The sequence below is a fragment of the Aricia agestis genome, chromosome Z (genome assembly GCF_905147365.1).
Source record: "Aricia agestis chromosome Z, ilAriAges1.1, whole genome shotgun sequence".
In the NCBI taxonomy this organism is placed as follows: domain Eukaryota; kingdom Metazoa; phylum Arthropoda; class Insecta; order Lepidoptera; family Lycaenidae; genus Aricia; species Aricia agestis.
Genome location: NC_056428.1, coordinates 23,971,158 through 24,043,246, shown reverse-complemented (window position 1 = coordinate 24,043,246; position 72,089 = coordinate 23,971,158). Strand labels below are relative to the sequence as shown.

General features: G+C 37.1%; 2 long non-coding RNA genes across 2 annotated transcripts; both read left to right on the top strand.

Annotated features, from left to right (window-relative positions):
* The first annotated feature begins 28,726 nt into the window (after positions 1-28,726).
* LOC121739022 lies at positions 28,727-54,256 on the top strand. Its single transcript, XR_006037382.1, has 3 exons — positions 28,727-28,909; positions 50,301-50,309; positions 54,246-54,256. It is a non-coding gene; the product is annotated as an uncharacterized LOC121739022 (long non-coding RNA).
* Positions 54,257-55,333: 1,077 nt separating this feature from the next.
* On the top strand, positions 55,334-69,615 carry LOC121739081. Its single transcript, XR_006037392.1, has 3 exons — positions 55,334-55,345; positions 62,235-62,241; positions 69,442-69,615. It is a non-coding gene; the product is annotated as an uncharacterized LOC121739081 (long non-coding RNA).
* Positions 69,616-72,089: the final 2,474 nt, after the last annotated feature.

Here is a 72,089-nt window from a genome sequence, read left to right as displayed (position 1 = left end):
CGCCTGCTTCATCAATAGTAGCTACTAGAAAGGCAACTCCAAAATTCAAAAGACGAATTGAAGCACAAAATATCATATAAGATATCAAAATTTCGATTATAGTACAGTATTGTCCAGTGAGGCAATCAAGTCGCCATGTTAGCCAATGTGGCGGTCGCGCGGTTGCCGCGAAGTGAAATTAGTATGAAATTCGGCTGATATTTATTTAGTTATACTACAATAGTGTTGCGCAGTAAGGCAATCAAGACGCCATGTTAGCCAATATGGCGGTCGCGTGGTTGCCGCAAAGTGCGAATACATCCTTATGTTGGCCGATATTTAGGTGACGTCGCTGACATCACGAATGAGGTAGGTACTGTCACGTACAGCACCGAGTTGTTAAACGTTTTCACACAAAAATCATTCGAAAAGGCTTAGAGCTATTGCGTAAGCTCTAATTTTTATTATACGTGGGAGAGCCATGCTTCGGCACGAATGGGTCGGCTCGACCGGAGAAATACCACATTCTCACAGAAAACCGGCGTGAAACGGCGCTTGTGCTGTGTTTCGCCGAGTGAGTGAGTTTACCGGAGGCCCAATCCCCTACTCTATTCCCTTCCCTACCCTCCCCTATTACCCTATTATCTCTTAAAAGGCCGGCAACGCACCTGCAGCTTTTCTAATGCTGCGAGTGTCCATGGGTGACGGAAGTTTCTTTCCATCAGGTGACCCGTTTGCTCGTTTGCCCCCTTATTTCATTAAATAAAAAAAGTACATGTATGTACATGTAATATTCAGTAGGTCTGAAAATTTTATATGCATGTAATATTACAAGTTACAACTTGAGACTGACGGCGACCATTGCTTGTGCGACGGGATAGCGACGGACGTTGCTATGGTGATTGGTGCCATACTTATTTAGTCACTTCAATAAAATAACATGGGCGAAGTACTTTATATGGCAAAACTATGTTTGCCGGGACTGATATGGCAATCAGGCAACGAATGACATCCATAAAAAATAAAAAAATTCTTTTCAGGTTTGTACCCAATCACTAGACATCTTGATTACTTGCCAAACAAAAGTTAAACAACAAATAAATACAGTTAACCTACTACAGAATCACCATCTGTGCACATAATGTTTACACGAAAGCCTACGCTTGAGAATTTAACTCGTAAATAACACTGTATGTCAAAGTCTCTGACAATTTGATAACAAGCTGATGCAGAACGCAAGTGACAATGTTTGCGGCTAAATATATCATGGCAACATAGCTAAATATATGGTGGCAACATAGCTGTTAAACAGTTTATCTTGCTGGTGAAGCTTCACGCAAATGGGCGCAACGGGCCGCATTTTTGTCTCTTATGACTCCGCTCCGCCCCGTCAATGAACGCGAAGCTTTACTGTACTAGTTTTCATTGCAAAAAATTATTTATTGCGTGGAAACCGTACATTTTGCCAAATTATAAACTAACGTTTAACGGTTTAGGTATAAAAAGGCATAAAGACAGACACACTCTCGAAATTATTGGATTTTATTTGCTTTTAAAAATATGGAAGTGATTTTGTGATACAGATAGATAGAGTTCACGAGTTCATTCTTAACAATATTTTACACGTGCAAAAGTAATGACAATGCTCTTTGCTACTATAAAATAACAAAACGATGAGAGAAAAGCATTGGAGAAATCACTCGAAAATGTCACTAAAATTCAAGAAACGTAAAATATAAAATACATAGCTTTAATGTTTCTTGAAGTTGGTCACATCTCCTCTGGGGTTAGGTATATAAAATATGAGTCTAGATTGCTTCAGCTGATATTATAATCTACTAAGTGGTTCAATTGAGTTTAATAGTAGTTGAACATCTGGGAAACTCTTTTTGTAACTAACAACTGATATTAATTTACGATTTGCACCTTTAGGAAAAAAAATTAAATACCTTTATAATTTTTTTTTCGTATACAGCCTACGAAAAAATTATACATTTGTCGTCTTAAATTAATTTCAAAATATCGATTGAAAGCAAAATTCAACTACAATAATATTATTTCACTAATAGCTACAACAAAACGATGACATGTCCTTGTTGGAGACGTTAGAAAATTAGTTAGGTAAACGTAAAAGGAAAAAATGTTTAACTATAACGTTTGTGTACAAAAAAAATCTTAGAAATAACTACTAATAAGTATTTCAAATTAAACACATCAATTTCTCCAAATGACTTTTCAAGTTCTTCATTTATTACTTGAGTTCAGAGCCAACACGTTTTTTTTACCGATCAAAATGTATGGAATTGACATGACATGAGTCGAATGTCGACTTCATATTATCGAACGCTTATGTCAATTCCATGATGAGGAAAGGATAAAGGGCAGCCCTCTAAAAAGATGGGAAGATGTTATAGTACAAATGACTGGCAAAATGTGGACAAGAGTGGCATGTCAGAGAAGCGAGTGGAAGCTGTTGGGGGAGGCCTTTGCCAAGAGGCGCTACCGAATAAATATTTGAATATTTTGTAACGTATGTAAATTAAATGTATTGTTCTAAAGAAAGGCTAATAATAATATGTCAATTCCATAAGCATATATAGGTACTTACTAGAGATGTGCCGATCATGACTTTGGCTGATTAGCCGACTAGCCGATTAGTCGGCTGCAAAGAAGCCGACTAATCGGCCAAGCCGATCATTGTTTCGGATGTTTCCGTAACGCTTTTTTACTGTTTTTCGCGTCGCACACGCCGCCTGAAAACGTGTCGAATCGTGTTAAGTATGTTTACTTCGCGTAGGTACGTTACTTTATATTGTTTAGCTATGATACAGTTGATGGTTTTCATTAAATATTGCATGTACATGAAATCTCGATTAAATAATACATACTTACTTAATTTGTTTCTTAAAATTAAATTTACAAAAATAATTTCTTTACTAGCAAGCAACTTCCGAAACAATTCATTCAATTTTAAAATGTGTACTTAACACTGATTGAGTGTGATCAACATAATATTATAATTTATAAATAACTAGCTGTCCCGGCAAACGTTTCTTTGCCATATAAAGTATTTCGCCCGTATTATTTTATTGAAGTGACTAAATAAGTATGTCACCATGGCAACGTCCATCGCTATCCCGTCGCCCAAACAATGGTCGCCGTCAGTCTCGAGTTGTAATAATTTGCTATTATTTATTGAACAAAATATGCAATTTTCAATATAAAAAGTACTCAGTAGCCGACTCTCAGACCTACTGAATATGCATATAAAATTTGGTAAAAATCAGTAAAGCCGTTTCGGAGGAGTACGGTAACTAACATTGTGACACGAGAATTTTTTATATGTATAAGATAATCAAGGTTTTTCTTTATTATAATTTCAATAATAGCAAAAAAGTAAAAAGCCGATTAGTCGGCGAATAGTAATAGAATAGTTGGCCACTACAAAAGTGGCAGGATAGTCGGCTTTACCGACTAGTCGGCGACTAATCGGCACATCTCTAGTACTTACCCATTCATACATACTTGGGTTCTGAGCCTTTAGCCAAAACATATATTGCTAAAGGTTCAGAAGCTTTTTCAAGATTATAGTCTATGTTATAAGTAATCTCTAAGTAAAATGTATCAGACTTAGTTTTCATTATTCGTCGATCACGCTGTTATTGGTCTTGCTTAGACGTATTGTTGGCGACGTTCCAACGCACTTACAAGTCTTCGGGTATCGCAGACGCGAAGACTCTACAATATATTTCACCATTCACAATACTTGAATCTATCACCTTTAAAAATATACAATACTAGCTGTTGCCCGCGACTTCGTCCGCGTGGACTTCAGTTTATAGCGCGCGATGTCAACAAAATTGGTGTCAAAAGCTTTTATAAAAAAACCCTGGTACCCATTAAATCAATACAGCTGTGCAGTGTGCAAACAATAAGTACTTCATTTTTGTATGTTAAACTTTATATATTATGCCAAATTTTAAAGCTTATTTAGCCCCCCAATTACACAACTTTACCCATAAACTATTTATCATTGATAGGTTTAAGGTTACCTCACTGTATATAATATAAGGTACTGACTTATTAAATAACGTAAAAAAGAAATAACAATGGAAAAATATCGAAACTCTGATGTATGGTGATACCACCTCTTATAGAAAGATGTTGGGCAAGCTCCATCTAGTATGAATTTTTGGAACTAACTTAATTTGAACAAATTTTCGTATTTTCACCCCCTTACAACCCTTTTTTCCAGTAAAAAAGTGGCCTGTCCTTTTTCAGGCTTTAGACTATCTGTATACAAAATTTCATTACAATCGGTTCGGTAGTTTTGGGGTGAAAGCGAGACAGACAGACAGACAGACAGAGATACTTTCGCGTTTATAATATTATAGTATAGATTATGTTGCGCCCCAGGAGTGGCGGCAGAAGTAATAAAATCAGCCAAGTGTGAGTCGGATATGCGCAAGAAGTGTTCGGTATAATTTTTTAAACAAAAGTCGGCAAAAAATGTGTTTTTTGCTTTACTATTTATTTTATTTAAATAATATTATTAATTATTATTAAAGTACAAAATATTTAATTGAAGATTTTGTGAATATTTATAATGATTTTTTCCTTTTTGCTTGATATCAATAATGGCTATTGATATCAAGTAAAAAGGAAAAAAATCACGTTTGTTATAAGGGAACCCCCTTAAATATTTATTTTGTTTTGTTTAGCGGCAACAAAAGTACACAATCTGTGACAAATGTCAGAAGTCTAGCTATATCGGTTCTTGGGATACAGACTGGAGACAGACAGATGGATAGACAGACGGACAGACATTGAAGACATTGAAGACATTGAAGAAGAAGAAGTAATATGGTCCCGTTTTTACCCTTTGGGTACGGAACCCTAAAAGCAACAGCACAGCAAATACTTACTTCTTTCTTGATTACACTTACGAATTTTTGATCAGGTCACATGTTGTGTCGCGAGTTTGACATTTTTATCCATCCCATAAAAGTACACAGCCGCTGAAGAAGACTCCAGAAGTGTCCAGGCTTACGGCGATCAATTTGGCTGTCATTGTTTGCAAAGTGGATTTTCCAATGTGTCAAAGATGTTTACAGTAAATGTTTATTTCTTTTTGTTTGATGAATAATATTTCAGCTCCAAGTTCCGAGAAGGTTGTTGTGACTATAGTCTGTCATAAAGTGGCATTTTAATTAAATTTTTCGGAACGAAAAAAGATCGGAACGGCACCTTAGGTTTATTTCCACAGTTTGTCCATACTTTCGCATTTCCGCTGGTCGCCGTGCTACCGCTACAGGGCTCGGAAACCTGGTTAATCTTCGCGATCCTGTTCGTTAGAACCGCCATACATTTCCAAAAGAGCGTTTTCATTTTTATTCCGCTCTGAACGCACCGAAATTATTTCTGGTTTTGTTCTAAGAGCAAAATGAAATTGCTCACTGCTCAAAATACCGGTTAGAACCGTTCCCATTGTTTACACATAAACAAGTTATGGTCTATTGGCTATTAGATGGTGCACTAGAAAGGGATAGAAGATATCACTGCACTAGTTACTTTCCGCGAGAAATCGCATCTCTATTTCGCTCCGAACGAACACTTATCCAAAAACCTGGTTAAAGAGCGTTTTAACCTGGTTAAAAAAATACCGGTTCCAAGCCCTGCTGACGACTACTGTTCGTTCGAGAGTTTTACTGTGCGTGGGAGATAGTTACGCAGAAAACGCACGATGGAAGCCACTTAATCAAATTGATGAAGATGGCATACTTTTCGGGTGGAACGATGGCGAAAAGATGTAGGAGGTGTGATTCTGAACAATTCCTCGGAGCACTCCCCGTGACACAACCGATAGAGGATGCTGACCGAAGATTGCGTTCATGTAACCTCCTGACGACCTCTGTGGCTCAGTGGTGATTGCGTTGGTAGCTCAACCCGGGGGTCGCGGGTTCGAATCCCGCCGACGGAACAAAAAGTTTTCAATGTTCCCGGGTCTGGATGTGTATTAAATATGTGTATAATGTAATAAAAATCTTAAATATAATTATGTAAAGTATAAAAGTATTAAATATATTTCCGTTGTCTGGTACCTGTAGCACAAGTCCTTTAAAAAGTCCTAAAAAAAAAAAAACAATTGAGGCTCGATTTTATGCATCCACGAGAACGAGGGGTTGGCCGCAACACCGCGAGATCACAAGTAATTTATATTATGTAAAGATTTATTTAAGTTGCGGTCGCGGTACAAGCGCAACTTAAATAATGTATAAAATCGATCCTTAATATTACTGTCGCTAGTTATAAAGTTTTCAAAAAAAAAAAAAACAACATTTGTATTTTCAAAACAAGTGGAATCCCATCACGCGCTCCGCACTCCGCACGCTCGTGTTTCTTCGCGTTTCATTAAAATTCAAATTTGTATTTTCAATAAAACAAAATTAACATACTCCTATCTCTGTTCGATTCGGTGCCATTACACTCGACGCAGAAAACAATTTAACGTATACTTCCATGTCATTAACTCACAGATAAAAATTGCCGGTGTAAATATTTCAGAACTCCCGCCGTTTGCGTTTTCAAAAGTTTAGAGGGAAATATCGAATTGCAGTGTTCGAATATTTTATTTAAATATTCCAAATAAATGCCACTAAAAGGATTTTAAGGAAGTGTATTTTTACCTGTTTTTTTTTTTATGTAATAAGGTGGCAAACGAGCAAACGGGTCACCTGATGGAAAGCAACTTCCGTCACCCATGGACACTCGCAGCATCAGAAGAGCTGCAAGTGCGTTGCCGGCCTTTTAAGAGGGAATAGGGTAATAGGGGAGGGGAGGGTAGGGAAGGGAAGGGAAGGGAAGGGAAGGGAAGGGAAGGGAAGGGAAGGGAAGGGAAGGGAAGGGAAGGGAAGGGAAGGGAAGGGAAGGGAAGGGAAGGGAAGGGAAGGGAAGGGAAGGGAAGGGAAGGGAAGGGAAGGGAAGGGAAGGGAAGGGAAGGGAAGGGACTAGGATAGGGAATTGGGCCTCCGGTTCTCTGTGAGAACGTAGTATTTCTCCGGTCGAGCCGGCCCATTCGTGCCGAAGGGTGGCTCTCCCACGTACTGTGTTGACTAAAATCTGAAATATAGTTATCAACATAGTATTGGTACTATCGTATATCGATGGTAATCTACATTCAAATACAATATTGTATTGTATGTATGCACATCAAAGTATTGTTTATTTATACTAGTAATAACACAGGCCCAGTTCTTATACCTCCGATCTAAGTCGAAGAGCGATCGAGCCCTAATTTTCAACTTAGAATCCAGTTTATTTATTTATCGTTTTTGAATCTGATCATAATTAATTAATTTAAGGTAGCGGAGCGGGCCGTATTTTCCATATTATCTTTTAAAACCTATCATCGCACACTCGGAAAATATGTATGGAAAATGCAGGCCGCCGTGCTGTATAAACTTACGCGTACATTAGGACAAAGTCATAATGTGTGCGTAAGTCTACTATTTCAAGGGTTGTAACAGCGTATTATTCAGGTCGGTAAAGTCATCAAGCGACATTTACTAATATTTATGTGCCGCTGAAATCTAAGTCAGTCAGGACTGCACATGAAATATGACTATAGTGCACATGACGAAAAAGGTTATAAGTCATGTTTTAACAATAAACTATTTTATGTAACCTATAAAAACGTGGAGGTACTTAAAAACTTATTTATTAAACGTAAAAGGAAGAATATATTATAATAGTAATGCTAGAGAAAAAAATACCTAATATTAGGTATACACAATGACAGAGCAATTAAAAACAATTGCATTTCTTATAAAATGACAAACATAAAAAATAAGTACTTACAATAAAACTAAGTATTTAAATTTTTTAAAAGATGTAGGCTGAGATCGCTTATATTTCCAGCGTTACTAAAAATTTGTCCGTTTTTACGAGTCACAGAATAAAAGGCTGTTTCTGTCAAAGAACTGCGTTCGAAACTGAAAATCATTCCAAAATTACGTTCGTAAAATGAAATTTTCGACTTGTTCCCTTTTCGCTGCGAGTGCTGAACTAAGTAATCATATTCCTTTGTATGTCGTTCCTGACGCGAGCTCCACTATGTGGCAATTATGCAAATAAGAGACGTAGTATGGATGAATTTAAAGATTAAGCACCACTTAATAAATAGGACACATAAGTTAATTTATTACTTTAAATTTTATAAAAATACCTATGTAAAATCAGAAGCATTGCAGTAATAAATAATAATTAATAATACTGTTTTCATGATCTGTCTTTTTCAATACGAATGGAGTAACAAACTAAATTTACAAAACAAATTAATGATTATTATTACTAATTAGTGATTATTATTACTAAAGTTAGCCACAATCTTGCGCAATGTTGAGGATTGCAAAAATGTGTTTTAAAACTGTTGTATCAAAGCTGTGTCTATAGCTGTGCTACAACTTTCAGTTGTTTTTTAAGAAACCAATAACTCGTATTTTGGGCAAATGCAGCTCCTTCGACGTTTACGCAGAATTTTGCCAATTATTTTCTAACACATATTAAAAAAAAACAAATCAAATAGATTTCGTTACAAACTACATAAGGATTATTTACTACTCTGTGTACATAATGTCACTACAAAACCGTCAGTAAAGACACAAAAATGCGCAAACATCGAGGGATTTTTATTTTGAGTTCCTGTTAAGTTGTGTCAGCAATACAATCCTTCGGGCGAATTCGGCGGCTGCGGGCTCGATTACGTCAACGATTGATTGATATTTGCAGTTTGTTCAAAGAATTGCCAATTCGACACAGTTCCATTCGGGTTCCATTCGGGTGCGCGTCATTTTTTTGTCACCTGTCAGTTGACATCAAAATGAACAGGTAACTCGCGGGCTTTTCGCGGTTTAAAAAGTTGGAGGCTCCAATTTCTCTCTTGCTTTACTAGAATACAATGGAAATTGCTTAATTTTTTTTGCTGTTTTAATTGCTTTAGCTTTAAAGTAAAGATTTTCTTTAACTCTATTTTCTTTTAGCAGCAAAGTAATAGTAAGTACAAAGATTTGCGTGCGGTGTGGTCCAACCCTAACAAGTCTAGCATACATAATATTAGTTCAGTAGTGAACAAAAAGCTCTCTTGATAAGCATGTCATAATTCCCAGCTTGCTCCTCAAAGTTTAAATAACATAATATGTATTTAAATATACTAGACTAGTAATATTTCTAGCTAAATGAGGAAACTTTATCTTGTTCATATTATTAGTATTCAACTGAAAGCCCGGTTTAAACATACATAATATATGAGAATTATTGCCTGACTGCGGTAGTAAGAGTTGGTAATTTCTTTTGTGTTACTCTCTCAGAGACTAAAATTAAAATGAGAGACCTTATAGTAGTCACAGGTTTTTTGACATCTATATTAAGCTCTGGTGTGTATCTTTCTGGCATTCATCCTATATCTTAGGCCTTTGAACTCCTAAAAAAGATCAAAATTAATTTGAATTCAACTATTTCTATTGGAAATAAAAAGGCAATATAATATGCTAATATACGACCGCTGCATACAGATTAGTTTTGCAAGCTTAGTGAAATTACATGGCTAGGCATCTCTTACTGAAATTCCTAAAAAAGTTTAGAAATTTTAGGGCCTTTTTCACCACTTCCTTATAAAGTGCCGGATAGGCTATCCATAACTTTTTTGACAGATTCTCCATACTCTATCTGCCAAGCTAAGTCGTGTATAGCCTATCCGTCACTTATCAGGAAGTGGTGAAAACTCTTTAGAACTTTGCAGCTCAAAATTCAAGCATCATCGCGCGTCGCGTTGCTGATCTTCACGCGCATCGTTGTGCATTATGGCGCTTGGAGAGTCAATATTAACTAAACCTTACACTAAAATGACGCCTGACACACACACACAGTGCACAAATCAGACAAAAAATATTTGTAAATATTTTATAAATCAATGTCTGTGCGAAAAAAAAATTTAGTACGAAATTACGTCTACAGTGCAGCTTTATCCTATAACCTCAGAGTTACATACACTCCATTAATCTGGCTTTGAGCCAGAAACAGAATCGTTTGAAAGCTTAGTGAGGAAGCAAGAACAGTTATATCTATACAACTACGAGTACCTACATACTATTGTGTAAAATCTTGAGCCTTTTTACTTAAGATGTAAATAGAGAGAAAATGGGTTCATGGAAACGTAATTTGGTCGAGTTATGAGCAGTCCAGCCGACAGATCAAGAATTCATTACTAACATTGATATCAACCGACTGAATAGCTTTGGCCCGTTATCCTATGAATTATTTTTTTTCCATAGTACATTACATAAAAATCAAGAAGTTGAATCTAACATAAGCCTATAAAAAGTAGGAAGTGATCTCTGACAAACACACAAGAAAGCACTCGGCCTGAAAACGGCCCACGGGTATCGGTTGCAGTATCGGTCAGGATTTCAGTTACCTATCTTAGAAAAGCCTTACCTATCTTAGAATTTAGAATATTAATCTACGAAGATCATGATCATGAAGGAGAATACAGTAGTTGTAGGAAGCCGGAAATTTCACAGTTGTAATTTCACGTATTGACGTGTGTTTAGAGCGAAGCCACGTTGATATTATATTGCGTAGCGTCGCCGTTGCCGCAACGCACCGACGATGATTGACGGAGAAGAGACGACCCACTTCGTCTCTTCTCCGTCAATCATCGTCGGTGCGTTTGATTGATGCACCCCGATTTAGAGCGAAGCCACGTTGATATTATGTTGCGTTATGCGTACCGTCGCCGTCGTTGCCGCAACGCACCTACGTTGATGATTGACGGAGAAGAGACGAAGTGGGAGATTGATGCACCCCGATTGATATGAAGCAGATATAAGACACGTAACGAACGTGAATTATTGTATATTCCATTTCTGCAGCGTAAACGAAAAGTAGGTGTATCATACAATACGTTATTTCATTTCATAAGCACAGTGGCGGATTAAGACTACTTGATGCACTAAGGCCCACTTGCGCCAGACTGGGTTAACACGCTTAACTCTGAGTTAAATTATACTTCGAATTTAAATTGACATCATATCTTGCACCACCAAGATTTAGGAGTTAACCTCGAGTTAATTTTTTAAATTTTTAACCCACCGATGTCGGAGGGTTGAATCAACTAACTCTGGGTTAGTAATATCAAAACTGAGATTTTTCGGTTATGACTTAATATGTACTTTGTTGTGTTCAGTAATAGGTACCGGTTTTATTTTGTGTTTAACCATGATAAATGATCAGTGGTTGTTATCTGATGATGATGAAGAAATTATCGAACACATTAGTTCGGACTCGTATTACAGAAGGATTGTAGAACGGACCGATCTGTTTAGGGTCCCGTATGTACTCACGAAGAGACAAAGATTTCCATCGAAGATTTCGCCTAAAAAAAGAAACTGTTCTCTTTTTATTACTTAAATAAACTTGAAAATAATTGCAATATACAAATGAGCATAAAAAGTAATTCCCTACCAAAGTTTAATAATAATATCATTGGATTAGTGCGTCTTTAGTGAACTCCTTAATAAATAGGTAGACTAGATAAACATTGGACACAAGTGTTTCTTTCCAATTTTTATCATTTTCCGCTTAATTTATTTGCACAAAATATCACAATTCACAACACAATGCGACATAGAACCACGTGTTATTTCAAATCTGACATAAGGAGATAGCCTTATTTAAAGTACTGTGGAACGAGTGAGAGCAGTACACTTAAATTATTAGCATTCGCTCTATCATATTTGGCGGGATGTAAAAAGAATGAATGAACATGACATAAGCCCGGGTTAGTTGACTCTGGGATAAATTCTTCTGGTGCAATATGTAGTATGAGTTAAAAATAAAAAAAACGTTAACACTGAGTTATTAAGTCCTGAGTTATTTATTTAACTCAAAGTTTTGGCGCAAGTGGGCCTAAGCAATCAATGCCTGCCTTCCTATCTGTTTACAGTCAACTAGAATCGGTCTTTGAACTTTTACTCTTCTGGTGCCCCTCAGCCGTGATGCGCTACTCGCTAGCAATTGCTTAATTATTTCATTTAGGGTTAATCCGTTACAGATTAAGCACTTACTTCGAAGAGACATTATACTATTGTGAAATATGCGAGGCCGCCACAAAGGAAGATCTTCCGACCGAGCGAGGTGTTATGCTCGGTCAGGCCGAAGCCCACGTGATACATTTCAGCTGTCGTATATATATACTGACGCACTCAGAAAACTTCGATAGCGCGATGCAGGCATGTTAGGGGAATTGTGGGTACCGCCACATCACTTCCCCCCGAAGACCGGAGGTCGAATCTTGAATTCTTGTCGCTTGAGTCGCCAGTGCCAGTGAGTTCCAGTGAGTCGGAACTGTTGCAGTGAGTCCCAGTGAATCGGAACTGTAAGCTGCTGCACGGGATCCAGTGAGTCGGATAAGCTGCCGTGCGGGGCCGATGCAATGCTACGTGCTGACCAGGAGAGATGTGCTCTGCTTGCTGACCGGTCGATGTAGTGAGAAAGCCCGATGATGCCGATGCGGAGTCGCCCAGGCCGCGGTACATTGCGGCTAGTGGACGAGGTACCCGATGAGGCGATGCTGGCTGGCGCGGTGCGGAGGGGCGGGGAGTGATGATGATGAAGGAGGCGTGTTCTATCGAGGGTCACCAATGTGGGATATGTGTGTGGCGGCCAAAGGAAGATCTTCCGACCGAGCGAGGTGGTATGCCCGGTACGGCCGAAGCCGCTTCAGCTGTCGTATATTATATACTGACGCGCTCAGAAAACTTCGATAGCGCGATGCAGGCATGTTAGGCGAATTGTGGTTACCGCCACACTATGATTGACAACCTCAGAACATTGACAACAGTTAATTGTAAATTTTTCGCTGACTTATTACATTGATACAAAATCAACGCAAATTACCGCAGCAGTCTGGCACCGCATCTACTCCCTTCCAATGACTCCCACTCAACGCAGTAGCATCGAAGCACAGTGGCTTCCAACTTATCGCGTTTCGACAACGCACCGCAACGCACCTAAGTTTTGTGGCTTTGTCGTTGTAAACAGGAACGGGTAATTTGTGTACAGACGTGAGAGGCGTGGGGCAGACGCGTCTATTATTATACATTGCACAGCGAAACGATCCTTTTACACTTGAGACGTTCACTGAATACGTGATGACTGAAATATGCAAGTGAAAAAATGTTTTGTAACATCCTAACCGACGCGACGTGAGGAAGCGTTCGGTATAATTTTCTAAAAGATATAAATTTAACCACTTAATAATATGAATATTATAATAATATACGTAATATTGTTGTAAGTACTGGGAGTTGGGACAAGGAAGAATAGTTGTTGTTTGAATTTTATCTTCGTTCTTAAAGAGTTTCAAAGTTTTTATCTTGTTTCTTATTTAAAATAAAGCATTTTTAAGGTTCCGTACCCAAAGGGTAAAAACGGGACCCTATTACTAAGGCTGCGTCCCCATCAGACAGGGCGCGGCGCCGGCACCGTGTTACGGTGACGGCGTCGTGCCGTAACACGGTGCCGGCGCCGCGCCGCGCGCCGTGTCTTATGGGGACCCAGCCTAAGACTTCGTTCTCTGTCCGTCTGTCTGTCTCCAGGCTGTATCTCAAGAACCCCTATAGCTGGACTTCTGAATTCAAGTGCCTACCTCTAATGGCAAGAGGTAGGCACTTGAATTTTCCACACATTCTTTTGTTATGTGTGTACTTAAATATTTTATAATAATAATTTAAATAAAATAAAAATTTAAGGGGGGCCCCCATACAAAAAACACCATTTTTAGCCTATTTTTGCTCTGTATTGGTACGGAACCCTTCGTGCGCGAGTCCGACTCGCACTTGGCCAATTTTTAAGATTAAAGATTTTCGTATTGCCTCATATAACGTTTTTACCTATTACAGGAATAGGTAGATTGCACTTGCTCCGCTCTCTTGCGTTATCAAAGAGAACTTTTAGAAGCGCTTTTATCTTTCATTAATATTGACAAGGGATCTTAAAATTTTGCGCGGACGTAATCTTTTTATTTTTTCTTCATAAACGAGCATATTTTAGCTACTAAGTAGCTTTACTTAGATACATTTAATAATTACTTAACTTTAATATAAATAATAGTTTGACATAACGTCTGGAGCGTTTGTGAAAATTTTCATTCAATGCAGTAAGCTTACTAACTTTTCCAGTAGGTACAATATCCACCCTAATAAGCGATATTGCGTCCTGCAAATCAAGTGTTATTGGATTATAGTTTAATTTGATGATTGAGCATCTAATCACAGTTATGTGCGTTAATGAAAGCGACTAGTAATATTGGACGACAAATCTTGTCCGTGCTTAATTAATTATTTCTCACTAGATGCCGCCCCAACTCCATTGCTATATGATTCGTTATTCGCGCGGAATGCGTTTTTTTGGGATAAAAAGTGTCCAATGTCCTTTCACGGGACGCAAAGTATGTTCATACCAAATTTCAGCAAAATGAAAAGGTAACAGACAAACAGACATACGTAAAATACGGTTTTTTAATTGACACTTCCTTTATTTCTTATGCGTATTTATCGAAGTTGGATTCTTGGTTAGAAATTATCGCTTTCAACATAATCCCTATAGTAGAAATTTTAGCATTAGCAAAGCATATTTACAATATTATAAGTATGAATTGGCTCGGACTCCGAACAAGTTAAAGTTTTGTTAAACCCCGTGTATTGCCAGAATGGTGAGTAAGAGCCTGCGACGGCCAGACTTTCCTCAATTTAGGAAAGATGAAAGTTTACCTGTTTGGGACCTTTACAGAGGTAAGAGCAATCAGCAACTATGGAGTTTCGGTCGCGGTCCATAGTAAAAGGAGGGGATGTAAGTTATCTTCATACAAAGGCACCGCGCGCGGCTTGTATGTGTGCGCTATAGTATCGATGCATCGCCACGTAATCTCAGCGAGTTTTAGAGGCTGGTACCACCGAGATTTTGTTGTGTGCCGTACGTGGCGACGCATTGGTACTATGACGCACACATACAAGCCGTGCACGGTGCCTTTGTATGCAGATAACTTACTTCCCCTCCTTTTACTATGCGGTTACTTCAGGAGGAATCAAGTTGTGAAAGTCTACCTGACCTTCTAGGAAGAGTAAAGTTCAATTTCATAGCTAATTTCTTTATTTAATCAATTTCTTTGCGGTGAGTGGAGGAATTTCATCTTCAAGTGCCGGACATATTTGACAGTTGCTTTCCACTGATGGACACCCTCAAAGTCTAATACTTTAAGAAAGTTTAAGGGGTAAACACAAAAAACAGATAAACTTTCAGCTTTCCTAAATTGAGGAAGGTCTGGCCGTCGCAGGCTCTTGGTCCACTATTTCATCCCTAGAGTTCAATCATTGTGTCCAACTTACGAGGTAAAAGTTTTCAAGTATGATTTGATAACATCATTAAACATGCTTGATCGTGTTTGTGGAAGTTCCTTACACTTACACTTGTTGATTGTCCAAACTTACTATCTGATGGACAAGTATATATTTTCATAGAAAATATTATTTATGGTAACTTGTGATTCTATTATGAGAGATGTTATTATTAAATACAACAAATAAACATTCTTCCGTAAAACAATAATAGCACAGTAGTTTAATCCGAAATCGATTGAATGACTAGCGCGTTCGTTGAATGACACCATTGACTGCGACATAATATACACTATACAGCTGATAATCTTCATACTAGAGTCTAGACCATTCGATTGAGACGCATGCTGTAATAATTGTACTATTATAGTACTATAACGGTGATTTTAGATTTCAAATAGCTCTAGAGAACCGTGGTATAAGTATTCTAGCGGTTTTCATACTTTTTTTGTGACGAAACCCTTTTTAGAAGTGTCACTTTTGACGGCCTAATATGCGTATTATATTGGATCTTCGGAGAAGGGCTTAGTAGCAAAGCAACACTACGGCAGCCTTCACACGAAACTGATTGTAAGCAAGCTCGCAAGCTCAAACGCGTATTAACGTGTTGTCGGTTAGGGTCTAATAATTGTGTAGGTGAATATCAAAACCCGGCAAGTCACACCCATACTCGAAACTGAACTCTTGTCGATTTTATTGAATTTTGTGCGAAAAATGGAACAACGCAGTATACAAATTAGTGTGGTGAATCCTGAAAGAGCAATAAAGATCTCTGTGTCAAAAGTTAAAAAGAAAAATGCCAAGAATAAAGTAAAAAAAACATATTTCCCTCATTTGCCAAGTTTCGCTTATGGTGGACTTACCGGGATTTGATATTTGCCTACACAATCACACCCATCGAGTAGAGCGGCGAGACAGTACTTTTGGCTAATTTTATTTCCTCTACTCGGTAGGTCCTTAGGTGTGAACAAAAAGATGTACGAAAATATCATAAACTACGTAACGCCCATCATTTTTGGCGGTTGACAGTTAGGGTCAATTCAGACCGCAACGCGACGGGTAGATGCATTTCTAAATTAGTATGGATTTGACAGATACGCAAGACGTCTGACGCAATTGAAATCTGTCAAATCCATACAAATTTAGAAATGCATCTACGCGTCGCGTTGCGGTCTGAATTGACCCTTAGGCGTGAACTCTGCCTACTGTATACCTTTCATATTGTGTCAGCAGACAAACTGATTCGAGGGCTGAAAAATATAATTTGATACAGTATTAAATAAGCGTGAAATGACCTGCCCCATCCGAAATTAACTTTTGAGAAAAACGCGCCGCGCAAAATTGCAACGCCATTAAAGCATTTTCAGCGAAGTGAGACGGTCGTTTATGAATTTTCTTACAAATTCAGAGCTACAATTTCTTGAATTACTGTTTTACATGATTTTTCAGCTGTTCCGAATGTAGACGACAATTTGAAATGAGCTGGGTTATTTAGGTACGAAAATGGGTCAATTTGTTGAATAATTTCCGGTAGTTTTAGATTAGGTAATCCTTCTTTTTATAGCGGTGGGTACAATCGAAAATCAGATCTGGTTTTCCAACCGTATTTCTTGGTAATGAGGTTTGAAAGGGGTAGACCGGATCTGTTCTTTGACTGTACTTCGCTGATAAAAAACAACGAGTAACACTCCGGGAGTGCCGACAGTGAAAGACGGACAGGCAAATATTAAGTGCCGTAGAAAGTAAAGGGTAGTTCCTCCTCTTTTACAGGCCACCGTTTTACTCTCATATCGTCCTACGACTTTTCAATCAGATCTCGTGTCCTGACTCCTGACGTAACTTTATATTTTTTTACTCATCCAAAAAAAAAGTGCGCAATGCCGCCGAAGAACTTCAATAAAATATAAGAATTGCACACAGAAAAAAGAGGAATATTACTCATTTGCCCCGAGCAAACGACCATTTTAAAAATTCGGCCAAATCAAATCTGACGAGACAAAATTGTGCCTTCTTGAACCTTCAAATGAAATTCGGTGGTCCTCCACGGCTTTAATTGAAAGGTCTTCAGTAAGTTGACGTTCCTTTGAGGATTTTGAAGCAGTTATTATACAGATTCAATCATCTTATCTCACATTAATTGGTTTTCAACTTCAATTGCAAGCGTTGTCTTTGTGTCTCATGTGAAAATAATAAGATACGATAGAAGTCAAGGCCATACGTTTTATTATTGTTCATAAAGAGGCGACTAAAGCAAAATAAATGATCTTATAATTAATTTTAAACCCTAGTTCCGTACCCAAAGGGTAAAAACGGGTCCCTATTATTAAGATTTCGATGTTTGTCCGTCTGTCTGTCTGTCTCCAGGCTGTTAATCAAGAACGGTAAAAGCTAGAGAGTTGAAATTTTCACATAGTATTTCTGTTGCCACTATAACAACAAATACTGAAAACAGACCAATTTTAATAATTAAGGGAGGCTACATACAACAAACGTGAAAATTTTTGGGCTTTTTTGCTCGATATCAATAATGGCAACAGCTGGTAGGCACTTGAAATTTTCACAAAGTCCTTAAATATATTTTTGTGTGAAATATTTATTTATCGTTGGCCCAGTCGGTTGTTAACTATGGACTGAGTAGTTATGGAAGATCGTTTGAAAGTCACTTACTTAATATACATTCATTAACGTTACGCATATTAAAAGTGATTGTACCTAAACCGGTTAAAAATAAATTTAAAACAAATGAGGAAGGCTTATTTGAGTATTGTAATGTCATGCACATTTTTGATCTTGTTAAATTTGCAGTTTTAAATGAAGTTATTGATCCTACACTTTTAATAGAAAAAATAAGACCTAGCATTTTAAGACAAACCTGTAAAACAAAATTTGTTAAGCCGGACTGTAATAATTATTATGGAAGCAGAATGCTTAAGACATTAATACCTTCATTTGTAGAAGAGCTGCCAGAAGACCTGCAAAAGTTGTATCGGGACAAGTGTAAATATAGACGACAACTTAAAAACATCTATTGAGTAAATTCAACTAATGCGACCACATCTTGTCCAGATAAACTCTTTGTAGTTTTTGCGGCAAGATTTCTTGTATTCAGTAGTATCATTGTATACAGTATCGAACAAAATAAATAAATAAATAAAATAAAACCTTAATATTTAATAATAATTATTAATTATTTTAAGTAAGTAAAATAAAAGCACATACTTACCAAAAACATTTTTACTAGCCTATTTTTGCTCTATAACTGTACTTCCCAATTCGCACTTGACCCATTTTTATACTAATTGGTAGGCTACCTATTATTTCATTTTTAGGGTTCCGTACCCAAAGGGTAAAACCGGGACCCTATTCATTTCTATTCACATAGATTGTAAGCGAAAAATAGTTCTATTATACATATATCAACTAGTTGTTTGATAGCGTCTAGCTTTAGTCAAGATCTGTGTTAAGATCTGGCCGTCTTCCACAACAATGCCCGTTATCTTAAAACGTGAAAAATACTTTTAAAATAGGGAATAATAAAACTTATTTAAAACAATATGCTTTAAATGTACTTAAAAATACATATAACAAGGTGTAACAAAAGTTAGTGATAATACTGTAGGATGGGTATGTGTCCCTTATATTGAGTGCACTGTAAAAATAGCAGCGCTGAAAGAGACGATCTTTTAAAGTCATTTGTACATAGTAAGCTCACCTGCGTCATGAATTTTCCATACAAAGATGAAAAAAGTCACTTTTTCTGCGCTGCTAATTTTAAAGCAAACTATATAGGGGACACACACCCTAAAGCATTAGCACTTAGTTTTGTTACATCCCGTATAAATATACATCTCAAGGCTCTACACATTTGGCCGTGGTGGATAACCATGATTGCCCAGATGTCTACGGCACGCATTCAACGACGATCGTGGGCAATTGAAGACGAACACGCTTTTCTACAGGTTCACACTTCGCCTATCTATGTTTATCATCTACCAACTCAGATGCCTTACCAAAAACAATCACCAATAATAGTATTTCAAAGATAAAACCGACTTCAAAATTGTAGGTAATTACGAATTAAAATTCCCTATCTCAAAAATTACTGAACCGATTTTGACGAAACTTGCAGTATTCACTAAGTTGAATAATACCCATTACAACAAAAAAAGAATCACTTAAATAGGACTTGTGGTTCTGGAGATATACGAACACAAACATAAAAACATGCGCACATACCTACTTATACAGTATGTAACAAAAATAAGTGATAATACTTTAGGGTGTGTACGCGTTCCTTGTAAAGGGTTCACTGTGAAAGTAGCAGCGCTGAAAGACAAAAATTTTTTTTCACTTTTGTATGGGCAAGGGCCCGAGCGTCACGAGTTTCCCCATATTATAAAGTGTATACCAAGTATCAATGATGAAAACACAACTAACTCTACAAAGTTAAAGTATCATACAAAATCTAGAAATAAATCCCAAAGTAGGCCAGCTATAAATATTATTAATAGCTAAGAAAAGCACGTATTGAATTAAAAATTGCGAAAAGGAAATTAAATAGATAGTAGGAATTTTCAGTTACATTTTTTATGAAAAAGACGAGGAGCGTTTGTGTCTAAAAGCTTTTCCTTATTTAATGTCAAGGATTGATAAGTTTAGATTCACTTGATATTGAAAATGTTGAGAGCTTAAAGGTCAGGTCACATTGCGACGTGGTGATGTGATGTGTTTTAAAATGATTTTTTAAATAGCAGTCATATCCTCCAAAAGAAATAATAATATTATCTAAAGTAAGTGGACAGATTTGGTTGTTTGAAAATACTAGACCGATTAACGAAAGTTAATAACATTCCGTTCTTTACAGGCTGCAACTATGTTCAGAAATCGCGCTCGTTCATGTGAGGCAACCATTCATTTTGGCGATAGTTTTTATTATTCGTAGGGCGAGACAGTGTAAAGAAGATCGAGTAGACCACAGTCCATAGAACAATGTTTATATTAAAGCTTATTTAATGTTCTTTTGCAAATAAGCACAACCTAGAATTATTATGTGAACAGTGAAAGTTGCTTAACGAAATAGCTCATCTTGTGGCAACCCGGAAAATGATATGTCACGGAAGTATTATATTTAGATTAAACTCCAACGTCAATTCTTGGAAATGGTCCCCATTTCGCTAGTTATGAAATATTACGTAGGGTTTTTGTGAACGTATTGAATGACGTTTGCTTGGGGTAATTTGTATGTGAAGCGTTCAATTTGTTTGAAGTAAAATATCACAAAGATTCACCAAATTATTAATAATGATAATAAGCCCGCAGGGCAGCTTGTGGCGAGCTATTGGGGAGTAGGGACCCCACGTACCCGAGTGCTCCCAGGGAGTTCTTGTTCTTTATGTCCAGCTTGCCTTCACTGGCTGGCCAGAGTGAGCACTGACGGAGAATCAGGCCCTACCTTTGCCTTGTCTTAACCGGTCGGTCAGAGTGGAGTCGCAAGAGCTTCGGCTCGGAGGGAGGATGTGAAGTGTAAGTAGCAAGGGACCCTCTGAGGGTGCAAGTGATCGGCGTTTAAAGTCCAGTGATACCTTTCCTTCCTCAAGCCAGTCTGTCAATGTTGCCGCCTCGGCGCACCGTACGTACGGCCATTTTGAGGGGCCCATTCAAAGAGTTGGCGAGTCACCGTCTGCCAACATTATAATACCTACATGTTTCCACGTTGTATCGGCAGACGCTATAGTCTTTCCATAGTCCTAGTTACCCAGTATACATTTCACATTAAATTAATAATGTCTTAATATCTTATACCTTTAAACGAGCAATTCTTGTATATATATATATATATTAGAATCTCGGAATCGGCTCCAACGATTTTCATGAAATTTAGTATATAGGGGGTTTCGGGGGCGATATATCGATCTAGCTAGGAATCATTTTTAGAAAATGTCATTTTATTCGTGTTTTATAGATAATCGATAAACTTTTATACGTGGGAGAGCCATGCTTCGGCACGAATGGGCCGAATGGCCATGGCCATGTTCTCACAGAAAACCGGCGTGAAACAGCGCTTGCGCTGTGCTTCGCCGAGTGAGTGAGTTTACCGGAGGCCCAATCCCCTAACCCCTACCCTATTCCCTTCCCTACCCTCAACTATTCCCTTCCCTTCCCCACCCTCCTCTATTAACCTATTCCCTCCTAAAAGGCCGACAACGCACTTGCAGCTCTTCTGATGCTGCGAGTGTCCATGGGCGACGGAAGTTGCTTTCCATCAGGTGACCCGTTTGCTCGTTTGCCCTCTTATTTCATTAAAAAAAAAAAACTGAAAAATATGGCTCTTCCTGACATCTATTGGCGAATAATAATACTATTTTGTTAGCAACTAATTGTTTTAACGACCAGCAGATGGCGTTATTAAGTAACAAGAAGTCAATGAGTGTATTCTATACCGAGCAAAGCTCGGTCATCCAGGTACTAATTATATAAACAAAAATGCTGATACTTTAAATAATAATAATTCAGCACATAGTAATAAAGTACAATGGAACATATAATATTTTGTGTTAGTATGGAAAGTAAGCAAAAGTAAAAAAACCGGCGAAGTGCGAGCGAGTTTCAATAGTATAAGAAGAGAGAGAGAGAGTTTCAATAGTATAGCTCTTATAGTTTCGAAGAAAAATGGCTGTGACATACCGACGGACAGACAGACAGATATGACGAATCTATAAGGATTCCGTTTTTTACCATTTGGCTACGGAACCCTAAAAACAGACTAAAAGAATTTTCTGTTCTGATTCTGATTTAACTTTACATTTAAGATAGAATGAACAGTATATGCTACTTTTAAAGCATTAGAAAAAAACTACGATTCCGCAGGATTTTCCGAAGTCGTAATCACTGTCACCCCAAGATTACATTAAATTAAGAACTGTTTGTACCTTGATACCTAAGTGGGTATACTTGTTGCTTTTTAAGCCAACAATTACTGGACGGATTTTAACGAAGTTTTGGAGGTCGCCAACTAATTTATGCTTTGAATTTTCATATAGATTCTCTCAAAAATAAGAAAAAAAGCTAGTTAAGTGTAGTATAATTTAGGCAGCAAAGTGTCAGAAGCCCGCGTGGGTGTAGTGGCGTATCTCGGTGTTCGACTTAAGTCAGGGGCGGATTTATTTATTTTTACAAGCGCTTGTCACCGCCAGGAGGGCATTTGTCTCCCTAATCTAACGGCGCCCACACACGCTAAATCTGAATCCCGATTTCGGTGACGGTGACCGGTTACATTGAAACGCAAGACTGATTTTAATACTTTAGTCAACAGTGTAAATAACAACGCCGGATGTTTTCGCAACTAATTTTATTCGGTTTTTAGTACAAAATATATTCTCACAGCGTTTTACACTTAATAATTAGTAAGTTCAACAACGGTAGCGAGAACATGAAGTCGTAAAAGAGATCACAAAATGGCGGCGCGGCCGCATGCCGTGCTGCGCGAGGAAGAGAAAGAGCGAGGTCTGAAGAAGACAGCGCGAGTAGTGATGTGGTACAACTAGTGTTGTGCTGTAGGCGTGTTACAACAGTGATTTTTATACTCTCATAAGTCATAGTATCCCTATGGGGCGGATGACTGACACGGCTGGCGTGACGTCATGCTCAGGTTTCACTTAATCTTACATGCCCATCCGAAGTACGCGGGTTATCTACGGATCATCATCACTCAGTCACGAGAATGAAAAAAACAAGCCTTGCGTACTTACTAACAAAAGCAGCTTCACTCTCGACCGAGAATCGAATCGTGCCTTACTCCCGAAACTGATATCGATTTCGATTTTCGATTTCAACGGTTTTTGACACTTTAGATATCTAAAATAGCGCTATTTTAGATATCTAAAGTGTCAAAAACCGTTGAAATCGAAAATCGAAATCGATATCAGTTTCGGGAGTAAGGCACCAGCTCGATCTGGAAGTTTTTGCAACTTTCGACATAATATTATATACTAGCGCAAAATCACGCTGCGGCATAATTTGGAAATGATTCGATCTCAACGGCTTTTCCCACCCCTGACGCTATACTAGCTCATAATCGTACTGCGACTCAATTTGAAACTAATTAGTATGAGTTTCGGGTTAAGACTGCAGACATTTGCAATTTCAATGAAACTAGCGTCACCAAAATCGATTTCTATAATGCCCTAGAGTGTGAGCGCCTGAACACACGACGCCACGGTACGCCACGCGACGAGCGTCACTTTACATCAGGAATTCGCCGTAAATTATTCTCCAGACGGTTTTATTATCGCGATCGAGAATTTTTATCCCATTGTTACCTTTTTATGACAGTAATGCACGCGTAAAATTTTATTACTTTTCATCGAACATGACCGAGATTTTTAGCATTATACGGTAGCGGTATATCATCCATGTTACGAGCATGGTCTTATAATTTCGGATGTGGCACATCAGAAAATTGATTCATGGGCTGATGATGTTATTTGTTAGGGTTAATATGTTAAGTCTACGTTACGTTAGTCGACCGGGCAACTTAACCATAAAATGTAGCCCAGCGCATTAAATCATTAGAAAAATTACTTAGTTGTGTGGTTCGATTTACTATACACTTTAAAATACTATAGAAAAATACATACCATTAAAATATAAGCTTTTTAGTGTAAGATACTCTTACATAATATATTTGATATCTCTCTAAAATATTCACTCTAAAGAAAACTATATAGGCACCATAACCTAACAGAACAGGTATAAAATCATAGGTCCAGTTGTAAAGTTTATAACTTTATCGACTTAACTTGGTATCGTTAAAGTCTAAGATTTTATAACACCAATAACAACTTGGGGTCGCCGGTTACAATTCTTTATAACTAAACCCCAACTTAGAAAACAATTTCCGATTAACGAAGCTTTAAGCGTATTAGCTTTAACTTTTGATTTAAAGTTTAGGGTTATGAGTTTTATTGTTTACTAGAGGACTCCGTTGTGCCAAACTCGTTCATCAAGCGGGAGCCGTGTGTTTTCCAGGTTAAAAACAATCCTATGTCCTTTCCTGGGACTCAAAATATCTACATAACAAATTTTATCGAAATCGGTTTAGCTGTTTAAGCGTGAAGAGGTAACAGACAAAATATAGATATATGTTCACATTTTCGCATTTATAATATTAGTATCGATATTTGGTATTGAACTTCTCGTACTAAATTGATTCATAGACAAACGGCGGATCTACGTAATTCGGTCGGTTTATTCAAGTCAACAAAACAAAACCGACTTGACGTTACCCATGGCCCATGGGTAATCAACTAATCACAGACGAATATGGCACTCGCCACGTTTGAAATCTGGTTATATTGGTCCATTATGGACTTACGTAGACCGCTTTAAAGCTAGACAGATCTAGATGTAAGTATTTGCGTATTTTAGTCACAGCATTTTTAATCGAAAATACCTAAAAAGCATCACTGAATAAACATTGTATTATGCATAAACCTGTCACAAACCCAAGAGGGCGCGGATAATTGTAATTACTGTTTAATTATAAATAACCCAAAGAGCAATACACCGAAAAAGGTATTTTTAACTGAAGCCTCGTTGGCGTTGAATAAATAAATACACTTCACAAACAAAAGCACAGTTAAGTAATGAAATTTCGATAATATGTTATTCTCTAAAATACATAAAACACAAATTGATAAAAGCACCCACAGCTCACAAGGCAACAGTCACGGAGAAATGGTAACAATTCACATAGGAGAGTTGGTCACAGAGCGGCGCGTTTAGTATGTGAAAATTTGTATATAAGTAGCTAATCCAGAATACGATGAATATAACACGGTCAAATTAACTTGAGGCGTCGCTGGAATGCAATAACATGCCCGTTCCATAATGACGTCATCAAAACATGCGTCAAGTTAATGTGACCGTGTTATACATAATATTATATACCCTCAGCTTTAATCACTCTCTTAAAAAAACCGCGCCAAAATCCGTAGTGTAGTTTAAAGGAGTGAGCACACTGAGACGGGCCGTGCCGGGGCTCAGGGACTCATCGCAAAAATCCGCCTCCATACAATTTGTATGGAAGTGGATGCGCGTATGATCGCACACTGTGCCGGGGTGCATCGGCGCGGATTTTTACTCGGCGGATTTCCATCAATGCCACACGGCCCGACAAGACCCGCTGCGCCCCGGCAACAGTGTGTTATAGCAAGCGGCGCGCGGATGTGATGCGATGCGGCCCGGCAAGCCTCGGCTCAATATCCGTCAATGCATTGCGCGCCAACCCGCCCCGGCACGCCCCGACACAGTGAGCGTTAAAATTCGTCAATGCGGTGCGTCCCGACACGGCAATAGTGTGCTATAGCGCATTTTGCGCTGCGCTGCGCCCCGACCCGCCCCGGCATGCCCCGGCACGCGCCGACAAAGTATGCGCAAACCTTAAAATAACTTAGCATAATAACTAGCTATTTGACCGAGCTTTGCTCAGTATTCGATAAAACACGAATAAAATGACATTTTCTAAAAATGATTCCTAGCTAGATCGATTTATCGCCCCCGAAACCCCCTATATACTAAATTTCATGAAAATCGTTGGAGCCGATTCCGAGATTCCAATTATATATTTATATACAAGAATTGCTCGTTTAAAGATATAATATATAGGGAGTGGGGACAGACAGCAGAAAGCTACTTTGTTTTATACTATATACTTACTTAGAAATATTTTGTGATTGATAATAATAGTTAACACAGAATTTAAATGAAAAATAATTAATCAATAATTTCTAAATGGCATTAAATAGTTCAAGATATCATATAAAATTAGGTTTTTATATATTTTATACAACACGAAAAATAAAATAGTGATTGTAAAAATAATTCGAAATATAGCTTGACATTAAAGATGAAGGTCACATAATAATATTTTAGTTTCTAGTTCTATTCTCCTATTCTTCATCAAGTTAAAGGTACTTCTTAGGCCATAATATCACCATATAAACAGTTATGTCTTAAGTACACACAATCGACGATCATGGGCAATCATAGACAGTATTCCCGCTCTACTCGTAGTGTCTTATGTTTGTCCATCAGATGCTAACAAGGAGATGCAACATAACTGTTCAAAACTATATTGCCGTTGCATTCGCCTGTGACGACAGAAGCGTCCTCCCTCTTTACGTTCAAAATTAACGTCTGACTTAATAATACCTTCTGACATCGCGCGAGTAGATTAAAAGCACTAACTTCTCTAGTATTCTAATGCTATTGGCACTAAAACGTTAAATGTTTCATTAAAATTGATCTAGTTTCACTACATACAATATACATAATATAATTAATAACTAGTAGTTATACTATCTATGCATTTCTAATTATTGTAGATTACTTTTTTTGTATTATATCAAATTTTTTTATAGGCTACGTAATTTGATCGGGTTACGTCAAGTTAATGATTTTGGTGTGACGGTGACTAGACGGCTTGACATAGACTTAACAAAGTACTACAGTATACATAAGTACGCTATTTGACAAAGAATCATTATCTCTGAAAGTACTTGTACCTTTTTTTATTTTCGACTTTTTGGCAAGAAGAATATGTTTTGCAGTTTACGTAGTTGTCGACTAGTTAAAGACTAGTAATTAAAATTTATTGGTCACAGGTTATGTTATAAAATAACTTATTATATAAAATAATAAGTCCCAATTTCACCAAAGTCTGTTAGTGTTAACAGCTTGTTAAAACGTCATGCCTTCTCTTTCATTCGAATATGTAAAACGAAAGAGGTAACGTGATACTAATTCCAGCATTAACTTTAACAGTCGTTGGTGAAATAGGGCCTAAGTTTTGTAACTACAATTAACAATTACGTAATATTTTTCTATAAATTACTAAGGAAAATCCAATTAATAAGATTAAAACAATTCTGTAACTAAATGTAGGCCAGTAAAACTTACAACATTAGTCGAAGCGAGATTTCCTGCTCGAAATCATATCTAATGTCAACAAGTAACTTGGCGACTATCCCAGAATTTATCATCCGTAAAAAACATTAGTTCAAGCTTTGGATAGAGTAATTACGGTTGTCGAAAAAATTGACTGAATAAGGGACAGTTCACATTGTGACATGGTAATACGACGCATTTTTATATGAGAGAATCACGCATTTCTATACCATTCAGATCTTCTGGAAGACATTCCATTTTTGGAATAAGATGTACCTTTGTACAAAACATATTTTTAGTTTCAAGCTGTTTTTTTTTACTTTTTTGTGTTTAATAGATCGTAAAATAAAAAAATGAGTTATACAAAATTGGGATAAGGTCTAATATCTGAAAATCTGTGTTCTTGTGTAGTAAATATAGTTCAGTTTTTAATGGCTTACTTAAAATTTCATCGTATCGCATCGACGCTCTACGATGCAATGTGACCATGTAATGTTTACTTCATCATACATTTCTTGCTGTGCAACTTTTGTCTAATATAACAATAAATCTATCAATACCTAAAATAGCAACTACTCTTTGTAGAGGACTAAAATCATAATCGTGGGGCCGTACAACGAAACTTTTTTGAGACTCAAATGAATGAATGGGAATGCCACGTCCTATTCTAACAAATGTTAGATGACGTTGTTAGAGTAGGACGCAGTATTCCGATTCCAGTCTTGTCTCCAGCTTGACTCCCAAAACTGTTTTATAGTAAAACCTAATTAGCCCCCTAAATAGCGCTATCGAAGTTTTGAAATTGGCTCGACATACAAAACTCTCGGCTCGGCTCGCCTGTATGCTTTGGCGGGACCAAGCAGACCTCAGACCAAATACTTCAGACTGTCTGAAGGTCTTTCTTTGAGGTTTTTACCATATTATTATACCTACATCGAAATTAAAGCTACAGCTAAAACCAAAATATTATATTCTTAGCGTTGATGGCATCACGTCTAGCTCAGCAATTATGATGATTGAATGATTACCGCACACTGTGCTACTCGAATTTACTCGTAAATTACCATTTAGAGCATCCACGTCGCTAACAAGTAACTGCAACGCAAAACCATAACTTTTAACAATAATATAATATTACTAGCTAATCCAGCAAACGTTGTTGTGTCATATCTCGGGTAGGAAAAATATAGAGTCAGGGTCAATTCAGACCGCAAAGCGACGCGTAGATGCATTTCTTTTGTACTGAATTGACAGATTTCAATTGCGTGAGACGTCTTGCAAATCTGTCAAATACATTAAATTTAGAAATGCTACGCGTCGCGCTGCAGTCTGAATTGACCCTAAGGGCCAACCCACACGTACCACAACCACACGACAACCACAACCACACCACGTGGTCGGGTGTATATTTCGTATTGTAAATGAAGTGGACCATTCACACGTACCACATTTTGCAGTCGTTGTCGACCACTTGTGAGATAACTTGTCAGACGCAACCACGGCCGACCACATCGCAACCACATCGCAACCACGTCGCAACCACATCGCAACCACAACTTTGCGTCGATGCAACGACAGTGCGCGCGCACCGCCCGCGCTCTTCCCCCCTCCGTTTCATTGACTTTCGTACGCAACCACTAGCGACATCGCAACCACGTCGGCATTTTGTCGGTACCACAACGCAACCACAAAATGCTGCAGCGACACCATTTACACGTAACCACTGCTCGACGACATTTTGTCGTTGCGATGTCGTGTGGTTGTGGTACGTCTGGGTTGGCACTAAGAGTCAGTGGCAGACACCGTTCAAGATAATGGTTGAAATTTCTGCAAAATCGAGTCCCGGGAAATGACATTCCCATAAAAGAATTTTAGCGCAATAATTATTCCATCCGCTAATCGCTTTTGCGTTTGCCCAAGCAACGGCCTGTCTGTAACAGGGATCTTCGAGAAAAACAAAAGCATTAATGTCCGAATCACTCCATTCAAGGCGGTCCAGTGACAATGATACGGACTTTTCACTGAACTGTGGATTCATTTCGTGAGATTTAATTAACGTTACTGTCTGGAGTCTACCTGGCCCGGGAGACAAATGAAACTCTATTTTAATTCCTAGTTAACTTAATCAGGTTGAAATTACGTAGACTGATTTGTTAATGTCGCGCTGCGTTAAATGAGATAACAATAAAAAAGATCTTGAAATAGTACGACGCGACGCGGCCGTTTATTGCATAATTGCAGTCTTTAGGGCCAGAATATTCATTTCAAATAACTGTGGATTTTATGTGGATCTATATATATTAGCAACATGATAAAGTGGTATAAGTTACAAGGCTTGTTCATTTTATTAAAAAAAAAAGAGAAATAATTGTCCGTTATAAAATATTAGTTAAGTATCTAGTTCTTCCACTCACTTCTTCAATTTTCTTATTCATATGCATGTATTGATTTTAAAACTTATTAGTAACAGTAACTGGAAATTTCAAACATAACTGCGTCAATGTATTTAATATATTGCAGCGGAGCTACAATGGTCACATTTAGCAATTCATCTCAATCAATTCAGCAAATGAATTGTCAAAACTGTCAAACTGACTAATGTCAAATTAATACGAATTACTACAGTGCGACAAGGTTAAATATGAACGTGGGCGGTGGCGCTGCTCGTAAAGGAGAACTGTCAAAAATGACGTTTTTGTATGATGGCAGCGTTAGTTCCTTTTTTCGACACGTTCATTTAAATACTTGTCGAGTTGTAGACATGAATTGCAAGCACTTGTATTTTGCGATTTAAAAAAAATGAATCATATTATGATTCTTAGTGTGAATCTCCAAAGCGACCATTTTAGCCCCGCAGCTCGAACTGTTTTCGTAGAGGTCGTAGCAGTTGCGTAGCACATGGCGTAGCTCAGCAGCATCTACGTTCGTAGACCTACTCGCGCCACCCGTGCTGGCAGAGTTGGCATTGCAACGTGACATACTTAAAAAAGCATCGCAACGCTTCTTTAACCGACTTCAAATAAAGTATGATTTCTCAATTCGACCGTATATTAATTATTATGTTCATCTTTTTAGTACATCGTCTGTAATAGGTTCATAGAAAAACTATATACTTAACCGTAATAAGAAAGCTAAGTATGTTTTATTTTGTGTTTTACTTGAATCTTGTATTTTTGTCTCTGTGAAATTAATTTCAAGGCAGCGTACAAACAACTTAACTTTTTTGTTTTTAACGTTAAAAAATTATAAAACTCTAATAGTTATAAAACTTGTTTAGATTATATTATAATTAATATCATAAATCTGCACACGTTCTACAGTAAGTCACACATTGTAAAGACAACACATTTTTCCGATCAGTTGGGTATTTATACAGCCTAATACTAGTGGTTATGATCGCCCATAATGGGTTATGAACTACGTGCGTCCTTGTCATTTTATTTTCAGTTTTATCGCCGAAACAATACACTTGTTACTTATGAGCTTTGATATTATAACTCAGGAGTAGTACAGGTTAAATTAATCCCAGGGTTAACCCGGGTATAGGTTTAAACCAAGGTGATAAAAATAAGATACTGATGTCACATTTTTATGTAACACTAGATGACGCCTGCAACTGGGTTGCACCAAAATTTGTCTGTAAAGTACTGGGAAAGGACATAATCCTATGTCCTTTCCCGGCACTCAAAGTATCTCCTTATCAAATTTCAGCAAAATCGGTTCAGCGGTTTGGGGGGTAGAGGCAAGACACAGATAGCTGATAGACAGACACACAGTCACATTTATAGTATTAGTATGGATGTAATGATTTGTCTTCACCAAGGCCTCGAAGGCCAAGAAAGATAATCACATAGACTATTATAATCATTACCGTACTCTTCTTTTTACGTCGGAATAACTTTGTTGTAAAAAAATACTTTATAACTTTTAATTTCACCTTAACGAGATTTTCATCCTCAGTTTCTTGAACATTAATTTAATTAAAATTAAACAAATCTCGATGATTTTAGAATTAATTACGGAATTAAGAAGATAAAACAAATGAAGGCTTGTCTTTAATTTTATAACATGGTTTTGGCTGAAAGGTTTTAAGGGCAGGTCTTTTGCCCCTAGGGCGGAGTTACATGCCCTCTCTTCCTGATTAATTCCAAGATAAAAGTCATGGTTAAGTTATTTAAGAGACCTCTCGTAAAAATCCACAATTACCTGAACTTTCGGGGTATTTTTAATCTTGAGGGTCCTAAATCAGTAACTTATTATCATTAGGATACCGCTGTAAGTACCAAATACCTTTAGGCTACGAATAATAAATACTATGGTAGAGTAACTGAGTAAAATAATTGGTTCCACGAATTGCACACCAAGGTTTACATATTTTCCTGGAACTTTCGTACTTTCAGTTTGTGGTCAAACACGGTTCGGTCATACAGTTTTTGTTTCTCTAGCTATAATAAATACAATTATGCAAATCGATAAATAATAACTTCATACAGTTATGACTTATATAGTAGTTCAAAAATTAAACACTTTAAAGGTTGGATGAGATAACAATTACTTACATTATTTTAGTTAAGCACAGCAACTGATACTTAAATTGTTGAAGTGGTAAGATTATAAATTATATTATTATAAAATATTATCATTTTGGTCTTTATTCATGTAAAAATATTATATTCAAGTGCCTTTAGGGATTTAAGATTTATACGTAGGTAATTTTGAATTCTTCTTTTTTTTTTTTTTTATTAAATAAGGGGGCAAACGAGCAAAAGGGTCACCTGATGGTAAGCAACTACCGTCGCCCATGGACGCTCGCAACATCAGAAGAGCTGCAGGTGCGTTGCCGGCCTTTTAAGAGGGAATACGCTCTTTTCTTGAAGACTCAAGAAAAGAGCTTATCTTAAAAGAAAAAAAACGGTCTTTTCGCTTTTTTCTTCGTTTTATTAAAATGAAATGAAATAAAAAATATTTTTTTCTAAGTAGGTTAAGTAGCTAGAACGTCGTGTCTGCATGAGGCCTATTTAAACGTTTACTTCAATATTTTACGAGAAAAAAAAAAACAGTCGAAATCTATCAAAACCATATTTATAATATTGTACTTATCTATGTGGCGGTAACCACGATTCACCTAACATATATCCCACATCTATTTGTACCGTAGAATTTGTAACATATAAAATGATCGAAAAATTAATAAACATACTTATAACAATATTTTACTTGGGCATTTCATATTAAACTCCTAAAAAGTAAGATCGTGATATAATTTTAGTAATAAACAATACTGCAAGTATTGTTTATTACTAAAATTATATCACAATCTTACTTTTAGTTGTGTAGGTAAAAAAGTGTAAGCAATATTATGTGGAGTTGGTGACAATTTATGGGGTACAGGCGAGGACAGGCACGTAGAGGGTGGGCTAAATTATACCCAACATTTTAGGGTTAACACACCATTCGCCGTGTTTTTATGAGACTGCCAACGAGTGAACGGATCAGCTGTTGTAACACAGAGAACATCGAAATATCATGTATAGAACGATACTTTTATTTTGAGCACATAATATGACTACATTTACTAAACACTAGTCCAACGAAATTATTTGACGGACCCAAGTATCACAATTATGGCCTAACTGAAGGTTAGTAAGAAAAACACCTAGATGTGCAATGTGCATTTCGTGGAACTTCCGAGTCAGTTACTCTTTCATAGTAGTTAATATTATTCGCAGATCGAGTTACAAATTATGCATTGATCATGAGCTCATTTCGTCTTATACCTAAATATCTATCCTTATAAGGACATTAGGGCCTTTAAGTTCATGATTGCTACCATGATTGAGCTGTCTACATTATCCACAATCGTCGATTATAAGCCATTAATGACGAATGTGCCTCTCTTGTGATCGCGCGCATTTGCTCCCATTTCATAGCACCAGATGATATCACTATAAATATTGTATTAAACAAGAATAATATAATAACGGCTTCTCGGAAAAATATCAAGCAATATCCTGTCAATGTTATTTTGTTTCCTTATTCTTGACGCAGCTGGAGCCATTGTTAGTAGCGGCAGGAAGTGCCTGGCACATACTCTTTCGAATGCATTGGCATATAAAGTTTGATAATATTGTAAATCAATTTCTATAATAAAGCTTCTGGCGGTACCCACGTTTGTGTAATGTAAAACAAAACTATGTGATAATACATTAGAGTGTGTATCTGTTCCATGTAGAGAGTTCACTGTAAAAGTAGAAGCGCTGAAAAATCAAACATTTTTTTCACTTTTGCATGGGAAAAATTTGGTCTTTCAGCGCTGCTACTTTCACAGTGAACTCTCTACACACACTACGTGGGAGAGCCATGCTTCGGCACGAATGGGCCGGCTCGACCGGAGAAATACCACGTTCTCACAGAAAACCGGCGTGAAACAGCGCTTGCGTTGTGTTTCGCCGAGTGAGTGAGTTTACCGGAGGCCCAATCCCCTACCCTATTTCCTTCCCTACCCTCCCCAATTCCCTTCCCTTTCCATCCCTACTTTCCCCTATTACCCTATCTTAAAAGGCCGGCAACGCACCTTTTTTTTGTCGTTGGGGGAATGCCTTTACGCATCCCCGGGGCCTGGGGAGGACCATCGAGGTATGTGGGACTCCCCGGGACTACCCACTAAAACCCCAACGGAGTTCCTGCTCCTGAAGATGGGACTACGGCAAATGCGTAATACACAACCGCAGCCCCACCACCTCTGCCTCTTCAGGCTCATCTCGTGGACACCTTTCCACATTACTCCGCGACGATGCGCTGGAACACCTAGCGCATCGTGGCCTACCCGGGACTCGATGTCATGGGCGACGGCAGCCCCATGCCGACGCCCCGAGTTCCTCTGCTAAGGCGGTACGTCGTGACCATGTCTGGCCCTTGGTCTCTGCCTGGGCCTTCTCCGAGGATCGAGCGCCTCCGCCTCTCGCCTGCGCTCCGCCTCCTCTTTCGACGACATTACCTCTTCGGCGAATGTCTCGACTGCCCTTCAAGAGAGTTGGCTGTCCAGCATCGCACGAACGATGGCCGGCAGCGTGATGTCAGGTCCAATAGTGGCCTGTAGGGCCGCTCTTTGTCTGCTCCAAGCGGGACAGACGAGCAACGTGTGCTGCGCCGTATCCCGATCGTCACTGCAATGATGGCAAGCAGTGTTTTGCTCGCGTCTGGCCATGTCGCACAGATACTGACCGAAGCAGCCATGCCCGGTCAGTACCTGTGTGAGACGGTACAACAACGCACCACTGTTTCTGTCCTTCCTCACGTTTCTCCTGGCATAGCCAAAATATTTCGGCTAGTGACTCGGCTTCAATGTCCCACGGGATACATACAAGAACACACGCGGTATTTTTAGAGACGGTGCGGTATCCCCTTATCGCCCTTATAGCTATCGTCCGTTGTAACTCAGTTAGGATCCTTCTGGTCCTGATCGTCAGTCGCTCGGCCCATATCGGCGCACCGTACATGCACATGGAGCGGATTACTCCCATGTACAGGCGCCGACATCCCAAACTGTGATACCGGCGGACTGGCGGGTCTTCTCCCGAATCGGGGGGACCCCCACCGATTCGGGAGAAGACCCGCCAGTCCGCCGGCAGCCTTGGAGAATTTTGCCGTTAAGCGGCGGAAGTGCTCTTTAAAAGTCCACCGGCCATCCAGCACTAGACCCAGGTAGGTCATGGACTGACTGACCTCAATCCTTGTACCACCTACCATAACGGCAGCTCCCGTCGGTGGCGCGTTTCGTGGGCCATGAAAACAGATCGCCTCGGATTTCTCCAAGGCGACCTCCAGGCCCAGAGCGCGGATGCGGCGCACCACCTGGGCAACCGCAGCTGTCGCAAGAATTATGACCTCGCTGTAAGTTTTCCCGCGACAAATAACTAGTGTGTCATCGGCATAACATAGCAGCACTACTCCTCGCAGGTTGGCGACACGTAACACCCAGTCGTATCCGATGTTCCACAGGTGAGGGCCTAAGGCAGACCCCTGCGGAACACCGCACACAACTGCCATTCTTTTCCAGCCTTCTTTTGTTGGGTACTCTATGTATCGCACCGAAAGGTAATCTCCAAGAATCCTTCTCAGGTACTTGGGCACCTTATGATACCAGAGCCCTTCCTTTATCGTTGCCCAGGGCAAGGAGTTGAAGGCATTAGAAATATCCAGGGATATTGCTAAAACTACCTCACCCCGACTGGTTCCTTCCCTTACGATGGTCCGCAATTGATCTATCGCCCCGATGGTGGATCGTTCCAACCGTAAGCCAAACTGATTGGCGTTCAGGTTCGGGCCAGCACGATGAAGGTGCTCGGTGAGGCGCGCAACGAGCACTCTCTCGAGTATTTTGCACACCTCATCAAGGAGAACGATCGGGCGGTACTCGTACGCCGAAGGCTGAATCTCTGGTCTGCCCTTTTTACGGAGCAGGACCAGCTTGCCGCGCTTCCAGAAACTCGGAAATCGGCATTGTGACAGATAGATATTCAGTACGGTGAGTACCCGCTCCCCCATCTCTTCAAAGGCGAGCGACCACACGCGTTCTTCTGTCGCATCTTTGCCACTGCTGCTGCAAGTTCCGCCGATGTTATGGGCGGAATTTCTCCGTCTGACTCATCGCCGGAATCATTTGGTGGCGCCATCGTCGGCGGAGTCCAGTTAGCCCTTGAAGGGAAAAGGGTGGAGAGGACAGAATCCCTTAGCTGTGGATCCAGGCTTTCGGTGAGAGGTGAGGCGGCCGGGTGAAGCTTTTGCCTTATACATTTATAGGGACGACCCCACGGATCCCGGTCGAGAGTCTCCAGCCACTCTGTCCAGGCTTCGTTTTTGGCTCGGCCGGCAACGCACCTGCAGCTCTTCTGATGCTGCGAGTGTCCATGGGCGACGGAAGTTGCTTTCCATCAGGTGACCCGTTTGCTCGTTTGCCCCCTTATTTCATAAAAAAAACTAGTAGTTTTATTACATACTGACAGCTAAAATGTATAACGTGGGCACCGGCCTGACTGAGCATACCATCTCGCTCGGTCGGAAGATCTTCCTTTGTGGCCACCACGCATATTCCACGATGCCACAATGAATATTATGACCATGATTGCGACAATAGTATGAATCTGTACATTTTCATAATCTCTTGTTCTAAGGCCCGTTTCAGTAAAATATATTTCACTTTAAACGAATAAATCGACTGCCTCTACGAATAATATTTACGATCACATTCACAACTTTGCAGAAGAGCCATTTTGAACTTTTGATGACATATTTTTTTTTTATTTTACATAATTATTACAGAATACAATAATATTGAATTTATGGCATTTTTGTACTATTTTACTACGTTTTAAATACTACTCATTAGCATAATATCTATTCTATTGTAGATTCTAGTATTTTTTCAAGTAATTTGCCAGACAAGTGACAGGATCTAGCCATCCCAAGTTTTCATTTAATTAAATGCCAGTTTATGTATATGTCACGGTAAAATGAACAATACCGTTAGATTGCAATATCACTAAGTGATCGATTGTTAACAGTGGTTCACTAATTTCGAATGATTTCGTGTTCAAAATACCTTACAGCTTTAGAATTATTATACCATCGTCAAGGTAAATTAAATTTGTTACTAGATAAGTAAGGGCAGTTTGAATGATAAATCAGTTAAACTTAATATCCCGAGCCTAGCTTAAAGTTAAACCTTATATTTTTCATATAGTCATTTAATTTAACACTACGAATTTGTAACACAAAAAACCATATAATCGATTTCTAAAACATACATCGATATAATTATCATATTATATCAATTTGCGTCCGCGACTGCCGCGTGGATTCCGTAAATTTTTCCGGGTTAAAAAGCTTCCTATAATCTTTCCCGGGACTCAAAGTACAGCTATATACCAAGTTTCAGCCAAATCAGTTCAGCGGTTTGAGTGTGAAGAGATAACAGAGAAAAAGAAACAATTTTGCATTTATAATATTAAGTATAGATATAGGAACATTACAATCTTACGGTATTTGGAATTTTACGGCAATAATACAATAAAACGAGACAGGAGATTGAGATTTAAGTTTACGTCCGCAAAGTTTACTCACTGACTCCCTTTAATTAAACTACGCTTAAAATTATGGCACGCGAATACACTCGTAGTTACGATCACGATTACAAACATTGACAGATTACAAGTTTCCGTAAAATACATTATACGGTGTACAATGTAGGTAAAATGGTTCAGAAGTTTTGGTTGACAATCTTAATAAGTGCATCATCAACACATCATCCATACTAATATTATAAATGCGAAAGTGTGTCTGTCTGTCTGTCCGTTACCTCTTCACGCCCAAACCACTGAAGTGATTTTGAAATTGAAATTTGGCATGGAGATACTTTGAGTCCCTGGAAAGGGACTCAAAGTATCTCCATACATACATAGGATACTTCTTATCCCGGAAAATGTACGGTTCCTGCACGATAAACGAATTTTGGCGCAACGGATTTGCGGACGTCATCTAGTAATAAAATAAGTTTTAACATAATATAAGGACCTCGAAGTTATGAAATGGCTTGAGTATAAGTAATATATATTTTTATCGATGTTCTATAAAATATATAAAAAATTATATATTACTTATACTCAATATGACACTGTTTCTTTATAGATAGTCTATAAAGAAACAGTGGATCACATTTCAAATATATTTACAGCTAATTTAATTACGCCTCGTAACAACTTTACGAATGAAAGAATGAAACTATTTGGTACAACAGAAGCGAGATTCAATTTTCATATGAAATTCTGTGAAGCTAGTGAAAAAATTCAAAACTCTGCAACATTCGATCAATATTGCATTCAATCATACATGGGTCTGTATAAACCCTTCATTCTGTTACCATCTGTTGAAATGTCTGTATCTCTTTTTAACTAGTCTATGAAGCTAGCTGGTTCTTTCGTGTTAGATAACTCAGTTCTTTTATCTGTACCCATATTATAAAGGTAAAAAGTTTGTTTAATTTATTTAATTTCACTGACTACTGGACCAAATTTTATGTAATTTTCCACAGCTTACAGTAAGCCCGGGTAAAGGACAGAGGCTACTTTTTTGCGGCAATATTTACGTGCTGAGCTTCGAGAAATATCTAGTACTCAATGATATTTTTATAAGTACTATTAGATGAGTCGAAAAATGTGGTTTTGCCACGTACGTTACTTCGGGCATGAAAAATATAATATTATGTTTGTCGAGTAGACCTTCTCGATAAGCACAAAAAATGTCACCAAAATCCGTCCAGCTGTATAGCGAATATAAATGAAACATAATTTGTAAAACACCAAAAATAAATAAGTATATTTTACAAAAATAAATAATTTTTAAACACATTATCAACTGCTGGGTTAAGGACGCTATCATATTTTTCCACAAATATCAGCGATTTTCAGGTACCATTTTAAAGAATTAGAAGTCACACTGCAAGGATATTTTGGTTTCAAATGAAAGATAATATTCATCTCCACGTCTACACCATAAAAATTTTATAGCCGCATATAAAATTTTCACATAAATACGTTTTAACCATCACAATAATCGCAAAAGATTAAAAAATGGGGTTTGATTAGGTACCATTATAGCTAAATACACTGAACTAAGGAAAATAAATATACAAAAAATTGTTGCTTATTTAGTCCCCTGTACAAATAGCTAAATATTTTATATAAAAATAAATAACATTTCCATTTATAAGAAAAATAAGAAACACTCTCAAATTTCTTCATACATTTTCGCCCTATCAAGAAAGCGGCGAGCGTCGTAACCGCCACTGTACAAGGCGCGCTGATATTGAATGTTATTTTAATGTCCTTAACGTCGATATTCGTACTGACCTGCTATAATTTTTGTGATAGCGTCCTTAATAACAATTATAATTTAAGGGGAAACTTCACAAAAAGGCTCACTATCACCCTTTTATTACATACCTTGAGATCCTTTGAACGAAACAATCAGTATTTGATTTAAAGCGATTCCCTCGATTCCTACGATGCTCACGTACCTTCCGAGAAATTGGGTGACATAACTGAAAATTAGACCACTGAGGAATAACTGGGGTATGTTTCCCTATCGATATTTCGAGTGACCGTTTCGGCAATGATTGGACTCGCTTTGACTTGAGTCTGTTTATTCCATGTGCAATTTGTTTTTAATACCTGGGGGACCGAGCTTTGAACGAATTTTAAAGAGGGAAGAAATATTATAAAAAATGTTTAGCGGTTTTTAATGGATAATGATTAGCTAGACTGTTTCTTCTTTTTAAAACACCTACTTAATAGTAAAATACAATCGTCGCGTTGCTGAAATGCCGATTAATATACTTAATAAAATATCTAAAATATTGTGTTGTTTATCGCCTCTAGTACACCGACGCTGCGAACTGCGAAACAGCGGCGAACCGATTAACTGTCTCATCCGCCACACGACAATGGCGTATATTGCATCTCGCTCTATTCCTGTTTCGCTTCGCGTTCGGTTCGCCCTCGCTGTTTCGCAATTCACAGCGTCCCGTCGGTCTACTAGAGGCGCAAAAGTAATCCAGAGTTCTAACAATTTATTATTATTATTAATATTTATGCATGTAGTGTCAGAAACTTACCTGAATTGGACCTAATAACTGTGGTAATACTGATGGCAATCTCGTCTTGGCCTAAAACTTTCAAATGTTTTAATTGAAGGAATTTGATGAAGAGGATAATTTGCTAATATTTTACCACACAGGGGCAAATACTCATTTTTTCCCATATAATATTTAACAAACCTTGAAACTCACCTACTTCATCTGACTAAAATTATATCTGCGGGGCCTAAATGGTCACATTTAGCAATTCCTCTCAATCAATTCAGCAAATGAATTGTCAAAACTGTCAAACTGACGAATGTCAAATTAGTACGAATTACTAGATATGAATTGCAAGCAAAAGACCATTTTGCGAATGTTAATCGTATTATGATTCATAATATGATTCTTCAAAGCGACCATTTTAGTATGGCCTACTATAATGGCCACTATAATGGCCCGGTCGGTTCCTAAAGCGTCCTTTTATGCAAAAAACGAAAATTTTCAAATTGTTACCCACTTCACCCACACAAATCACGACTCAATTTTTTTTGTCATAACAGTAAATACCGGAAATAAAAAAGGGTGTAAGTGCCAAAAACAAAATGTGGAGGAATTGTTGATCAAAATAGTAGCTCATCTTCGTAATAGATTTTGTTTATTTTTTTAAAGGAAATACTTTAATTACGATAAAATCTCTTTGTGTGTAAGTCTCGAACCGGTAACAACAACAATGTGCTATGTCCACCATTTTCATAACACTCGCGGCACGCTGGCAGGAACTTAAACCCTTTTTTTTATATTTATAAGTATTTTAAAAGATGTAAATACCAAGCAAAAAACTACGCTAGTCACTTAATACTTATTTTAGGTTATTGGCGATGGCACATAATATAATACATTTTTGGTAAAAAATACGTTTCGAAAATTTTGGCGTACCCTTTTTTTATTTCCGGTAATCCTTATAGAACTTTATCAACTTCACTTAATATTCATAATATTACTAGCTGTTGCCCGCGACTGCGTCCGCGTGGACTTCAGTTTATAGCGCGCGATGTCAACAAAATTGGTGTCAAAAGCTTTTATAAAAAAACCCTGGTACCCCTTAAATCAATACAGCTGTGCAGTGTGCACACAATAAGTATTTCATTTTTTTATATTAAACTTTATATTTTATGCCAAATTTTAAAGCTTATTTAGCCCTCCAATTACACAACTTTACCCATAAACTATTTATCATTGATAGATTTAAGGTTACGTCACTGCACAGATAAAGTACTGAGTTATTTAATACCATAGAATAGATATAACAATCGAAAAAAATCGAAACTTAAATGTAAGATGATACCACGTCTTATAGAAAGACTTTTGAGCAAGCGTCAGCGCTATGTAGAAGACGCACGGCGCCATCTATTATGAATTGTTGGACCTAACTTAATTTGAACAAATTTACGCATTTTCACCCCCTTACAACCCTTTTTTCCAGTAAAAAAAGTAGCATATGACCTTTCTCAGGCTTTAGACTATCTGTATACAAAATTTCATTACAATCGGTTCGGTAGTTTTGGCGTTTGACGTGAAAACGAAACTGACAGACAGACAGACAGACAGAGATACTTTTGGCGTTTGGCGTGAAAGCGAGACTGACAGACAGACAGACAGACAGAGATACTTTCGCATTTATAATATTAGTATAGATTATGTGCACACTGCACAGCTGTTTTTGGGTATTTTGATTAATTAAGGGCCGCGCTACACCGGAATGGCAGCGGCGAGGCGAGCACTTTCAGCTTTGCCATTCCGGTGTAGCGCGGCCCTAAGAGGGGTACCACTTACCAGGGTTTTAAAAAGTTTTTAAATTTGACACAAATTTTGTTGACACCGCGCGCTATAAACTAAAGTCCACGCGGACGAAGTCGCAGGCAATACCTAGTTATGAATAAAAACAATATTATATAGTAAAGTAGGTATGATTAGTTGTGTTACAATAATAAAGTAAAAAATAAAACGCCATCTGTTTTCATATATTAGAACTAAAATGTTCATTGCATCGATATATTTCTGGATTTTTTATAATATTATACATAAATTAATACATTTAAGATTTTTGAAATATTATTTTAATACACACCCAAGACCCAGGAACATTGAAAACTTTTTGTTCCGCCTGCGGGACTCGAACCCAGGACCCCCGGGATGAGCGCTGCCCACGCGCAATGCGAATTAATTTTCATCGATATTTTCATGGAAATAAGATATTTTCCCACATCAAAATGTAGCCTATGTCCTTTCTCAGACTCTAGAATAACTGTGTACAAAATTTCATTGCAATCGGTTCAGTAGTTTTGGCGTGAAAGCGAGACAGACAGACAGACAGACAGACAGAGATACTTTCGCATTTATAATATTAGTATGGATTAAGACTTCAATGTTACAGCTGTGTTTGCTAAAAAACTTGATTAGCTCTGAAGCAATTTTAATTAAAATCACTTATGTATTACCTCTACATGTATTGGAAATTCGTGGTTGTAATTTTAAAGCAATCTTCATCCAATTATGATGAAATTCAGGATGAGCTTAATTTTATCTCCCCTACACCTCTTAATTTCAATCCTGTGGTACACGAAAAATTATTTTAAAGGGAAATATCACAGTAATGAAATAACACGTACTATCTTTCAACATTAATTTGTTTTAAAATCTTAATAGCATCTTATATTGTAATAAGGAACGTATTTTAAGCAATTACTTCGAATGAAATATACTTATTTATTTCTATATAATAAACTTCCAAGCAACGGCTGTAAGTATAGCAAAAGTGTCTGTCTATCTGTTACCTCTTCACGCATAAACCGCTGAACCGATTTTGCTGGGTATATCCATATTTTGATTCCTGGCAAGAACATTAGAATACTTTTAATCCGGATAAATGTACGGTTCCCGCGCGATAAACGAATTTTGGCGCAAAGAGGTTATGCAATTATTGTTGGCTACAAATTATAATTATTAATTTATATAATTTAACTAGCGACACGCCCCGGCTTCGCACGGGTCGGGGCCACTGAAAAAAATATTAAAATCGATTCAGCACTTTTGATTTAAGTATAATACTTAAATCAAAAGTGCTGAATCGATTCATTAATATTAGTTACTGCCCGTGGCCCACATTGGTCGGTACCGCCGCAAAAGCTACGTCCCGCAATTTTTAAATCTGTAATATCATCGAAAATATTCATTTAAATCATATGCTGTAAAGGGCCATACATTAGATCAACAATATATTTAATTGCATAAGGATTAATTCTGTATTTATTAAAATTGCTTCGGAAATTAGCTATTATTATTGAAAAGTATAACCATAAGTGATAGATATATTACCACCGCGAAGTTTTCTGTAGCCTTTTCAATATGTACAATAGGTACTTGGTATATTATTTTGATAAATATCGTAGGGTTCAGCCTGCGTTTGCAATGTAAGCGGAAAAAAATGTAATTATTCACGACATCACATTAGAAACCCCAACAATAACAGTATTTCTTCACTATTTAATGAATGTTATTATACTTATAAACCTTTCTCTTGAATCACTCTATCTATTTAAGAAAACCGTATCAAAATTCGTTGCGTAGTTTTAAATATTAAAGGGAACAAAGGGACATGAGAGAAAAAAAGCGACTTTGTTTTATAATTTGTAGTGATGATGATGAAGTAAGACAATTTAGTCACGCTGAAATACATTTGTATTGCTTAGCTTAATAATCGAATAAACTAGTAAAATCACTTTAACAAAGCAAAGAAAAAAAGCAAAGAAGCCCAGGAATAAAAAGTAAAAGCGAAACTTAATTAATTGTAGGTGAATGAGTCGATGCCAATTAAAAAGTTAATTTATCTCACTTTTAACTATCTCTTTTAACTTCTTATATCGCTTTTTAATCAGTCCAGTTTCTGTTTCAATTTTCGTACGTCACTTTGAAAATAATTTTATACCTGGATACTAGATGAAGGCGGGCGTCATTAATCATGATGTAAAATCTACGAATAATAAAAACTATTTATTATTTGTAGTGTAAAATAGAGTTTAAAAAAATATAACACCTGTGTAGGTCCATATTGATGAAACCAGCCACTGTCACCGAAACATATTGTTACAATTAAAGCAATAACAAATCAACGATGTTATACTAAAAAAATCCCCATCGGATCAAGATCGAAGCTAAATCAAATCATCAGACTCGTAATCGAAATGGAATCACTTTCGAAAGCATTTATACTTAGCATTGTGATTAAAACGAAACAGAAATCCCATTTGAGGCGAGTGGCATAGTTTGTAAAGCGTTAACATAAAATTGTTTGTAGAGCGACCACGGATATCCTGGCAACAAAAACAAGTCTTTGTACCCAACACAAAGGTCGGGGTGCTGCCTTCCATGCTAATTGTCACCCTTATAAACTGGTAAAAAGGGGTGAATCGAGAACATCCATAATATTTTAATGCTGTTGTCTCGCAAAGTGTCTGTCTACTATACCCTGCAATCTTTCCGCATAAACTAGAGCGATTTAGATAAAATTTGGCATGGAGATAATCTGCAATGGAAATGGTTTCTTTCTACGAAAGAATAGACGAGGCAATTCTTTCGGAAGTCTGCTGTGGCCTGTGGTCATGCTAAACCATCACTCTGAAGATAGATTTGTAATGGAAAATGTACGTACAAATTTGTGAGCCAAGTAAATTTTATTTTCGCTGGAAATACCTAGTAAATTATAATAGACTAAACAAAACTTATACTTTGATTAATTTACTAAAATTGAGCATATTACCTTCGCCAAAATTCGTTTAGCGCGGGATTGGTACTTTGTGGTTTGTGGAGATTTTTCCGAGATAAAAAGTACATCCTATGACTGACATCCTTTCCCGGGACTCAAAATATCTCCATACTTTTCAGCCAAATCGGTTCAGTGGTTCAGACAGACAGACAGACAGAATATTAGCACGAATTTATATTAATACGCGAGTGAAAAGCTTTCGATCCCTTCATAGGTGATTAAAATTTTGCACAGTTAAAGTTTATATGGTGAAGGAGTGCATCGAGATAATATTATTTTGAAATTATGCTTTTATCATACATTTTTTAAACAAATAAAACATTATACACACTACAACACACTCTCCATGGGCGACGGTTGCTTTTTCTTTTGTTGCTTTTTCCAAATTTCAGCAAAATCGGTCCAGCCGTTTACACGTGACCACGCGAATAAGCATTAATTTTTAAATATAGATTTTTTATTTGAGGTCGAATTTCGACCATTGAGCGATTTCTAGTTATATTAATTAACGCTAGCCTGTTAGAAAACTTCGATGGTGCGATGTAGCATTGTGATTTGTGGCGCTAATTGGTCCGCTTTATCCGATTTCGATTCTGTAGTGTTAAAGTAGCAATTCAAGCCGAAACAATAATAGAAGTGAAGAAAAACACAACCGTATTGAAATATCTCGTTCGAACTTAAACTTGTTGTTTGCGATGGTTTTATTTAACTTAGTCAAAACAAAGCGAATTGTTTAACTTCCGAGTCCATTAAAACAACTTCCTTTGATTTACATAATATAACATTCTTTTTGCGTAGAAAATAATTATAAAGTTCTTGTAAGAGCAAGATAAATAGAAGGAATTTATAGTATAAACAATTCATTTCTGGGACTTATATTGTTATGATAATTTATTATAGGAATCACTATAAATGATGCTAACTAATCCGACATACGTTGTCCTGTCTTAAAAAGAACATTTAAAAATAAGCTGTTACAATCTGAACCAACATAAACATTATTTACTTATTAGTAGGATTCTATTTTTGGTTTTGATGCTATAATAATAAAATTATTGATAATTATAATTTCTTTAAAAAAATCGAAGAATGATATAAAAATTATTGCATATTAAAAGCAATAGTTAAAATTATAACCGCTCATTAAAAGCATCAACTTTATAAAATCACTTTTTTGGGTTTGCTTGCTGTAATTACCGAATTTATTGTTCGATGTCTATAAAATAATTAGTTATTTTAACAAAAAATTGAAACCGACTTCCAAGTAAAAACAATAACATTACTTGCTATTAAATGAACTAAAAATAATTAAATAATTCTTACTCTTTAGTAGTTCTTGTTTCAGAATTTGCCTAAACCTCAACTATTTCTGCATACAATCTTCATTATTTTGAAGTCGGCTCAAAATCGTGAATTTCAAGACAAAATATTTTGGGACTTTGTCTTTGTCTGTATGTTGTCTGTATCTATCATAAGTATAATACCTTTTTTTTTACACAGTGAAATGCTGTGTCGCATTCGACGCAGGCGATGGGGATTCTCGCTGCGGATATGTGGGGCTCATCGCGGCGAAGATAGTGAGTGCCGCGGCCCTATCCACTAAAACACTGCGATGTTCCTGTCTCCTACAGCTGGCGGATGCACGGGTCCCGACGAGCATTACTCCGTAGTTCCGTCAGCGCAGCGCCTGCTTGGTAATACCTATTAAGTATAACTAGAGATCGCCCAATGGTCGAAATTCAACCTTAGTTTCAACGACATTAGGACTACTACCTATATTTTGTGAAAAAATATTGATTTTTTCAACTCTTGTCTCTGGGACTCAGCTGATCTTAGACTGGCCGTGTAAGCCATAAACTTATAATGCAGTATATAAATAAGTCTATGGTGTCATTGGTAGCATTGTCTAATAGTACCTACTTAGATTCAATAATTAAAAAAAACTAAAATCCATTTTCAATTTGTCACCTTGTTGTCAACAGACTTCAATCATAAATAAAAGAGTATAATTCGTATGTATAGGCTTGTCACTCAAAAATCTGACATTTTCCCTTGTGTGTGTGTTGTAGTGGGTGTAATGTTTTATTTGTTAAAAAAATGTATGATAAAAGCATAATTTCAAAATAATATTAGCTCGATGCACCCATTCACCTTATGTGTCGAAGTCCGTCTGGGAGGTAAGTCCGTCTAGCGGCAATAACTTCCATATTTGAACTAGTTTCATATGGCTCAGTGGGTAAAACAATATTGCAAAGTTAGTTTGACCTAAGAAACAGGCATGTCGCTACTAACTATCTGTTACGAAAAAAACGATCTCAATTTTTTTTTTTTCCGTTTTGTACTCGCAGTCGGAGTGTAAGTCTCTGCCAAAAAAATTAAAAAAAGTGGAAATACGAAGGAGTTTTTGGAGTTTCTTGGATTACTTAAGTAATTTAGTGATCCTTTTACTTATTACTTGTGTTCGATTCGTTAATATCGCTTTAATTTCGTTATTATCACCTGCAACATGTGTCTAACCTAAAATTGCAATAATTGGGAAGTCCGTCTAGTTTTCATAAGGAAAGGCCGTCATATGCCGGTCTTGCCTCGAATCAGATATTGTCAACATTTTCAAATAAACATGTCTTTATTGTTAATTTGCATTTAAACTTAGGACTACTAAATCATAGTATTGTCCAAATTTTACTGCACGAAAAGAGCATACAAGAGGGGCTGATAAAAATGGCAAAAGTTATAAACAACAAATTAAAAAAAGATTGGTTTGGTTTTTTCAATATTCCCAAAACCAACAATTATTTGAGATAATCAAAATTTGAAAAAAGATCCTTAAAGAGCAGGAAATTTCCTTAAAAACTCCTACCTCCCGGACCAACAAACCTTATAATTTTAATTGAGCGGCGTAAATAATGGTAAAAACGCGTAACTTTCACGTGCATGGCCTCAATCTGCCACGTAAACTAAAAAGTTATTTTAACTAACTAAATATTAATATTACAGAATAAAAAAATAGATACTAAGTAGACGTATCAATAACAATAATCAAATCAAAATTTTATACGTGGGAGAGCCATGCTTCGGCACGAATGGGTCGGCTCGACCGGAGAAATACCACGTTCTCACAGAAAACCGGCGTGAAACAGCGCTAGCGCTGTGTTTCGCCGAGTGAGTGAGTTTACCGGAGGCCCAATCCCCTACCCTATTCCCTTCCCATCCCTACCCTCCCCTATTACCCTATTCCCTATTAAAAGGCCGGCAACGCACCTGCAGCTCTCTGATGCTGCGGGTGTCCATGGGCGACGGAAGTTGCTTTCCATCAGGTGACCCGTTTGCTCGTTTGCCCCCTTATATCATAAAAAAAAAAAAAAATGCAACTGTGCACTGTGATTTTCAACTAGGTCCTGACGTCATCATTGTGGGCGGGGCTTAAGAGGATACACCAGTAGTGTTAGCACGGCGACCAGCGGAAATGCGAAAGTATGGACAAACTGTGGAAATAAATCTAAGGTGCCGTTCCGATCTTTTTTCGTTCCGAAAAATTCAATTAAAATGCCACTTTATGACAGACTATAGTCACAAACTGTGGAGATAAACTTAAGGTGCCGTTCCGATCTTTTTTAGTTCCGAATAATTCAATTAAAAAGCCACTTTATGACAGACTATAGTTCTAAAAATTCAAATAATATCCTACATTATGACATATACTATAGTGTGTCATAAAGTGGCATTTTAATTGAATTTTTCGGAACGAAAAAAGATCGGAACGGCACCTTAGGTTTATTTCCACAGTTTGTCCATACTTTCGCATTTCCGCTGGTCGCCGTGCTAACACTACAGGGGCGAGAGAAATTGAAAATAGGTATTTGAAAATGTATTGCTGTCTCACCAATCTCAAGTCTCCCACCGCAGAGCGCGATAGAGACAACACGACAAAATTTCTAATAAAAGAACAGAAAATCTTCGATTCGTTGTCCGCTGATTCCTTCTCCAAAACTTAACCGATTTAAGTAATTTTTTCATTAAAAATTAAAGCAAGGCTTGAGCTGTGTTCCTATGTTTTATTTTTTTTGTATTTTCTAGCCAGTTTTGTTTTATGAGTGTTTGAACACAGAGAAAAATTTGGCCATTTTTTGGGTTTTTGGACGTTCATATCTTTTTTAATAATTAAATTATGAAAAAAAAGAAAACATAGGGACATGCTAATAGTGGCCATAGATATTCAGGAAAAAAATCAGAACTCTACCGGCATTATCCAGGGAGGAAACAGGGGACAGCGTTTGTATGGAAAAACGGCGGTGTGGAATCCTCTTAAGTCAGTACACTTTCAGCGTTTGTCAGGTGCACACGTAACGAGACTCCCAATAAATTGGTGTTTTTTGCGTTTTTAACAAGGAAAGGATGAAGTATTGTGTTTTACAATGTCTAAAACACTCAGACAGACGTTCTGATAATATAAATACCATCACATTTCATTTGTAAATAATTTTAAATGTAATTTACATATAAAAGATCTAGAACATTTTAGCTTTCAGCGTTAATTATACTACTTGACACTAGGTGGCCAGACCTTTGAAAGATAATACAGACGTAAATGCTTATAATTTTGCATAAGTTTATTGCAATAATCATACTTGAATACTTAAAACCGTGATACACTTTGTCTTAAACACATTTAATAGGTAAAACCGTACTTATATAGCTTTTATTGTCATATTACTTATAAAGCGCCATCTGTCGTCATCTTGGATAACTATTATGAACGTAACAAATATCCAGGGCCGTATTTAGAATTAAATTATTAACCGACTTCCAAAAAACGAGGAGGTTGTATTTTTATTAAGTATCGCAATGACAGTTTGTTTGCTAATGTTGATTGTTGACGCGCGCGTTTTTATTTGCGGACATTTCTTTTAAGTTTTTATTTTAATTTTTTTTGTGATAATAATAGGTGATGATGTGATATTATTATAGTAATTGATAAATAAAATAATAGCTGAATCACATTCATTGATAAAATATTACCACAAATCTTTTTCATGAAAGTTTTGGATTCGCTCAAAAATAAAAAAATAAAGTACTTAACGGAAAGAGTTGAAGTTGCCACGGGGTTGACCAAAAACAAGGTAATACCTTAAGGTTGGGTTGCACCAGAGGCGTGGTTAAAGTTATGGTTATAGTTAAGGTAAATTTAACTTTATCTTTAACCTTAAGTTTGATCGGAGAAATTGACAGCTGAAGGCTGGTCCAACAAGGTTATAAATGAACGTGGGCGGGGCGCTGCTGGTAAAAGAGAACTGTCAAAAATGGCGTTTTTTGTATGATGACAGCGTTAGTTCCTTTTTTCGCCACGCGCATTTAAAACCTTGTCGAGCTCTATGGTTATGGTTAAATATGGCGTCTTGATGGCGTAAATTTTTAACTTTAACCAAAGATTTGACATTTTGAATTATAGTTAAAGTTACAGTTAAAGTTAAAGTTAGTTGGTGCAACCCAGTCTTAATGTACAGAATTGGTCGATTACTTACCTATAAATTAATGCTATCAGAAAATTTTGCTAACGCTACTTTTTTAGCAAACAAAACTATCATTGCGATCCCATTCTGATCGCGCGTGGATTATCATCTTTCATGTACTTATCATCGAAGAAATTGATTCATTTGTCGGAAGTTGATTTCTATCACTGGTGGTAGGCATCATGTAGACGTTCAGAGAACATTAATTGCAAAAATTTATTCTGAATAAAAAGTTTGAGTTTGAGTTTATCAGGTGACTCGTTTACTCGTTTGTCCCCTTATTTTATATTAAAAAACCGGTCAAAATACTAATCCTTATTTTATTAATTGAACTTATTATAATTATTATTATACATTTTTTAAAGTTCTGAGTACGTCCCATAATATTCAAGAATTTTGACACCTAGTGTTAGATAGCTGAACTACGTAGTAACATTAACATCGACCTAAGCTAGTAGTTTTGCTTTTAGCCGATAGATGAAATACTGAAAAGTGGGCGGAGCTTGACACCCCCTCACCCCGCAAATTGTCACGCTTTTCTTAAGGAAATTCGATTACGACACCTCCTCTCTATATTAGCTTCATGGGCGTGCTAGTGTAATAAAGTAATAAGTGTAATATGAGCAAATTGAAAGTAATTGAAATAATAATTACATTTCAAATTGCTCCATTCAAATTTAGTGATGTAACCTATTAAAATATGTATTACTTCAAAGTTTTGTTAAGAAAATAAATAAACTGTTAACGAGACCACTTCATTATATGTTTTAAAATCTTCAGTCGAACTACTGTATGTTTTACAGCCGCCACAAAATAGAATAAAACCCAGAAGGCTACTTTCGCGTGAATAAACGATAAAAAATTAATTTCATTGCTTGGAGCTTAAGATTCGTTTTAGAAAGAGAAGGTGCTAGTCTAGATAACAAAATATTTTAAATCATCCTCCTTCCTCTTATTATGGGGCTAAAAAGAAAATATACCGGCGTGATACAGCGCTTGCGCTGTGTTTCGCCGAGTGAGTGAGTTTACCGGAGGCCCAATTCCCTACCCTTCCCTTCCCTATTCCCTTCCTTACCTCCCCTACCCTGTAATCCTATTCCCTCTTAAAAGGCCGGCAACGCACCTGCAGCTCTTCTGATGTTGCGTGTGTCCATGGGTGACGGAAGTTGCTTTCCATCAGGGGACTCGTTTGCTCGTTTGCCCCCTTATTTCATTAAAAAAAAGTAGTATAGTAACTCAACATACGTACCTCCTAAGTAAAGAGTGCTAATTTAAAGTGTAGCACACTGCATGCTCTTTTACTGTGGTTTTTGTACGAAGCGGCAAAAGTACTTTAAAGTTAAGAGGGAATGTCTCGCCAACTTCCACGCCGCGGCACATTTTAAAGATGAAAGCATTTTAGCAAAATTATGTTTGGGAACTTTAGTGTTTTAGATGACTTTTAATAGAGACCCAGGTTTATGATTGAATTGTCTGGATCGAAATTCGTGGTGGTAATTTTGAGTCTTATAAATTATACGTCGGGTTAAAGAGACAAATGTTTGCTTTACATAGGATGTAACATAAAGAAGTGATCTAACATCAGGGTGTGTGTCTTTGAATAGTCTAGCTGTAAAAGTAGCAGAGCTGAAAGAGTATTAATTATTAATTTTATATGCACAAATGTTTGATGTTGGGATACATTTTCTCATAGAAACGCAGAAATCAGAAGAAAATCTTTCAGAGCACGTATACACACGAAGTATGATGACATCTTTATGTTACACCCAGTTTGATTGCCTCTTTTTATCCTAATTTTAATCACCATGACTAACATTACGATTTCTAACATATCGATTTTGTGTCTGTAGCTAGTATAATATTATAATTATACTAGATGACACTCGCATTTCCCGAGAAGATAGGTTCTCCCGGTGCCCCGGGAGCCTCTCGGTGAAGACAGGCGGCGGCATAGGCCGGTGCAGTGATGGTGGTGCCGGAAGCGGCAAGCGCTGCGGAGGACGCGGTAAAATGCGTAGCAATCCCGCTCCTCCGCGTGTAGCGTTGATGAGGGCATGGAGGGGTTTTAGTCGGTAAACCTCTGTGGTGGGAGTCCGACATACCCCTGTGCTTTCCCCCGAAGGGGCGCGGGATGTGTAATGCATTTCCCCTCCTTAAAAAAAGATGACACCAGGATTTCCCGGGACTCAAAGAATCGCAATACCAAATTTTAGCAAAATCGATGCAGTGGTTCGGGCATGAAAAGATAACAAACGGACTTTCGCCTTTATAATAGTAGGATAGGAGGATTAAGATACTATATTCATAAAAGCAGAAAAGTCAATAAGGTAAAAGACAATTTCGAGCCAAACTAGTTAAATATAGTGATAGTGTATAGTGTCGCTTCCTTGAGAAGCCGGAAACTTCGTTAAGACGGTGTAGACTCGACTTTCACCACAACGCTTAACTTAGGGCCCGCGCACATCTCCTCCAAGTATTATAAAATACTAGATGTCCCGCGCAGCTTCGCCCGCGTAAATTAGGAATTTTACAGAAACCGTACATTAGGGTGTGTACGTCTTCCTTGTGGAGAGTTCACTGTGAAAGTAGTAGCGCTGAAAGACCAAAATTTTTTTTCACTTTTGTATGGGGAAACTCGTGACGCCCTTGCACATACAAAAGTGAAAAAAAAAAATTCTTCTTTCAGTGCTGCTACTTTCACAGTGAACTCTCTATATATATATATATATATATATTTAAATCGCCGAAGACTTGTTGCGTCTTTTCAAAGTCGAACCCTATGGCGTCTACCATTTCCAATGACTTTTTAATTGTTATTCGTGCGAATATAGTTAAATTGCTGTCATGTGAATTCTATTGTCGACGAGAAATTTTGTTTACGTACGAAAATGAGATATTCAATTTGAAATAATTCTCGCTGGTTTTTTGCTTCCGTTCTCGATGGAAATCATGTGACACATTGTATATTTTTGTATTCGTTCCATGCGTTTAATCGTTTTTCCTACATCCATTTAAATGTATGCATATATTGATACCGTATATTGTACTATATTAATTCCATGCATTCTACTAATTAAGTGACTCCTTACTATATTTGAGATTATATCGGTACCGTATATTATTTTTGTATGTACGCCATAAACTGTTGAGTTTGTTGCTTCCTCCTAACATTATATGTTATATCGATACATACATAGGTACCTATATAATAGATCCCAATATTGCGTTGCGTCGGTCCCATTGCGTGATGTGGTCTCTGTCTACCCCAATGAGGGACAGGAGTGACGATATGTATGTATGAATAGAGAATCATCCCTCTTTATGAAGTCGATTAAAATGAAATACTTATTTCTATAACTTGGAGTACATAACAGACATTAAAAACAAGTTATCCCTATATTACATAGATTAATTAAATTTTAAATTATAATTAGGTAAGTCCGCTAGGCTAACTAAAAAATATTAAGGATAATTATGATAGATATGATCATTTTATTTATGTGAGCGTGTTTCTTCTGAACTTAAGTATGAACACAAAATAAAACAATTGTTTCGGTAGTAGGTATTTTTAAGTTTTATTGTTTAAAATCAAGTAGGTACAATAATAAACCCATAGTCATAATAATCAAAGTGTCGGACAAATCAAATACACCGAAATAGGAACATAAAAGTAATTTAAGAAATTAACAATTTTAAGAACGACCAGTTGAGAGGCAAATTTACTGTGACACTGACTATAATTAACTTGTGTATGTAAGCAATACTAGTTTTCAATCGTGGCTCTGCCCACGTGACAAGTTGATAAAATTTAACAAATTGAAATTCGTTATTAGCCGTTTAGGCGTTAAAAAAATAAAACAAAAATGCTTAGAAAAATATTAACCTGAAGAATCACATATCAGACATACCTATCAGTACAAAGTCTCAAAAAAGGCCCTTTAGGCGTCGAAAAGAAAAATAAAAATGCTTAAAAAATTATTAACGCACCTATCAAAAATAAGATAAATCAGTCCAAAATCTCAAAAATTTACACAACTACACAAAAATTACACAACAATATATATACTTACTTTGTTTGTAAATTTAAATTATGGTTATTATCAATAATAGTACCTATTATTTCTGTTCATTTGTTTTGTACAAAAAGAGGACGGTATTTGATTATAATAATAATAAATTTTTTCGTAAGTAGTAGGTTAACGAGCGCGCGTAAACAAACACGACGCGACGTTGCGTTCTGTGCTGTGACAGTCATAGTCAATCATGGTTGTCGTGATTGATGTAGATCGTTTCGATCGTTTTTTGTATTGTTTATTGTATCTTCTTCTTCCTAGTCGTATCCTCATGGCTGAGGGACGTGACCACCAAAATTTGCTTTCTGGGATAGGGCTCTCCACTTGTCTCTATTTTTGGCCTGATGAAATGCCTCCTGGAACGTGCAGTCAGCAGCCTTGACAATCGCGTCTGTCCATCGTGTAGCCACTCTGCCTCTGCCTCTTTTCCCCTCTAATTGCCCAGCTAGTATGAGACTCTCAAGATTATTAGGCTCCCGGCGGGCTATGTGGCCAAAAAAGGCAAGTGATCGTTGTAGACAAAGCGTGGACAGGCGGGTGGTAATTTTGAGTTGCTGAAGTATAGACGTGTTGGTCCGGTGTGCGGTCCAAGGGATGCCGAGCATTTTACGCCAGCACCACATTTCAAAAGCGTCAATCTTAGCTCGAGTACGTGCTTTTAGTGTCCATGTCTCGGAGGCATATAAAAATATTGAAAAGATTAGGGAACGCATTAGTGTTATTTTTGTGCTACGATAGATGTTCTTATTCTTCCATATCTTTTCTAAGCGCCCAACCGCAGATTTAGCCATCTGAGCCCGTCGGACTGAGCCTCTCGCAGTTACCATTGTTGCTAATCAACGATCCCAGGTAGACAAACTCCTCTACGGGTTGGAGATCTTGTAGTAAGGATGTCTTTTGTATTTGGTTCAGCTTATCGACGTACATCAGTTTGGTTTTATTGCGATTGATTTGGAGGCCAAAGTCTCGACTAATCTTTTCGAGCCGCACTAGAAGTTCAGCAAGTTTCACTTCGCAAGTACTTATAAGCGTGGTGTCGTCAGCGAACCTTAGGTTGTTGAGAAGGTATCCGTTAATTTTAATACCATCCTCCCAATCTTCCAACACTCGACGCATTATATATTCGCCTACGAGGTTGAACAGCTGTGGAGAGAGGATGCAACCCTGTCTGACACCACGCTCTGTAGCAAACGGCTCTGACAGATCATTGTCTAATCGCACCCTTGATCGACCTTCCAGATAGAGGTTTTGTATGATCGGGGACGCCCAACTCTCTCATCACCTCCAGCATTTTGGACCAGACGATGCAGTCAAAGGCCTTAGCGTAATCCACAAAACAGAGTACTATTGGGACATTGAATTCTCTGCTCTTTTCTATCAGCTCACGGATGTTTAGGATTTGTTCTCGGGTACCCCTGCCCTTTACGAATCCCGCCTGCTCTTTGGATATCTGTCTAGTGATATAGTGTGCCAATCTGTTGTTTATAACATGGAGAAGAATCTTACTGGCGTGTGAAATTAGTGAGATGGTCCGATAATTTCCACACTTTTTAGTCGACCCTTTCTTATGTAGTGGTATCACGAGAGATTCTGTCCAATCGTCTGGCCACTGTCCTGTTCTCCATACTTTAAGACATATTGAATGCATTACTCTGATTCCAGACTTACCCAAGCTCTTAAGCACTTGTGCCTGTATACCATCTTCACCGCAAGCTTTTGTTTTGAGCTTATTTATAGCTGCTTCTACTTCATGGAGAACGATGTCGGGTTCTTTATCTGTAAAATCTAATCTAGTGTCAGGTTCATCAGCGTCATATTTGTACAGGTCTTGGCAGTAGTTCCTCCATCTTGTCATCACTTGTTTCTTGTCTAAAATCAGGTTACCCTTTTCATCTTCTATGTTCCAAGATTTTGATTTTCGTTCCCGTGTGAGAATTTTCACCTTTTGGAACATGTCTCTTGGATGTAGGGTATCAGAGTGTGTTTGTATATCTCTACATATGGAATTGATATATGCATTCTTGTCATGTCTACAGAGACGCTGTACTAGTGAGTCAAGTTCAGAGTATCGCTGTTGTTCTTCCTTTGAACGAATTCCTCCAGTCTTTAGAGCCTTTCTTTGTGCGATTGCCTCCCAAGTGGTCATCCACTCAGATCTAGGGTTTTACTTTCCGTCCATTTGTGATTGTTCTAGTTGTCTCTTCTAATGCGGCCTTAAGCTGATTCCATGATGTATTGGCTGAGTCAAATGGGCAATACGTTTCACTGTCCAGTCAAGTTTGTAGTGTGTCCTCAAAAGCTTTCGCTTCTTGTGTTAGAAGAATATTTTTGGATGGTGGAGGCTTTGAAACTACTTTGAGGCGGACTCTGTATTGAGCTATTAACAGCTGATGGTCGCTGCCACAATCTGCACCCGGAAAAGTCTTTGAGAGAGTTATGCACGACTTCCATCTGCTGCTGATCAATATGAAGTCAATCTGATTTTTATGACCTGTTGGCGATCGTAATGTCCATAAGCGTCTTGGATGTTGTTTATATGCCGTGTTAGTTACGAATAGTCCTTTTTCAATGCAAAACTCTAACAATATCTCACCTCGACTGTTGCGGGCTCCTAAGCCGTATTCCCCAATAACATTCCTTAGGTGTTGATCATTATCAGTGTGCCCTATCTTAGCATTAAAGTCTCCCAGGATGATAGTACATTCCTTCTTTGGTAACGCTTTGCAGGTTAATTCTAGCTCGTGGTAAAATTCCTCCATCTCTTCTTCGGTGGCTACAGTGGTCGGCGCATAGACCTGTACAAAGTTAATTGGGTGTGGATGGGCTGAAATTTTTAAGGATATAATTCTATTGTTGATGGTATTATACCCCAATACCTTGTCTTGTAGCCAGCTAGCAACTATGAAGCCCACACCACTAAAACTATTGTCTTGCCTGTCAGAGTAGATTACCATATTTCCTTCAGGTGTGATGTGGTATCCGTTATCTTTGACATGGGTCTCACTCAATCCTAGTATAGCCAGATTATAGCGCTCCATCTCCGCTTCAACAACTTCGGTTTTTCCTGGCCTTAAAAGTCCACGGACATTCCAGGTTCCTATTGTTACTGCCCTTCCCTTGGGTGTTAGTTTGCTAGAGTAAGATGTTATGTTTCCAACAGTAGCAGAGTTTCTGCAAGCAGCCTGCTGGTTAACTGACCTGCAGCCGGTAGCCAATTTCACACCAGTCGGCCCGGAACTAAGCTGGCGCCGAGCGTTAGTCGGGTCGCATGACATCATATTATCTCTGGTGGCGTTCTTAATCATGGTGGTTTTCTTGGGATTATAGTCGCGGTAGTTTCCCGTTGCTTTCCGCGCTAGACTTTTTGAGGGTATTTAGTCCTCAAGGCCACTACCGCCTAGGAGTCAGGTTATCATATCCGCCGCCTGAGACTCGGCGTTGTTACTCGTTTAGCACCACCCGGGGGACACGTGTAGGGTAGTAAAAGGTAATTCCTACGGACGCGAGTAACCACCGCCCCCGTTTATTGTATCAAGTTTGATTAATTTTAAACATTGATTTAATTTGTAATCTAATTGTAATTGCCTGAATGTAAAATCAGCGATATGCGATCAGTAGTTGGGAAAGGGTCCGGTGGCTTTAACACAGATTATACTGTAACCTAGCTAAGCTACCGGTTGCGATCTTAACATTCTAATATAAAAAAAAAAACCATTGAAAATAAAATAATTTGCATGTTGTAATTGTCTAGATTAAGGTTTTTATGTTATCAAGCTGAATAAAAGTACATTATTATTATTATAAGTATGCCATCACAGTTACTATAAATCTTGTCAAGGGTGTCGATTTATGAATGAAGAAAGTCACCAAGTCAAGATTTAAAAAAAATCTCAGAACACTGTACAGTGTACAGCCTAGCCCATGACCCGGTAACCACTTGACGTTGAGTTTCGATGCACTTGTTTGGGCTATTTTCTCATTACCGTGGCTTTCTAATAGCGAAAGAATTATTTAAATTGGTTCAGTCTGGTAACTCGTAAGTTAAATAGTAATAAGCAAACGATTAAATAGTTCGTCTCTACAATACGAATATTAGTTAGTATAGATATTTAAAAATACATTAGTCCCAACCCAATTCGCAGTCTAAACTCAGTCACTGATGGGCTTTTGTTTAAAATATACAATAGGTAAGTACTTATCAAAGAAAATCATATACGTAGGTATGTAGGTAGGGACATAGTAGTTAATACAATCGATCCAAAATACTTTTAGACAGGTAAGTACAGTTCAACAACAAACAGGACACTGGACGTCAGGATAATGATCGTAAATTGCATATTTATTTGTAAATAAATATGCTGCACCAGAAAAATGAAGATTTATATAGCGATTTTATGTTCTTTCGTTTCATAGGTAGAACAAAATGATTTGTAATAATATTGATATTATTCTTGGTCGTTGCACCACAATTAAAACATTTTTTTTTGTATTACAAAATGGGTCGACGGCCAAGGCCATTTTATTTTGTCTTTAAAATAGTTTTTAAAATCACTTCTTTTAAAAAAAAAACGATCTACATCAATCACGACAACCATTGACACGACAATCTAACACTGAAAGAATTTTTCAAATCGGACCAGTAGTTCCTGAGATAAGCGCGTTCAGATAAGCCCTTTCAAATAATTTCCCTCCGTTTTTTCCACATTTTCCTCTATTCTTCTATATCTTCGCTCCTATTATTCTTAGCGTGATAAAATATTGCTTATAGCCTTCCTCGATAAATGGGCTATCTAACACTGAAAGAATTTTTCAAATCGGACTAGTAGTTCCTGAGATTAACGCGTTCAAACAAACAAACAACCTCTCCTGCTTTATAATATTGAAGTGTAGATAACATTTTTACTACTTTTCTTACTATTCTACTACTATTTTTCGAAAATGTGTCAAATAACTACCTAATTGTAATATCGACATTGCATCGATTCGATATATTTGTTCCTGTTTTCCTGAAATACAGTTACAGATTTCATCATTATTCTGAATGATCGTCATTATGTTTTTAGGGCTATTCAGCAAAAAGACGTTCAGGAAAATGAGGAATTCACTAAATTCGTTTATAATTAAGTATTGATATAAAGAAAATTATTAAGAACTTAGAAATGTTGCGGGCCTTTATAACTTGGTAAGTATAAAAAAAGTAGTGAAAAACAGACAAATGTTGGCACACATCGAGAAATGTAAATGACGTCTTATTTGGAAATTTTTGTAGAACGTATTTCAAAGAGAGAGAGAGAGCATAAAACGAAGACCTCAAGACGAACAGAAAATAAAGTGAGCCAGCAGATTTTATCGCAAAATAGGTTTCAACCCGTCTCGTTGAGTATATCGGCAAGGCATTCAAAACAAACAATGCGCAGGACAATGACGCGAATTTCAAAAATATAATTTTTAGTTATTTAATGTAAATTGATGTGTTATTTGTTGGTATCGGATTCTTCTCTTCTTTATCTTCAAATTAACATTAAATTTTAATCCTTTCTAGCTCATTTTTTTTTTATAAATAATAAATTGTGAGCGGCAGTATCGAAACGACACGCAAAAATTTCATAATAAAAATTTCATAAATTTTTTTATAATAACTTTTGAAATAATAACTCTACTTTCAAATAGTTTTAGCAGCATTTTTGTAAGTTAATTAGACATTGAAATGTGTAATGTTACATCAAATTTACGAAGGCGTTGTGAACCCAACTTTGAAGACATGAATTTAGTCTCTCTCAAATATTCGCCCCACTACACAATATTTATACCACAAGCGTCATTACGTCCGCGCTGGCCGGCAAAAAATATAAACAAAAACATGCCCTTGCATGTCGCGTGCGAACTCCGCCCCCTCGCCTCTGTCACCCCCGCGTTTCCTCTGGGACGATGTCGTTTTGTGGGACGTAATTAAATCGCACATTAGAATTGATAAAAACTTTATTATATACAGGAATCCACATTATCGGCGTGTTATACGTAAACAAAGTATCGAATATACGCCACCGATATACGGCGCACAGTAGCGACCTCCAAAATTCGCGCGCCAAATAGCGGAACTAAGAAATACGCCGAAAAGCACTCCGGTGACAAAACAACGTCCATGCCAATATTTCACCCAGCCATTGTACTAACCTTAACACTACTTCTGGCTGAATTTGAGAGATGGTCAATCTTGCGTCCGTATACAGGATGCAACAAGTCAGTCGGACGCAATATCATCGGTAAAAACCGCCATGTAGGACGTAATATCAACTCCGGGGTGGAAATATATATATATATATATATATATATATATATATATATATATATATATATATATATATATATATATATATATATATATATATATATATATATATATATATATATATATATATATACATACATATATATAAATACATATTATGTGCCAAATATTGCCATAAAAATTGCTCCAGTAGTTAGTGAGATAAACCCTTTCCCCCGTTTTTCCCACATTTTCCTGAGTTTCTTCGGTCGTATTATTCGTAGCGTGATAATAATATAGCCTATAGTCTTACTCGATAAATGAGCTATATGTAACACTGAAATTAGAAATAAGTTTTTAAATATTTCTAATTTCAGTATATCTGTAGTTCCTGAGATAAGCGCGTTCAAACAAACATACTCTTCAGGTTAATAATATTTTAAGTATAGATTTTTTTAAATCATCGCTTGACAAACTCGAGTCTCGATCTAAAATAATATGAAAAGTGCCAATAACAGGCTCATAATCATGGGACGTTGCATGGTTAAGTATAGATTTTTTTAAATTATCGCTTGACAAACTCGAGTCTCGATCTAAAATAATATGAAAAGTACCAATAACAGGCTCATAATCATGGGACGTTGCATGGTATAATATGGTAGTGATGATGATGAATGTAATTTGCATAGTAGCATTTGCTTTCCGTTCTTAAAACAACGCCGAAACTCCCCAACTTGTATCTATAAAGAATCAGGAGTTCTCTCAGCACCTTCCGAACCACGGTATACCAGATATACCTCGGTACAAAATCTTTCGTTGGTAGCATATGCTTAGAATACTTTTCACGAAACCGAAGTCACCACATGTTTCCCTATAAATTTTGAGGAATTCCCTCGATTACTTATGGATCCTTCATCAGATCACCACTTTTGTGAATATTGGTAAATTGGTATGATACCCTATATACCATAAGAAAACGAACATAAAACCTCCCCCATTTTGAAAGTCGGTTAAAATTGTAGCCTATGTGTTATTCTGATATATAAGCTATATTATTGTAAAGTTTCATTAAAATCCGTTCAGTAGTTTTTGCGTGAAAGAGTAACAAACATCCATACATCCACACATCCACACATCCATACATCTATACATCCTAACAAACTTTCGCCTTTATAATATTAGTAGGACTAGACGCGCGCCCGCAACCCTGTCACACCAATGTTCGTTTATCGCGCGGGAACCGTACAAATTCCGAGATAAAAATTAGCATATTATGTCCTTTCCCGGGACTTAAAGTATCTCTCCATGCCTAGCAAAAAGTATATTTTGTCGCCCAAAAAATGTATACGCACTATATTTGGTGCAAATTATACAAAAAGCTGTAGACCACTCTTTAAAAAAATTTATTGTCTGCCTCTACCGTGTATGTACATAAACTAAATAAATGTATAATTTACTTGTAAATAATATTCATCTTTTACGACCAAAAATCGGACAACACAAGCCGATCTATTTAAGACACAAAACATTTTATAAGTACCAACACAAAGGCTAGACGTATACAAAAAATGCTTTTTGTATGGGAGTTAAAATTTATAACCTTTTTCCTGGCGTAATAAAAAACAATAACCCAAGAATATAAATTAAAAATGATTATTTCAATTATTGATAAAAAATGTTATTATTCTGTAAATGAATATTAAATTAATGATAAAGAATTGAATAAAATGTAATTAATAAAAAATAAAAATATGAATTGTGTACTTATATTATATAATTTGAAATCAAACCTATCGAAAGCAATTTGGCTAAGTAATCTTTGATATTTTTTTTTAGTCTCTAGTCTAAGTAACCTTGGTATGTAGTTATTAAAGTAAAACCTGTTACTACAGAAGCAACGTCAAACTCATAGAATCAGTCGCTGGACCTTGATAATAAATAGGGTAAATGGGGTGTAGGTCGATTACCAACTAGGTGGGACGACGATCTCCGTTTAGTTGCGGGCCCACGTTGGATGCGAGTAGCAGATCGGTCATCTTGGCGTTCAATAAGAGAGGCCTATGTCCAGCAGTGGACGTATATAGGCTGATTTGATTGGACCTTGATAATACTTACTGTTTGCTGTATCAAGGCATTCAAACTGGATCGAAGCTGTATTAATGTGGGATTAAAATCACAGAATAGGATTAATCGATTTATAAAAAATAAAAGGCATTGTTGCTCCCGAATTTCCGAGGTACGGGCTCCCACACATAAACACGATACGACGTCGTAACGTGTCTTCTGCTGTTAATAAGAAAAGTGAAAACGAAGAAAGAAAAGTCAGATACTTAGAAGATACTAGGAATCCACCCATTTATTTCAAACATGAATAACGGGAGTTATTTTATAAAGAAGTACACTGCTTTAAAAATACACCACAACTTTTTCGTGACATGTTACGACGTCGTGCCGCAGACTACAGTGCTATCCGAAAAATATTTTTAGTTCCTTTTCTTAAAAGAAGGTCCATTTGGTTACAAAAAGAAACATAAATTTACACTGGCTCGATTAAAATGCACCATACTTTTCATCAATCATTTCACCGATTTCAGTCTGAAGAGATAACAGACTTTCGTATTTGTAAAATTGGTGTTTTTAGGCCTGTTCTTCTCGTCGGGCTATTTCTCGAACTGGCGGTAGGTGAATACGTAGGACGATCTGAAAGTATTAGCTGCAAAGGACAGGGGGAATTTTTGTATGGAACCTGTGCCCAAGCCGTAGCACATCCCCACATAATATATCACATGAAAGGACTTAAAAAGTTAAACATTTTATTGTACGACGAAAAATTTCTTAACCACGAGAGAAAAAAGTTAACCAGAGCAGAAGGTAAAAAAATATACAAAAAACACGCTCTATTATTGCGTCAATTTATAGTATTGCTAGTAAGGTCTAATTTCAGGAATTAACGCCTCCGTGGTCCAGTGGTTTAGACTTTAGAGCGTGGCTCTTGACCCGGAGGTCTTGGTTCTGAATCCCGCGCTGACCACCTGATTGTCTGAATAGTATGATGATCCATGCATCGGATGGGCATAAGCCCTATAAGCCTTTTTAATCCCTTTCATTTGGTGTATGTCTCAAAGTGCTGCAGTGGTGGGCACGATATGCCCCTCCTTCTTTATTAAAAAAAAAAGTTTTATTTTTATTATGTTGTGTGACAAAACAAAGGGTATTTTTTATCTCATCTAAACCTAGTGAACTTTATTGACACGGTAGCATGTGTGAGTGAAGTATTGAGCTAGTCACTTCTCAAATGTAATTCGTCACGGCTTTGAGGCTGCGTTGAGGCTTTCGAGGTAAGCCCTATTGTTCCCGCGCTACATATTGAAATCTGACTGAAACGTTTTGCGGTACAGACTAAAGTTTAGTAAGAAATTTTATAGCACACAATTCAAATAAGTTTTAATCTTATTTTTTATGATACTCGTATATACGAGTATTTTTATACAAGACAGCTGCTCAAGTTTCAATTATCTTTTAAAAAAAAGACCGGCCAAGTGCGAGTTAGACTCGCCCATGAAGGGTTCCGCAGCAGCAGTAAGGTTTATTTCTATGAAATTAAAAGGTGTTCGATTTATTTTTATATTTCAGTTGATTTAATGAAAGTTAAATTAAGGTTTACTATTATGACGTATAAAAAAACTACTTGCTAGATCTCGTTCAAACCAATTTTCATTGGTAGTTTTTATAGTAATGTACATCATATATTTTTTTAGAATTATCATGCCCCTACTTTAGAAGTTAGCCCGGTACACACATTTTATCACTTTGGAAGAGTCTCTCTAGCAAACTATTCAGGTTAGAAAAAAATTATATAAGAAACCTCAATATGATTTTTAAAGACCTATCCACAAATACCCCACACGCATAGGTTAGATGAAAAAAATTTTTTTTGTTTCATTTGTACCTATGGGGACCCCTAAAATTTTTATTATTTTTTCCATTTTTATGTCAAAATCTTAATGCGGTTCACAGACTACATCTACTTACCAAGTTTTAATAGTATAGGATCTCTTATAGTTTCGGAGAAAAGTGGCTGTGACATACAGACGGACAGACAGACAGACAGACAGACAGACAGACAGACAGACATACAGACAGACATGACGAATCTATAAGGGTTCCGTTTTTTGCCATTTGGCGACGGAACCCTAAAAATGGTAAGTACATAATATTTTCTTTTCTTCACGTCTCATTATTCTTTCTTAAGAAAAATTAAATTGAAATCTAGACATTGTCAGCGTGTAAAAAAGATTTCACGGGAACCGTACATTTTCCTGACAAAAGTAGCCCATGCCTTTTCCCTCTGGGTGGTCTACTCTATCTGGAATATGTGTGCCAAATAACATAATAATCGCTTTAGTATTCGACTTTAAATTGTACAATCATCGTATTGTGACTTATTGTACAATCATCATAATACGATGATTGTACAATGTACATTGTAGGAAACAAAAATAAATTTGCGTACTGCAATCAATTTACAAACAATATATTTCTGTCTTTAAATTCGGTAAATAAAATTCATACGGTTTTCTGCTTACACAGCTTTAAATTCGGGACAAAAAGCTCTTTCTTTTTGTTCAGTTAAAAGCTTTAATGATGAAAAGAATAAATTTAAATATTATTTCCGCCAATCAAAAAACGAATAATTGACGTACTAGAACAAAAACAGTAGCCAGAGTATTAGTGATCGAAGGCCAGAGTAGATAGAATAGCGGTGAGTAAACAACACGGCGCAACATTATTTAGGTTGGTGACTGTCTTAGCAAACATCATCATCATACTACGTAAAGACCAACATGTTATATGAGGAGGCCGATCAGGTCGGGTCCTATCAGACAGGAACAGGTGCAGAGACATAGAACTGCTGCACAAAACGGGTTATATCAACTTTTTTTGCTACAGTCAAAATAATTTAAGGTGGCACCAGCAGCCATTGACCTTTCTAGTCTAGGAGCTATATGAAAAATGCTCGCACTATATTCTGTTACATTGAGCCACCAAACGATGGTGCGATTATGGATATTACCTGGCGAGACAGTGCACTCGGTCGAGTACATCCATATTAAACATGCTGAGTGTCCGACGAGAGCACTGTCTCGCTTTACTCTTAACGGGCAAATGACCCACCACACATTCCCACCACTGCAAATCCTGTATCACCAGGATCGACAGTGGTAACCAACAACGAAAACCCTTTGATATGATGTCAGCTGTAGAGTGTAGGTGTGATCATGGCAACAGAGATCGAGTTGGTTCGATTCTCGATTGTATCAGGAGTAATAGAATTGTACTGTAGGTATTAATAAAATAAATAAAAATAAAATAAAATATCTTTTTATTCAAAATGGGTATCATGATACACTTTTTGAAAGTCGAACGAAGAAACTACGTTGCCTACCACCGGTTCGGGAACTACCCCGCCGAGAAGAACCGGCGTAAGAAACTCGCACGGGGCCATCTTTTGCAAAAAAAAATGGAAAATTACAATGTTATGGCTTACAGCTATGTAACAAAATTAAAAGAAAAGTAACCTGCATGGAGCCACCCTATTCCCAAGGTGTGCTGACCTCGAAGAAATCATTGACTTTATAATACGCTTTAGCACACAAACGTTCTTTAACTGCTTTTTTAAATTTGTTTAAAGGTAGATTTTGAACATTTTCTGGGATTTTATTGTATAGGCGTATACATTGGCCTTTAAAGGATTTGCTTATTTTGGCTAGTCTGAACATTGGTATTGCTAACTTGTTCTTATTTCTAGTATTTACATTATGATTATCACTTTTCTTTTTGAAAATATTTATGTTCTTTCTAACATATAAGAGATTTTCCAAAATGTATTGAGATGTGACGGTCAGAATTCTTATTTCTTTAAATTTTTCTCTTAGAGATTCCAAAGACGACATCTTATAAATGTAAATGATACATCTGGTAGTAATCCAGGAGTACGCGTAACTTACTTTACCTAGGTACATTAGAATGGCATTACACATCATCTGTTTAACATCGTCCGACAGTACACATACTGACGGTGCAGTGTACACACATTATATTATTATGTATTATAATAATTATTATTACTATAAGGCCCGATTCGGCCAAACTTGAAGTTACACGAGTATAACTATCATGAGAATAATTTTACTCCTTTAATTTACTCTAGGGTAATATCGTTTGCATTTTACCAAGTTACTCTTCTTCTTCTTTTAAAAATGGCCGCCTCGGTGAGTTGTTACTCAAAGAGTATGAAATAAAATGTCAATTATAGTTCACAATGACACCGACCGTGACAGTTGAACCCTGTCGTGCAACTATTTTCAGTTTAATATTTACTCTATGATATTCTATTATAAAAAAAACATCATTGTATTTACTCCACCAAAATAGCCCGTGTAAATTTTTTTTTGTAAAATTTCCGCCCTAATGGCCGCACTCACGCACATTGATTAAATTATTTAACCTTAATTTAATGAATATTTTCATTATAATAATAATAATCGTTTATTTGTATCTAAGAATGTTTTTAACAAAAGATCTTAAAGTATAGGTGCAGTAGCGAACATTTTGCTTTTGAAGCATGCAAAATATATTTTAGCATATACAACTATTTTACATTTTAAGTTCACTAATTAAATTAATTGAAGACAACTATACAATAATAATTTAAATTAATGAAAAGGAATAAGCTTTGATTACCTATATTATAATCAAAGGGAATAAGCTAATTAAAAAAAACTAAGGTTCACTTGGCGTAACTGGGCGGTAGCGGTCATTGACTTCCTGTCAAAAACTTGTCATTTTCTATACAAAGCCGCGATTGACAACACAAAATGACAAGTTTTTGACAGGGAGTCAATGACCGCTACCGCCCAGTTACGCCGAGTGAACCTTAGGTATTTGTATATCAGACTTAACTTCTGTCAGAATATGATGAGGAAAAAGAAAAGACAAAAAAAACTTGTACATCATGTGTCATTGTCTTGAGCATAAACTTATAATATACTGTCGTAGTCTTGAGGTTATGTCTCATCAAATCTGCAATGTCATGTTTAATTTACTGGCCATGTGGCATTGTGCAAGACAACAATATATATTTTGTTGAATAATCATATTTCCAGCAATGCTTCGCTATCCTGAGGTGCACACATCGACGACGGTATGTACATTTAACGACCTTTTTCTAATGCAGGGCCTTCTCTCTAATCTCCTTTTAATCTTTAATTTTTGTTTCAGCACTTAGATAACGGCAGTATCGATTACTTAACTTAAATTTGAATTTAACTGATGTATTTATGAAGTATTCAAATAAAACTTCATAAATACATCAGTTAAATTCTTAATAAGTACCTAAAATTTAAGTTAAGTAATCGATACTGCCAGGTTGGCCGACGGTGGCGATGGATCGGGTTGAATGGAAGGACTTGGTCCCTTTGCCCTTTGGCCTTTGCCCAGCAGTAGGACAGCATAGGCTCTTTAAAAAAAATCGATACTAATATTATAATTGTGAAAGTGTGTCTTTCTGTCTGTTACCTCTTCTGTCTATTTTCTACGGTAAAACGGCCAAGCTGATTTTGCTGAAATTTGGTAGAGAGATACTTATAGTGTCAAGAAAGGAAATAGGATACTTTTTATTCCGGAAAAATGCACGGTTCCTACGCGATAGATAAATTTTGGCGCAACGAGTTGCGGGCGTCATCTAGTCATTAAATATTATCTCTAAGTGTTAGTGTAGTAATTTAGACTTATCACCTACCCCGTTACTCAAAGTATTCCCATACCAAATTTCAGCTAAATCAGCTCGGTCGTTTTACCTTAGAAGATAGACAGACAAACAGCCACACTTTCGCGTTAATAATATTAGTAAGGATTTATGTATTTTAACACCTTCGCTGCGGCAAGTATAATCTTAAACCTTCGTCTGGTGCGGCGGCGGGCCAAAGTGTGCCCCCAATGATTTTTCCGCCAGTGCGTAGTAGGTCTTTCTCGACCCACCAGCACAAGGTTAGATTAAATTGCTATAACTTTGCGAAAACATAATGAAGGTACACCGTTTTTGGACTGTTGGAATAGCCTTGAACCCAACTTCTTTAGATTTGATTCTCCCCGGGATCTGCCAAACAAGAAACGAGAAATAAACCAAGGAAATTGGCAGATCGATATCGACCAGCACAAGAAAGTATTTATAGTAGTGATGGGAAAGACAAAAATAAGGAGATATCGATAATAAACAAGAATTATAGTAAACAATTAAAAAAAATACTTTATTTAATTATGTATTTAACTGCCTGTCTTTGAAACACTTTGCACAAAAATTTTTCATGCACATCCTGCAGTATTTTTAATTTTTTTTTAACTTTTTTTTTGCTTCGACACTCTTTAGAATACCCGATCTACAGTGATAACATCACAGTATTCTTCAAAAACATAATTTATAAATAATCGACCGTATGGTTTAAAATATTATTGTAAATATTATATTGTAAAAGTAATAGTAGAATAGTATGCTTAAATAGCAAACAAAACTTACCTTGTGTTTGTATCTTTTTCTAAATATATTTTTTCTTAAAGGAAAATATTTCCTCACTGCTGTCACTATCACTTTTATCTGCACCGCCAATTATTTTATTTTCCAAAATTTGTATGTTTCTTTTGTTTCCTGCCATCGTGCGTTATTAATGTTATGGAATTTAAAAAATCGATGTACATCAGTAACGATATATTGCACAACACTAACTGGCGAGGCGGGCGCTCGGTGCGGTATCGGGTCGCCATCCGCCTGCTTGGTCGGCGGGCCGCAATAGGCCCACTGCCGCACCGAGTTGATTTTTGACACCGTCAGTGCGTGGTAGGCCGATAATGACCTACCATTATATTTTATAGGGAGCACCTATAATTTTGAACACAATCTCAAATATATATATTTGTTTCTGTCGTAGCTTTACAAACAACTGAGATAATCGTTCCGCACCGAGTGAGAGGACATAGTTTTCTTCGTCCGCACCAGCTCTTGTCTCTGGGCCGATTTAGGCCTGATCCGCAGCGAAGGTGTTAAAACGCACAATAACGAGAAAAGGTACTTATTGAAAATTCAGCCTAGGTAAATAATATAATTTTAATCTATATATTAATACGAGAGCCAAAAACTTTGTATCCTTTTTGACGAAAAATGGGGAAACGTAGGTCAATGAAATTTTGCACAGTTATAGTTTATATGGTGAAGGAGTGCATCGAGCTAATATTATTTTGAAATTATGCTTTTATCATACATTTTTTTAACAAATAAAACATTACACACACTACAACACACACACTAAAAAATGACAGATTTTTGAGTGACAACTGACAAGCCTATACTCTGGTCTAGATACGACAGTATATAAATAAGTCTATGCTCTTTTATTTATGCTTGAAGTCTGTTGACAACAAGTTGACATTGAAAATGGATTATTTAGTTTTTTTATTGAATCCTAGATACTATTAGATAACGCTTACACGGCCAGTACTTATAAGATCAGCTGAGTCCCAGAGACAAGAGTTGAGAAAACTATGATAAAGTCAATATTTGTTTACAAAATATAGGTAGTAGTCCTAATGTCGTTGAAACTAGGGTCGAAATTCGACCATTGGGCGATCTCTGGTTCATATAAATAGGTACATTCTTATAAAAGCTGAAAGTTTACCTGTATTATGTATACGATCCCTAAAGAGGTAAGAACGACTATAGTCAGGAAAATTTAAAGTGATACCAGCGGTTGACCGTTCTAGTCTAGGAGCTATGCGAAAAATACTCGCACTGAATCCTGACACTAGCTATTATGAAACAAGCTATTACATTTTCATCGCAAAATATACCTATTTTATGAGTTTGAAGTGATATAATTCATATTATTGTAAGTATAATCTAAGACGTTTAATCTATATCGCTTGCTCTTGGCCAATATTAAAAAATATATAATAACGCCTCCATGGTCCAGTGGTTTAGAGCGCGGCTCTTGACTCGAAGGTCGTGGGTTCGATTGCCGCGTTGGAAACTTGTTATTTCCAAATTTGTTATTAGGACAATACAGGCTGATCACCTGATTGTCTGACAAGTAAGATGATCCATGCGTCGGATGGGCATTGGGCATGTAAAAAGTCGGTCCTGCGCCTGATCTCTCGCCAGTCGTGTCGGTCTTCGTCCCACTGGGTTATGAGAGTAAAGGAATAGGGAGTGCTCTTGTGTACTGCGCACACACTTGGGCACTATACAATAATTACTCCTAAGTAACTGGCCTGGTTTCAATGAAACCGGCCACCGTCACCGAAAGGTGTGGGATTGTTATTATTGTTAATAACCACATTAACTGTTCAACACTCGTCCATACATTGCCCTGGAGCAGTAATTACGAATAATTATAATTTGTACATTATGTGATTGCTGATTAACATATTGTATTCTTGTATCGTGATAAATAATAATTTACTCGTACAATAATTATTTTAGGCCCCGATTCTGAATCGTGGATCCAGAATATAAAAGCTTCTATCTGCAAATCAAACAACATAATATAAGTTAAAATCAAAATATAAGGTGTCCCCAACCATAAACCTATAATGCTACGTATATATATTAAATTAACAGCATGTCTTGTACCACCAAGAGTTAGGAGTTAACCTCGTGTTATTTTTTTAAATTTTTAACCCACCGATGTCGGAGGGTTAAATCAACTAACTGTGGGTTAGTAATATCAAAACTGAGATTTTTCGGTTATGACTTAGGTATGTACTTTGTTTGTATGAAGAATTTATCGAATACATTAGTTCGGACTCGTATTACGTACGATTCTAGAACGGACCGATCTGTTTAGGGTCCCGTATTTACTTACAAAGAGACAAATATTTCCATCGAAGATTTCGCTTAGAAAAATCTTTTTTTTAAATAAAATTTAAAAAAATGAGCATAAAAAGTAATTCCCTAGCAAAGTTTAATAATAATAATATTATCATTGGATTAATGCGTCTTTAGTGAACTTCTTTATAAATAGGTAGACTAGATAAACTTTGGACACAAGTGTTTCTTCCCAATTTTTATCATTTTCCGCTTAATTTATTTGCACAAAATTTCAAATCTGACATAAGGAGATAGCCTTATTTAAAGTACTGTGGAGCGAGAGAGAGCAGTACACTTAAATTATTCAGCATTCGCTCTATCGCTATCGCTCTATCGCTGGATGTAAAAATAATGAATGAACATGACATAAGCCCGGGTTAGTTGACTCTGGGATAAAAATGGTGCAATATGTAGTATGAGTTAAAAATTAAAAACGTTAACACTGAGTTATTAAGCCCCGGGCTATTTATTTAACTCAAAGTTTTGG